The sequence below is a fragment of the Rhinopithecus roxellana genome, chromosome 5, assembly GCF_007565055.1.
Source record: "Rhinopithecus roxellana isolate Shanxi Qingling chromosome 5, ASM756505v1, whole genome shotgun sequence".
Lineage (NCBI taxonomy): Eukaryota > Metazoa > Chordata > Mammalia > Primates > Cercopithecidae > Rhinopithecus > Rhinopithecus roxellana.
This window is the reverse complement of record NC_044553.1, coordinates 55,862,616-55,934,704: the sequence shown is the minus strand read 5'-3', so window position 1 is coordinate 55,934,704 and position 72,089 is coordinate 55,862,616.

Genomic DNA, 72,089 nt, shown 5'->3' with positions numbered 1-72,089 from the left:
TGACGTACTGATGGGGATTTGGTATAGGTGTCCTTCCTGTTTGATAGTTTTCCTTCAGACAGTCAGGACCCTCAGCTATAGGTCTGTTGGAGATTGCTTGAGGTCCACTCCAGACCCTGTTTGCCTGGGTATCAGCAGCAGAGGTTGCAGAAGATAGAATATTGCTGAACAGCAAGTGTACCTGTCTGATTCTTCCTTTGGAAGCTTCCTCTCAGGGGTGTACTCCACCCTGTGAGGTGTGGGGTGTCAGACTGCCCCTAGTGGGGGATGTCTCCCAGTGAGGCTACTCAGTGGTCAGGGACCCACTTGAGCAGGCAGTCTGTCTGTTCTCAGATCTCAACCTCCGTGTTGGGAGATCCACTGCTCTCTTCAAAGCTGTCAGACAGAGTCGTTGGCGTCTGCTCAGACCTCTGCTGTTTCCCCTGTTGTTTTTTAGCTGAGCCCTGCCCCCAGAGGTGGAGTCTATAGAGACAGGCAGGTTTCCTTGAGCTGCTGTGAGCTCCACCCAGTTCGAGCTTCCCAGCAGCTTTGTTTACCTACTTAAGCCTCAGCAATGGCGGGCGCCCCCCCCCCAGCCTCGCTGCTGCCTTGAGGTTAGATCCCCGCAGACTGCTGTGTTAACAATGAGGGCGGCTCCGTGGGCGTGGACCCTCCCGGCCAGGTGAGGGGTATATTCTGGTGTGCCCGTTGCTTAAAGCGCGGTATTGGGGTGGGAGTTACCCGATTTTCCAGGTGTTGTGTGTCTCAGTTCCCCTGGCTAGGAAAAGGGATTCCCTTCCCCCTTGCACTTCCCAGGTGAGGCGATGCGTCGCCCTGCTTCAGCTCTCGCTGGTCAGACTGCAGCAGCTGACCAGCACCGATTGTCCGGCACTCCCTAGTAAGATGTCCCCAGTACCTCAGTTGAAAATGCAGAAATCACCGGTCTTCTGTGTCGCTCGCGCTGGGAGTTGGAGACTGGAGCTGTTCCTATTCGGCCATCTTGCTCCGCCCCCTGCCATGCAAATATTAATATCAGTATTTTATTGAAAATCCTTTATTGGCTTCCCATTTTGTACAATATAAGAAACAAAATTGTGATACGGCTTAAAAAGACCTGAACGGAAACTTTCAGTATTTTCTGCCTTATCTCATAAGACTACTCTTTTTTTTAAACATGTATTTTAAGTTCAGGGATACATGTGCAGGTTTGTTGTATAGGTAAGGTTGTGTCACGGGTGTTTGTTGTACAGATTATTTCATCACCCACATACAAAGTCTACTACCCATCAGTTAGTTTTTTCTGATCCTCTGCCTCATCCCATCCTCTGCCCTTTAGCAGGTCCCAGTGCCTATTGTTCCCCTCTTTGTGTCCATGTGTTCTCATCGTTTAGTTCCCATTTACAAATGAGAACGTGAGGTATTTGGTTTTCTGTCCCTGCATTAGTTTGCTAAGGATAGTGGCCTCCAGTTTCAATATATCCTGCAAAAGACATAATCACATTCTTTTCCATTCTATATATTTCAGGGTGTATTTCATGGCATATACATATCATATTTTCTTTATCTAGTCTATTGCTGATGGGCATTTAGGTTGATTCTATGTCTTTGCTATTGTGAATAGTGCTACAATGCACATACGTGTTCATATGCCTTTATGATAGAATGATTTATATTCTTTTGGATACATAGCAAGTAAAGAGATTATTGGATTGAATGCTTGTTCTGTTTTTAGATCTTTGAGAAGCTGTCACACTGTTTCCCACAATGATTGAACTACTTTTTTCTCCCAAAAACAGTGTATTAGTGTTCCTTTATCTCCGCAACCTTGTCAGCCTCTATTATTTTTTGACTTTTTCATGGTAGTCATTCTGACTGGTGTGAGATGGCATCTCATTTTGGTTTTGATTTGCATTTCTCTAATGATCAGTGATCTTGAGTTTTCTTCTTATGCTTCGTGGCTGCATGTATGTCTTTAGAAAAGTGCCCACTTTTTAATGATTTTTTTTTCTAGTAAATGTAAGCTCCTTATAGATGCTGAATGTTATACCTTCGTCAGATGTATAGTTTGCAAATGTTTCTTCTTATTTGGTAGGTGGTCTGTTTACTCTCTCGATAGTTTCTTTTGCTGTGCAGAAGCTCCTTAAATTAATTAGGTCCTATTTATCAATTTTTGTTTTTTTGCAATTGCTTTTGGCATCTTGTCATGATATCTTTGCCTTTTCCTATGTCCAGAATGGTATTGCCTAGGTTGTCTTTCAGGGTTTTTATAGTTTTGGGTTTTACCTTTAAATCTTTAATACATCTGGAGTTGATGTTGATATACAGTATAATGAAGGAGTCCGGTTTACCATTTATTACACAAGGAGTCCTTTTCCCACTGCTTGTTTTTCTCAGCTTTGTCAAAGATCAGATGGTTGTGATGTGCAACCTTATTTCTGGGATCTTTATTCTGTTCCATTAGTCTATGTGTCTGTTTTTGTATCAGTAATATGTTGTTTTTGTTACTGTATTCCTACAGTACAGTTTGAAGTCTGGTAGCATTATTCCTCCAGTTTTGTTCTTTGTGCTTAGAATTGCATTGGCTACTTGGGCTCTTTTTTGGTTCCTCATGAATTTTTTAAAAAAATTATCTAGTTGTGTAAAGAGTGTCATTGATACTTTGATAGGAATAGCATTGAGTCTATAAATTGCTTTGGGTCCTAAGGCCATTTTAATGATATTGATTCTTCCTATCAACAAGCATGGAATGTTTTTCCATTTGTTTGTTTCATCACTAATTTCTTCGAGAAGTGTTCTGTAGTTCCTATTGCAGAGTTTTTTCACCTCCCTTGTTAGCTGCATTCCTGGTATTTTATTAGTTTTGCAGCAATTGTTAATGGGATTGTGTTCCTGATTTGGCTCTTAGCTTGACTGTTGTTGGTGTATATAGATATGCTAGTACATTTTGTACATTGATTTTGTGTCCTGAGACTTCACTGAAGCCTTCTCTTGCCACTCCTATTCAACATAGTGTAGAAGTCCTGACCAGAGCAATCAGGCAAGAGAAATAAATAGAGGTCATCCAAATAGGAAGAGAAGAAGGCAAATTATCCCTGTTTACAGACAGCGTGATTCTATGTCTAGAAAATTCCTCGGAGACAGGGTCTCTCTCAGCTCCCAGGCTGGAGTACAGTGGCAGGATCATAGCTCACTGCAACCTCAAACTCCCAGACTCAAGGGTTGCTCCCACCTTTACCTCCAGAAGAGCTGGGACTACAGGCTCTACCCACCACACCCACATAATTTTCAAATTTTTTTAGTAATGTGATCTTGTTTTGATGCCCAGGCTTGTCGCTAACTCCTGGCCACAAGCCAGAATTTCACATCTATTTGTATGTCTCTTTAACTACATAGGCCTTATTTCATTTTTGGAATTACCTCATGATTCCTCCGTCATCAGGAATTTGTCCATGCTATTAAGTAATATGGGCATCTTAACAATATTAAGTATTTAAATCCATAAACATAAAATGTCTTCCCATTTATTTTCATTTTTAATTTCCTTCAGCAATGGTTCATAGTTTTCAGTGTACAAGTCATTTGTCTCCTTGGTTAGGTGTATTCCTAATATTTGGGGGTTTTCTTTGGCTATTTTAAATACAATAGTTTCTCAATTTTAAAAGTATTTTTATTGTTAGTGTCCAAAATCATAAGTGACTTTTGAATGTTAATTTTGTATCCGGAAACTTTGCTGGGTCTGCTTTAGTTATAACAGTTTTGGGGGAAGAAAATTTAGGGTATTCTACATATCAAACCATGTCATCTGGAAACAGAGCCAATTTTATTTCTTCCTTTTCTATTTTATTTCTATTTTCTATTTTCTGTTTTACAATAATTGTAAGTCTTAACCAACAACAAGAAAATACTTTGTTTAATGGGAGTGATGAGAGTGAACACTCTTACTTTGTTCTGATCTTATGAGAAAAGGTTTCAGTCTTTCACCATTGATTATATTGAGGTAGTATTTTCCATTCTTAGTTTGTTGAGTGTTTATATCGTGAATGAGTGTTAAATCTTGCCAAATGCTTTTTCTTCATCAACTAAGATAAACTTATACTTGTTTGGTATATTTATGTATTTCATTCTATTAATGTAGTGTATTACATTGATTGATTTTTACATGTTGAAGCATTCTTGCATTATAAGAGTAACTCTCACTTGTTTCAATATATATTACTTCAAATATGCTATTGAATTCAGTTTCTTCATATTTTATTGAGGATTTTTGCATCAATATCTATCAGAAATATTGACCTGCAGTTTTCTTGTAGTATCTTTATATGGCTTTGGTATCAAGATAATGCTGATTCCAATGTTTTGGTATCAGGATAATGAGCTTGGTAGTGTTCTCTGTAAATTCTGGCAAGAGTTTCAGTATCGTCAACTCTTCTTTAAATGGTTAGCAGGTATTCAGTGAAGCCATCTGGTCCTGGGCATTTTTTAATTGAAGATGATTTTGATTACTGAGTCAATCTCTTTACTCATTATTAGTCTATATTTTTCATTTGTTCACAATTCAGTCTTCGTAGGTTGTATGTTTCTAGAATTTTATTGATGTCTTGTAGGTTATCCAGTTTTTTGGTATATCAATAATACTACCTTCTAATCCTTTTTATTTCTGTGACATTGGTTGTAATGTTCTCTTTTCCATTTCTTATTTTAGTTACTTTTGTGTTGCCTGTTTTTTTCTTGATTATCCTTGCTAAAGGATTTTTAAAATGTTTTCCCAGCACCAACTTTTTGGTTTTGTTTTTCCCTATCATTTTTCTATTCTATGCTCCAATCTGTATTATTTCTTCTCCTGTCTGCTTTTTGTGTTTTTGTTTTATATTTTTATATAAAATATATATACATTTTTATATTTTAATGTGTTATTATTTTTATAATTCTTTTTGTTTAAGGCTAAGGTAACTTGAGATCTTATTTCTTTATTAATGTACCATTTACAGCTATAAACTTTTCTGTAAGCAGTATTTTTGTTGCATTCCATAAGTTTTGGTACATTGTGTTTTCACTCTAATTTTTCTCAAGGTATGTTCTAAAGTTTTATGTGATGTATTTTAGCCATTGGTCATTAATAGTCATTAATGTCATTTAATTTTCAAGCATTTATGAATTTCCAGTTTTCTTTGCACTGTTGATTTCTAGTTTTATTTTATTTTTGCTTAAAAAGATACTTTGTATGATTCCAATATTCCTGAATTTGTTAAAACTTGTTTTGTGGCCTACCATGCAAGCAATTCTGGAGAATATGTGTTCTCCGGAACATGTACTTTATGTACACTTAAGAAGAATATATATTTTGCTTTTGGGGTAGAGTGTTCTATGTATGCCTGTTAGACCCAATTAGTTTATAATGTTGTTCAAATCCACTACTTCCTTATTTATCTTCTGTCTGGTTGTTCTATACATTATTTATGGGATATTGAGGTTACCTATCATTATTGTGTTGTTATATTTCTCTCTTCAATCTTATCAAAGTTTATTTCATATATTTAGAAAGTTTGAGGTTTCATATGTAGTTATAATTGTTAACACTCATTTTTATAAAATGTCTTCATTTGTCTCTTGTAATAGTTTTGATTTTAAAGTCTATTTTGTCTGAGATTAGTATAGATACTATTGCTATCTTTTGGTTACCACTTGCATGGATCATCTTTTTTCATCCTTTTTGTTTCAGCCTATGTTTGCCCTTAGACCTAAAGTGAATCTCCTGCCCATAGTTGTACCCTCTGTTTTCATCCATTTAGTGAATTTTTTTTATAAAGGAGCTTAATTTAGATTTAAAGTAATTACTGATGGAAAAAACTTATTATTTGCAATTTGCTAATTGGTTTCTATGTATCTTGTGTCTTTTATTATCCCTCCTTCCTTCTCTCGCTTTCTTCTATTGAGTTTCATTGATTTATTTCTAATAATATGATTTGATTGCCTTATCATATCCTTCTGACTATATTCTATAACTATTTTATTGTGGTTATCATCACAGTTACATAAAATCTGTTAACAATATAACATTGTATTTGACACTGATAACCACTTAACTTCAATTCCATCCAAAAGCTGTACTCCCTTACATCTCCACCCTCATGTTATCTTATTAATGTAACAAATTATATCTGTATGTATTGCATACCCATTTACCTAGACTTAGACTTTATTTTTTATAATTTTTATTATTTCAATACTGTGTATCAAAATCACAAAAGTACAGTTCATTATATTTGTCCATGTATTTTCCTTTAGTGGAGAACCATTTTTTAATAATAGCTTCATGAAGTGGTCTCTTGTCCTTTCGCTTCAACTTGAAGAACTCCGTTTAGTGTTTATTTTAGAGCCAGTGTAATGGTCATGAACTCCCTCAATTTTGTTCATCTGGAAAAGTTTTAATTTCTACTTCATATTTGAAAGACAGTTTTGCCAGATATAATATTTCGTGTTTTTCATTTTTTTAAACCTTTGCAGGAACATAATAAGTGTATATATTTATCTGTATGTGTATATATATTTGCAGGAACATAATAGTTGTATATACTTCTGGGGTGCATGAGATGTTTTGATATAGGCATGCAGTGTGAAATAAGCAAAGCATGGAGAATTGGGTGTTCATCTCTTCAAGCATTTACCCTTTGAGTTACAATCCAATTACATTCTTTAAGTGATTTTTAAAATATACAATTAAGTTATTATTGACTATAGTCACTTTGTTGTGCTATTAAATATTAACTATTATTCATTCTTTCTATTTTATTTTTGAGCTATAACCCATCCTTACCTTCCCCACAACACCCCACCACCTTTGCCAGCCTCTGGTAACCATCCTTCTACTCTCTATGTCCATGAGTTCAATTGATTTGATTTTTAGATCACACACATAAGAGAACATGCAATGCTTTTCTGTGCCTGGGCTTATTCCACTTAACCTAATGATCTTCAGTGCCATCCATGTTGCTGCAAATGACAGGATCTCATTTTTTATGGTTGAATATTACTCCGTTGTGTATATGTACCACATTTTCTTTATCCATTCTTCTGTTGATGGACACTTAGGTTGCTTCCAAATCTTAGCTACTGTAAACAGTGCTGCAACAAATGTAGGAATGCAGATATCTCTTCAATGTACTGATTTCCTTTTCTTTGGGTATATACCCAGCAGTGAATCATATGGTCATATGAGTTTTCAAAAAACTCAAAGTTTGGTTTTTCAAGAAACTTGCAATCTGTTCTCCATTGTGGTTGTACTAACTGACATTACCAACAGTGTATGATTTTTTTCCTTTTCTTTGCATCTTCACCAGCATGTGTTATTGCTTGTCTTTTGGATATAAGCCATTTTAACTTGGGTGACATGATTTCTCATTGTAGTTTTTATTTGCATTTCTCTGACAATCAATGATGTTGAGCAGTTTTTCATAGGCCTGTGTGCCATTTGTATGTTTTCTTTTGAGAAGCATCCATTCAAATCTTTTGCTCATCTTTTAATCAAATTATTAGCTCTTTTCCTATAGAGTTGTTGGAGCACCTTATATATTCTGGTTATTAATGCCTTGACAGAGTGGTAGTTTGCAAATATTGCCTTTAATTTTGTGGGTTGCCTCTTCACTTTGTTGACTGTATCATTTGCTGTGCAGAAGTTTTTTTAACTTCATGTGATCCCATTTAACCATCTTTGATTTGGTTGCCTGTGCTTGTGGGGTATTACTCATGAAATCTTTGCCCAGACCAATGTCCTGAAGATTTCTGATAATGTTTTCTTATAGTAGTTTCATAGTTTGTGGTCTTAGATTTAAGTGTTTTATCCACTTTAATTTGATTTTATATATGGTAAGCGATAGGGGGTCTAGTTTCATTCTTTTGCATGTGGATATTCAGTTTTCCCAGCACCATTTTTTAACAAAACTGTCTTTTCTCCAGTGCATGTTCTTGGCACTTTTGTCAAAAATGAGTTCACTCTAAGTGTGTGGATTTGCCTCTGCATTCTCTATTCTGCTCCATCGGTTTATGTGTCTGTTTTTATGCCAGTACCATGCTGTCTTGGTTACTAAAGCTCTATTAATGTAATTTAAAGTCAGATAATGTGATTCTACCAGTTTCTCCAAATCTATGAACATACAATTTTTTTTTCATTTTTTATGTCTTCTTCAATTTTTTTCATCAGTTTCTTATATTTTTCGTTTTAGAAATATTTCACTTGTTGGTTAATTACCAGGTTTTAAACATTATGTCTGGCTATAATTAATAGAATTACTTTACTTATTTATTTTTTACATTGTTTACTGTTGGGATACAAAAATGCTACTAACTTTATTTTTGTTTTACTTTAAGTTCTGGGACATATGTGCAGAATGTGCAGGTTTGTTACATAGGTGTACATGTACCATTGTAGTTTGCTGCACCTATGAACCTGTCATCTAGGTTTTAAACTCTGCATGCATTAGGTATTCGTCCAAATGTTCTCCTTCCTCTTGCCCCCCACCCCCTGATAGGCCCAAGTGTGTGATGTTCCCCTTCCTGTGTCCACGTGTTCTCACTGTTCAGCTCCCACTTATGAGTGAGACCATGTGGTGTTTGGTTTTCTGTTCCTGTGTGTTTGCAGAGAATGATGGTTTCCAGCTTCATCCATGTCCTCAAAAGGACATGAACTCATTCATTTTTTATGGATGCATGGTATTCCATGGTATATATGTGCCAAATTTTCTTTATCCAGTCTATCATTGATGGGCATTTGGTTTGGTTCAACGTCTTTGCTATTGTAAATAGTGCTTCAATAAACATATGTGTGCACGTGTTTTTATAGTAGAATGATTTATAATCCTTTGGGTATATACAGAGTAATGGAATTGCTGAGTCAAATGGTATTTCTGGTTCTAGATCCTTGAGGAATCACCACACTGTCTTCCACAGTGGTTGAGCTACTGATTTTTTTATGTTCACTTTGAATCCCACAACTTTACTGACTTTATTTATCAGTTCTAATAGTTTTCCTGTGGAGTCGTCAGCTTTTACTAATATGATATTATATCATCAGCAAACAAGGATAATTTGATTTTTTCTTTTCTAATTAGGATGTCCTTTATATTTTTCTATTGTCTGATTGCTCTAGCTTGGACTTCCAGTACTACTTTGAATAACAGTGGTGAGAGTAGACATCCTTGCTGTGTTCCGGATTTTAGAGGAAAAGCTTTCTCCATTGAGTATGATACTAGCTGTGGATCTGTCATATATGGCTTTTTATATGTTGTGGTATATTCCTTCTATCACCATTTTTTTTTAGCATTTTTTATCATGAAACGATGTTCAATTTTATCAAATGCTTTTTCAGCATCATTTGAATGATACAATGATTTGTACCCTTCATTCTGTTGATATAATGTGTCATGTTGATTTGTGTAGGTTCAACCTATACTTGCGTCCCTGCAATAAATCCCACCTGGTCATTATGAATGCTCTTTCTAATGTATTGTTGCATTAGGTTTGCTAGTATTATGTTGATAATTATTGCATTAATATTCTTGAGAGACGTTGGCCTGTGGTTTTCTTCTTTTAATTTGTCTTTGTCTAGTTTTGGTATCAGGGTAATACTGGATTCACAGAATGTGCTTGGAAGTATGCTCTCCTTCTTTATTTTTTGGAATAGCTTGGAAAAGGATTGGTATCAGTTTTTCTTTAAATATTTGGTAGAATTCTGCAGTGAAGCTATTAGGTCCAGGTTTTTCTTTACAGAAATAATTTTTATTACAGCTTTGATCTTGTTACTTATTGGTTCAGGTTTTAGATTTCTTCCTGGTTCGATCTTGGAAGTTGTTTATGTACGGGAATTGGTCCATTTACTCTACATTTTCTAATTTATTGGCACACAGTTGCTCATAGTAGTCACTAATGATCCTTTGAATTTCTGAAGTATCAGATGTAACATTTCCTTTTTCATTTCTGATTTTATTTATTTGGATCTTCTCTTTCATTATTAGTCTGGCTGAAGGTTTGTCAAATTTTGTTTAACTTTTCAGATAATAACTTTTTGTTTCATTGATCTTTTGTATGTTTTACTCATTTCAATTTTATTTATTTATGCTCTGATCTTTATTATTTCTTTTCTTCTACTCATTTTGGATTTGGTTTGCTCTTGCTTCTCCAGGTCTTTAAGATGCATTCTTAGATTGTTTATTTGAATGCTTTCTTCTTTTTTTAATGTAGTCACTTATAACTGTAAACTTCACTCTTGGTACTGCTTTTTCTGATTCTATAGGTTTTGGTATGTTGTGTATTCATTATCACTTGTTTCAAGAAATTTATCAATTGTCTCCTCAATTTCCTCACTGACCCACTGGTCATTTAGCAGTATATCGTTTGATTTCCATGTATTTGTGTAGTTTTCAAAATTCCTCCTGCTATTAGTTTCTAGTTTTATTCCACTATGGTCAGAGAAGATGCATGGTATTATTTCAATTTTTCTGAGTGTTTTAAGACTTGTTTTGTGATCTAATATATGGTTTATCTTTGAAAATAATCGATTACCAAACAAAACAATGTGTATTTTGCAGCTCTTAGATGAAATGATCTGTAAATATCTATTAGGTGTATTTGGTCTACAATGCAGATTAAGTATGATATTCCTTTGTTGATTTTTGGTCTGGAATAGCTGTACAATGCTGAAAGTAGGGTGTTGATGTCTCCACTTATTATTGTATTGAGGCCTATCTCTCTCTATAGGCCTAATAATATTCCTTTATATATCTGAGTGCTCCAGTGTTGGGTGCATATATATCTAAAATTGTTATATCCTCTTACTGAATTGACTCCTTTATCATTAGATAGTGATTTCCTTGTCTCCTCTTATAGTTTTGTTCTTGAAATCCATTTTGTCTTATATTAGTGTAGTGACTAATGTTCCTTTGGAGTTTCCATTGGCATGGAATATCTTTTTTTTCCATTTTTTGTTTTTAGTCTATGTGTGTCTTTAAAGTTGAAATGAATTTCTTGTAGACAACAGATTAATGGGCACTGTTACTTCTTTTTTTAATCCAATCATCCTGTCTATGTCTTTTGATTGGAGAGTTTAGTTTATTTACAATTAATATTATTATTGATAAGTTATATATCTATTACTGCCATTTTGTTGTTTCCTGGTTATTTTGTGATCTTATTTTCCTTCTTTCTTTTATTCCTGTCTTTCTCTAGTGAAGATGATTTTCTCTAGTAGTATAATTTAGTTTCTGACTTTCTTATTTTTTGTGTATTCATGTATATTTTTTGGTTTGAGGTTACCATGAGGCTTGTTGATACTATTTTATAACCCATTACTTTAACCTAATAACAACGAAACCTTATTTGCATAAACAAACAAGCAAAAAGCAAACTAATAAACACTCACCTTGACCTTGCACTCCCAGTTTTTAACTTTTTGCTTCTTTTTATATCTTATTTCACTATGTCTTAAAAGGTTGTCATAGTTTTTTTTTTATTATTGTTGGTTCATTGTTTCCCCTTTCTACTTATGATAAGAGTAGTTTGCACACACAGTTACAGTGTTATAATATTCTGTGTATTTTTTGTTTACTTACTATTACCAGTAACTTTTTTACCTTCAGGTGATTATTTATTTCTCACTAATGTCCTTTTCTTTCTGATTGAAGTACTCCCTTTAGCATTTCTTATAGGAGAGGTCTGGTATTGATGAAATTCCTTAACTTTCATTTGTCTGTGAAAGTCTTTATTTCTCCTTTATGTTTGAAGAATATTTTCAATGGATATACTGTTATAGGGTAAAAGTTTTGTGTTTTTTTTTTTTTTTCCTTTAGCACTTTAAATATGTCATGTCACTCTCCCTGGCTTGTCAGGTTTCCACTGAAAAGTCTGCTGCCATACATATTAGAGCTCCACTGTATGTTATTTGCTTTTATTCTCTTGGTGTTTTTAGTATCCTGTCTTTATCCTTGATCCTTGGCAGTTTGATTATGAAATGCCTTGAGGTAGTCTTCTTTGGGTTAAATCTTCATTGTACTCTATAACCTTCTAGTGCTTGGATATTGTATTTATTCTAGGTGTGGGAAGTTCTCTCCTATTGTCCCTTTGAATAAACTTTCTATCCCTGTCTCTTTCTCTGCCTCATCTTATGGCCAATAACTCTTAGATTTGCCCTTTTGAATCTATTTTTTAGATCCTGTAGGAATCCTTCATTATTTTTTATTTTTTTTGTCTCTTCTGACTCTGTATTTTCAAATAGCCTGTCTTTAAACTCACTAATTCTTTCTTCTGTTTGATCCATTCTGCTATTAAAGGACTCATGCACTCTTTGATATGACAATTGCATTTTTCGCCTCCAGAATTTCTGCTTAATTCTCTTTAATTATTGCAATCTCTTTGTTAAATTCATCTGATAGAATTCTGAATTCCTTCTCTGTGTTATCTTTAATTTCTTTGAGTTTCCTCAGCACAACTATTTTGAATACTCTGTCTGAAAGGTCACATGTCTCTGTTTCTCCGGGACTTCCATTTGATATGGTCATGTTTTCCTGGATGTTGTTTATGCTCATAGATGTTTTTCCATGTCTGGGCATTGAAGAGTTGGGTATCTATGTTTATTGTAGCCATCCCTCTTGGGAAGGTTTTTCAGATATTTGAAAGGATTTGGGTGTTACGATCTAAGTTGTTTCTGTTTTAGAGGGCACTCCACATCCAGTAATACTGTGGTTCCTGCAGACTCATAGAAGTATTGCCTTGTTGGTCTTGGACAAGATCTGGAAGAATTCTCTAGATTACCAAGCAGTCTCTCTTCCCTTAATTTCCCCCAAACATACAGAGTCTCTCTCTCTCGCTCTCTTTCTCTCTGTTGAGCCACATAAAGCTGGGAGTGGAGAGACACAGCAACCCTGTAGCCCCTACCTCTATGACTGTGCTGGGTCAGACCTGAAGCCAGCACAGCACTGGATCTCACCCCAAACATACTACAACCACTCCCTGGCTACTGCCTATTTTTGCTCAAGGTATTGGTGCTCTACAATCATCAGGTGGCAAAGCTATCCAGACCTGAGTTCTTCTCTTTAGAGTGGCAAGGTCCCCAAGGTACCAGATGAGTCTGTAAGTGCTATCAAAGAGCTAGGGACCAGAGTCAAAAACCTGAGAAGTCTACCTGGTATTCTACTTGATTGCAGTTGACCTGGCACTCAGACCGCAAGATGCAGTCCTTCCTACTCTTCCCTCCCCTTCCAAAGGCAGAGGAGCCTCACTCCATAGCCACTGGTAATTTGGCCATGAGGAGTGCTGCCAGACTACCACAGATGTTACCTTATGGCTCAAGGTATCTTGAGTCAGTTTGTTGTGAGTGCCGCCTGCCTTAGGACTCACCCTTTAAGGCAGTGAGTTCCCCTCTGTCTTAGGGTAGGCCCAGAAATGCATCCAAAAGTAAAGTCCTGGAAACTGGGACTCCAAAAGCCTTCTTATTGCTCTACTCCACTGTGGTAGTGTTGGTACCTAAGGTTCAAGACAAAGTCCCCTTTAATTCTCTCCCTGCTTTTCTCAAGAAGGAAGAGTTTTGCCTCATAGCCCCCACCACTGGTAATGTGCTGAGTCTCGCCTGCAGCCGCCAAGTCTCAGTGACTCAACAAGGACTATGATGTAGTACTTGGGTGTCACTGGTAGTTATTCAGTGTCCAAGGGCAATGGAAGAGGTCTCTTTTGGAGCTGTGAGTGATCCAGCTTGGGGTTAGGGAAGGGGTGATGCCAATACCCTCTTGGCTGCCCCAGCTGATATCTCAGGTTAAATGTTCCCTCCGTGGGTGGGTGTCAGCTAAGTTGGGTCAGGTTTTTCTTTTTGCTCTAACAGAAGAACACTGAGTTAAATGCCTCACAACTGTTGTGTTCTCCCTCCTCCAGCATCCAGGGATGCTCTTTGAACCACATGGCTGCTTCCAGGGGTGGGTGAGGGGTTGCTTCCATTGATGACTCGGGACTTCCATCTCTTCAGTGCCTCTTTCAGCAATGTGAAGTTAAAACCAGGTACTACGGTTTTTTACCTGATTTTTGTTTCTTATAAAGGCGTTTTTTTCTGTGTTGATAGTTGCTAATTTGGTGTCCTTGTGGAGGGGGGACAATTGGTGGAGATTTCTATCCTGTCATCTTGCTCCACCTCCCTCCAGATACAATATTTTTGGTTGACAGGTTGTTTCTTTCAGCACTTATAATATATTATCCCACTTGCTTTGATTTGCAAAGTTTTGCTGATAAACCTGATAATCTTATAAGAACATTTTTGCATGCAAAAAATCACTTTTGCTGTTTTTAAGGTTATCATTTTGTCTTTAACTTTAGACAGTTTGATTACAATTTGTCTTATTTGTTTCTCTTTGAATTTATTCTACTTTGAGTATGTTGAGTTTCTTTAATCAATATGTTCTCTTTTTTTCCCCTCAGATATAGGAAGATTTTAACATATAGGAACTTTGTTCCTCTCTTTTCTTCTGAATTAATGTGTATGTTCATTAACTTGAGAGTATGCCACAAATTTCTTATGTTTCCTTTAATTTTCTTATTTTGTAGTTGCTCTTCTGACTCAAGGATTTCAAATAACCTATCTTCAAGTTCACGCATTCTTTCTTCTGCCTGATCAAATTATTTTTGAATGTCTCTAATGTGTTTTTCAGATTCAGCATTTTTGTTTGGTTCTTTATAGTTTTAATCTTTTGTTGATATTCTCATTTTACTCATGCATCATTTTGTGAATTTTGGAATTATCTGTGTTCTATTTTAGATAATTGGGCATATTTATATTATTGTACATATTTGTCAGACAGTTTCCAGATCTTCATTTCTTTAGGGTTAGTTTCTGAAGTTTTACTTTGTTTATTTGATGGGGCCATGTTTTCTTGGTTTTCTTTTGTTTTGTTTTTTGGTGTGACTTGTAATATTTTGCTGAGATATGGGAATTTAAGAAAACTACTACTTCTTCCAGTTCTTGTGTATGAGTTTGTGCAGGGAAAGACCTTCAACAACTAGTCCAACTGGAGATTTTAGGACCTTTTAAATCTTTTCCGATATTTTGCTCTCCATAGTGTATCCCTGGAGAATTTTAGTTCTAATATGCTACTTGCCTCTATTTTCAATAGCTTCCAGATTCTGGCACTTGTTCTGTCACTGTTTCCAGACAAATAAGAAAGAAATCAGTCCCCCTGGTAGCCCTAAGACAAGCCAGAGCATTGGATACATAGTGTACTCTTTTGTTTCCATGTAAATGTGGGAGCCCAAGTATGGAAGGTTTGTTTCTGATTGTTCTGCATTATACCATAAAGGGAAGGGGTTGGGGCACAAACGAATGTGACAATTATTTTACCCCTTTCTCTGGAAACCCCTTCTTGGTTTTACAGTGGCCTGGATGTTGTACCTTCTCACAAGGTGTCTAGAGTTCTCACAGAGGTATTCTGGTCCATATATTGTTGTTAACTTGCTGTCTCCGTAATTTCCTAATCTGCCATCATACCATCATATGAAAATCTATCCGAGGCACATTTTTTTTTATCTCCCTCTGGCAGAAGCTGAAAGGAGCAATTTCAATCACTTATGCATTTTGCAGACCTTTGGTCACATCTACCCTTGCACCATCCTGTTAGTCAAAGCAAGTCACTTTCCAAGTCAGGCAAGGACGTTTCAGTCAGGTAAGGAAATCGTTTCCATTAAATCGGTTGGGGATGGAAGACATTGGTTAAGGAAAGACATTTAATATTTCTGAGAAACAAGGTAAGTTTTCAGAGTCTTCCCTCTTGCTGATGAATATTATTTTCCTTCCAACAGCTAAAATATGCACAATTTCCTTTCTATCACAGCATTATGCTTAAAGTCCAGGATCTTGTAATGTATGCCTAGCCTACATAGGATTTTGATCTAGAAACTTATGAAATTAAAAACTATTAGTTATTTTCATATTTTTTCCCTCCCCCTTTAACGCACAACACACTAATGGTGCAATTAGGAAAAGATAACTCAATTTGGAAAAGGAATGACTGAGACTTGTTTGCAGCAGTTATGAAATACTGCCAGGTAAATGTCATTGTCAAGTATTGTTATCATACGTCCTGTGGATGGAGGATATTTTATAATTAGGATCTGATTCTGGTGGCTGGGAATGACACCTTGGTCTGCTATTTTTCTCCAGTTTTTGGCTTTATCTAATGGGGCAAACTTTTTTTTTTTTTTTGTCATCCTTTTTGGGCAACTTCTGTAGCAGACATTAGAAAATGTACTTTTTTTTTTTTTTTTTTTTTTTTTTTTTTAAATTACTGAGCAGCACTTTCCACCTGCTTCCTGTCTGTAAACTATGTAAGTGCAAGAATACATTTTACATTTGGAGCAATTTTAGTCACTTTGAATTCTGAATAATAAAGCACATAGACATAAAGCTCTATCAAAATCTTTGTGGGTTTTTATGTGAGTGATTCTAGTGTGCATGCACTGAGACAAAAGACATACCTGTAACAGCCCTCGTGATGTACACCTCTTACTGTATTTAATATATGATATTCTGAGATTCCTGAAAGACCTTTCTTCTACCTAAGAGGGACCTTAATTTTTTCAAAGTTCCTAATAAAATGTTTTAAAGCTAGGCCCCAATTTACTCTTTTCTCTGGGACCATGTTTTACCATAGATGCACTAACTTTTGAGTATACTCCTATACTGAATTTTAATTTGAGAGTGTGTTACTAACTGAAGAATTCAGGAACAAGATCCAATTTCATTTTAATTCTCTGTAAATTCTGCTTAAAAACTACCCTGGTTTGTTATTTATTTTATTTTATTTTATTTTCTGAGCTCACCTGCTATTTCCTGCCTTTACTTGCTTTCTAATTCCAAAGTCACTCTCACATATGTGAGGACTTTAACGTAATAACACTTCATTTATCTTTGCCAAATTTAGTAATGGTTGACTATTGATGCATAACAAAATACTCCTAGGTTCAGCTGGATGTTAGTTGATCTAAGATGGAATCAGCCAAAAGACATATGTTCTATGTTTCTCTTGTTTTTTTTTTTATACTAACAGCTAGACCCTGCATGTTTTTCTTAGGGTGGTGGCAGAGTTTCAAGAAAGCAACATCAATAGTGAAGGTGTTATAAAGTCTTTTGTCACTTCCTACCTAGTATATTCCACTGACAACAGTAAACCACATGACCAATCCCAAAGATCAAGGGTAGAGAAGTACTCTCTGTTCGCAGCTGTGGGGGCAAAGTCTAACTAAATATTTCTGAATAGTTATCTAATCAGAAACCAGTTAGTACTTTATTGGTACATATACTTTTTAATAAAAATTTTACTTTGTTCTGTGTCTTCAGTAAATACAAACACTTAAAGACACGCAAAGTTACAACTAGCTCATGTACAAATTTTAAAAAGTGTTTTTTCCTTGTTGGTGGCTATGGTGCATACTTTTCTAATGTGCAAGATTTGGCAAATAAAGTGAGTACAACATTTTAGGATCTTTTAAGTTCTTACTGCTAGATACTCATGGATTAAATACGTTGCACCACTCAGGGTAGTAGTCCCCCCTTACCTGGAGATTTGTCCCAAGATCCTAGTGGATACCTAAAACCATGGATAGTGCCATATCCTATGTGTAATATACTATGTTTTTTCCTATACATCTATACCTACATACCTATGATAAAATTTATAAATTAGACACAATAAGAGGTTAAAAACACTAAGTAATAATAAAGTAGAACAATTATAACAATATGCCAGCATCACTACTATTGTGTTTTGGGGTCATTACTAAGTAAAATAAGAGTTACTTAATCACAAGCATTGTGACATCAGTGCAGTCAATTTGATAACCAAAAGGATCACTGAATAACTAATGGGAAGGTAGTATAGACAGTGAAGATATCTTGGACAAAAAGCTAATCACACCCTGGTGGAACAGAGTGTGAGGTGAGATTTCATCACACTATCGAGAATGGCACACAATTTAAAACTCATGAATTGTTTATTTTTGGAAATTTCTATTTAATATTTTCGGACCGTGGTTGACAGGAATTAAAACTGTGAAAAATGAAACCATAGGTAAGGAAAACTACTGTGTAGGTACCTTTTTTATTTAAAAAGTTTATGTTATTCATTTTTAAATACACTTATTATAGATTTAAGGTATACAACATGATGTTATGGGAGACAGATGATAGATACATGATGATGGATACATAGACAGATAGATAGATAAATAGATAGATGATAGAATAGACAGATGATAGATAGTAAAAAGATTACTATAATGTAACAAATTAATATATTTATTACTTCAACCACCGTAGGAAATGAAAGCAAATACAGATATGTTATAGGCACACTATCTAACAACAGAATTAGAAGTGTATTCTTAATAGCTCATCACTTCCTCGAGTTAAGATGTGTGGTATGTAAATTCATGTGCCATCTTCCTTAAAGCACTTATTTTTGTGTGTGCCTGAATCACCAATAACACAGTTCAAAATAGGATCTTTTACATTGAAAGAACATTATGCTTCGTTACTATGGAAACTATCTGCTCTTCCTGAAAAGCTTTCATAGTCCCAGTTTCTCTTTTTCTCCCTGCATGTTTTACCCCTCAAGTTCCTTAGCTGCCACTTTGTGTCTGCCTTTGCTCTGACTTTGATTGAGTGCAGTTTTATGACCTTCATACTCCTAGTATAATCGTTTATTTGATCTAAAATTTTGATTTCTTATCCAAGAAAAGAAGTTTAAATAATCAGGTATCATTTCACTTCTATTATATCTTTAATTTTTAGATGGCAAGTTGTCATAATATAAACAAATCTTATAGATGAATAAATATTTAAGTAAATGGAATTATTTCTAGTCATTGTGCAGATTATATGATCACTTTTCATTTTAATTTAGAGCTATGAGGGAACGTTAATCAGAGCCCTAAGCTCAGTCAACAAGACTGCTGAAATCCATGATTTTTCCCTAAGGCTTCGGCAACTGATATAAATACTGCCATACGTTGTGCCAATGAAGCTCTTAAAGGATTTAAGGCACTCCAAGTATTAACACCTGAGAATGCTTCAGTTGAATGTTGCATCTGTAAAATCACAGCTAACTTGTGAGTAACATGACAGCTACGTGTCCATCAAGATTTTTAGAAAGATCATGAATCTGCTACCCTCATATCTTGTACAATATTACTAGTCTTTTTGAAATATGTGATTATATTTTGAATTTCAAGTTCCTTTTTAGTTAGAAATTAGTCAATGATACACAAATAGTGAAATATTAGCTAGGTGCGGTGGCTCAGGCCTGTAATCCCAGCGCTTTAGGAGGCCGAGGAGGGCGGATCACGAGGTCAGGAGATCGAGAACATCTTGGCTAACAAGGTGAAACCCTGTCTCTACTAAAAATGCAAAAAAAAAAAAAAAAAAAAAAAAAAATTAGCTGGGTGTGGTGGTGGGAGCCTGTAGTCCCGGCTACTCAGGAGGCTGAGGCAGGAGAAGGGCGTGAACCCGGGAGGCGGAGCTTGCAGTGAGCAGAGATCGTGCTACTGCACTCCAGCCTGGGTGACAGAGGGAGACACTGTCTCAAAACACACACACACACACACACACACACACGCAAATAGTGGAATGTTGATAAAGGTAAGGTAGGGAGTGCCAACAATCCGTATTTAAATAGAGTTGTGTTATGCCTTTTAATTATTTATACAAACACTTTTTTGTATGTTGAATCGTTTGGAACACTACAGACTCACTTTTGATACTTTTGATGATAATTTTATGTGCCAGTTTAGCTAGCCTATGGTGCTAAGTTGTTTGACCAAATACCAATCTAGATGTTTCTGTGAAGATATCTCGTAGAGTGATTAACATTTATAATTTCTGTACTTTAAGTAAAAGAGATTATTCTAAATAATGTGATCGAGCATTATCGAATCAAGACTCAAAAGCTAAACCTTAGGTTTCCAGTAGAGGAAATTCTATCTCAAAACTGTAACACAGCAATCCTACCTGACTTTCTAATTTGCTGGCCATGCATATAGATTTCAGACTTATCAGTCCTCACAATGTCATTTGCTAATCTCTTTCCGTATGTATTTTATCCCATTGTTTCAGTTTTTTGAGAAAACTGATAAAGGAAAATAATTCTGACACTTACTAAAATGATAATGAAGATTTTATTCAAGACTATTGCAATAGAGGTATTAAAACGTGGGAGAGAGATTGGGCTCACCTCTGAACACAACAAGCATAAGTGTAGATTTAAAGCCAAGGATCAGGGTGTGGGGTTGTGTGGGTTGAAATTACCAATAGAAGACATGAAAAGTAGGGGGATTCTTGCAAAGCCTACTTAACCGGATTCTTGCTGAATGCAATCTAGGGTGATCAGAAATCAAGGGTTGAGGATGAGGAATTTAATCGGGTATCAAGGGTGATCAGATATCAAGGGTGAGAAGATTCTCCAAACACTGACTTTAACAGGATTTTTGCTAAAATTCGACATGGCAAGGACAGACAGAGAAGGCCAAAGTCAAAGTCTAGTCCAAAAAAGAACTCACAGGAACCTAAATAAAGTTTGGTCAAGAGAGGGGTTTTGTCAGAACCGTGAATAATACAGCGTGTGCTCTTCCCAAAAGATATTTGCTGCTATGCATTTAAAAAACATTAACACACTTCAGCCACATTTTCTGGAAAAGCATGAAGCATGACATAAAATATAAATCTTAAATTTTTTTTTTTTTTTTTTAAGAGATGGGATATCGCTGTGTTGCCCAGGCTGGTCTCAAACTCCTGGACTCAAGCGATTCTTCTGCCTCAGCCTCCCACAGTGCTGGGATTAGAGGTGTGAGCCACTGTCCCCAGCAATATAAATATTATTTTAACAGTTTGTATGCATGCACTAAGGTTTGAGAAGCCCAAATTTTCTATAAATAATTGGCTAAACATAGAAACATGTTTGGATTCATGGAAATAAAGGCTTGCCTAAAACGAGCAGAAATTTAGTGTCTATAAGGGTAAATCTAAGATAATTGTATTCATTTTACAGCAGATTATATTTTAAATATATTGACTGAGTTGTAAACTTACTGTGTAGAATGGTAACCTGTGTTCTTATTATATTAAACAATAAAATTCTATATTATTAAATATTTCTTTAAGGGGCAGCAGCTGGCTTACTGCTACATAAAATGCAATTCCAGCTACACCCATTATTTTGAAATTCCCACAATTTGAACTGAAAATAAAAGCAGATACAACTTTATTAGCAAATACACAAAAATGTATTCACTTATAATTATGGCCACATAATTCTAACAAATGGTTTAATTTATATAAAGACCATGTCAGTAAAGGTTGCAGCTCTAAATACTCATTTTTGCACTACTATTTATAACAATGAACAATTTCTACTATCAAGATGAAGAGGTAATAATAGTCAAGGGATTCTATGTAAATGAATCTCATAGGCATTAAAAGCGCACATAATAGAAATGACTTTCTCACCTGGTAAATGACTTTCTAGAAGGCCAGTGGTGGCACGAAATTCAACTACTGCAAATCTGTGAGTTTCTTTTCTCTCTCCTAGTTAGTATGTTATTTTTGTTTCCTTGATAATGGAAATTATTTTTAAATTAGTAATAAAAAATAGCTGATACAAATGAAATAGAATATATCTTATTATATTGCAAATTTGTCGCTATCCTTTGAAGTGATAAAGGTTATTCCCAAGACAACAAATGACCAAAAAGCTTTATGTATGTTTATTATGTTATGTTTTAAAGCAGCAGATGAATAAATGCGTTTTCTGTTATTCTGATACATTTCTGTGTAGAATCCTAAAAATTTGCTAAAAAATAAGAAGTCTTTATAAGGAATATGCGATAAAGTCGCTGTCTGCAGAATTTAAGGTATAAAACAGACTACTGTGAAAACTCCATTTAAAAAAAAACCTAAAAATTCATTCATCTTTATACTACAAAAAAGTGAATGCATTTAATATGTTAAATGCATTTTACTGTGCTTTGTATTTTATCAGAAAACCCCAGATTGACTGCAAAATGTCTCGTCTGACCACAAATAGAAGTCATGAATAGTCGTTCAAAAGAAAATTTTTCATTAGATTTAGAAAAACAGTTCAAGACTACCGCTTAAAGTGTCTGGTCAAGAACTATAAGGTTTACCCTATGGATAATGAAAAACTGTTAATGGTATTTGAATTGGGTTGAGAATGGAGTCACTATCAGACCAATCATTTAGAGAATTAGAAATACTGTAAAACACTCCTTAGGCCTTTTTCTGAAATTGCCTATATGAGTTTCTTACTGTTACCATACCAATTACAAAAGCTCATTGACTTAAAATAGCATCCATTTATAACAGCACAGTTCCGTAACTCAGAAATCTGAAACAGATCTCACCAAAATCAAGATTATCACAGGGCTGAATCCTTACTGGAGGTTCTGAGAAAGAACAACTCTTTTAGGTTGTTAGTTAAATTCAGCCCTTTACATTTATAAGACTGTGGTCCCCGTTTCCTCACTTTCTGTCAATCAGAAACCGCATTCACAAGAAGCTTCTTTCAGGTCTTTGCACATGGGCTCTGCATTACAGAGGCATGTGAAATCCTTTTCATACATGGAATCTTCTTGACTTTTCGTTCTACAGCAAACACTTCCAAAGAAAGTCTAACTGACTTGAAGACCAAGGAAATTTTGTTCCATGAATTTAATATGATCTAACTGACTTGAAGACCAAGGAAATTTTGTTCCATGAATTTAATATGAAGAATAAAGAAAAATTCTAGTGTTCATGGTTATAAAACCACTCAACTGGGTAAGTTAAATATGTATGAAACACAAATACTGTTATAATAGGTATTTTAAAACATCTAGCCATATGCTGAACTTGGTCTCAATGTTATTTAGTAGAAAAAGGCAGAAGAGTTAATAAGTATGCATATAAACAGAATAAGCAAAAAGAACAAATCTGGAGGCATCACACTACCTGATTTCAAACTCTACTATAAAGCCATAGTCACTAATACAGCATTGTACTGGTATAAAAATAGGCACATAGACCAAAGGAACAGAATAGAAAACCCAAAAGTAAACCAAATACTTATAGTCAACTGATTTTCAACAAAGCAAACAGAACAGAAAATGGGGAAAATACACCCTTTTCAACAAATGGTTCTGGGATAATTGGTTAGCCACAAGTAGGAGAATGAAACTGGATCCTCATCTCTCACCTTATAAAAAATCAACTCAAGATGGATTAAGTACTTAAATCTAAGACCTGAAGCTATAAAAATTCTAGAAGACAAGATTGGAAAACCCGTTCTAGATATTGGCTTAAGCAAGGATTTCATGACCAAGAACCCAAAAGCAAATGCAATAAAAACAAACATAGTTGAGGCTTAAACTAAAAAGCCTTTGCATGGAAAAAGGAACAGTCAGAAGAGTAAAGAGATAACCCATAGAGTGAGAGAAAATCTCCACAATCTATACAGCTGGCAAAGGACTAATATCCAGAATCTACAAAAAACTCAAATCAGTAAGAAAAAACAATCCCATCAAAAAGTGGACTAAGGACATGAATAGATAATTCTCAAAAGAAGATTAACAAATGGCCAATAAATATATGAAAAAAATGCTCAGCATCACTAATGATCAGGGAAATGCAAATCAAAACCACAATGCGATACCACCTTACTTCTGCAAGAATGATCATGATCAAAATATCAAAAAACAGTAGATGCTGGCATGGATGTGGTGACCAGGAAATACTTCGACACTGCTGGTGGGAATGTAAACTAGTACAGCCACTATGGAAGGCAGTGTGGAGATTCCTTAAAGAACTGAAAGTAGAACTACCATTTGATCCAGCTATCCCACTACTGGATATCTACCTGGAGGAAAAGAAGTCATTATATGAAAAAGATACTTGCACATACATGTTTATAGCAGCACAATTCACAATTGCAAAATTGTAGAACCAACACAAATGCTCATCAACCAATGAGTAGATAAAGAAACTGTGGTGTATATATATATATATACAAACAAAAAAGACTGATACTTAAAAACTTAAATCTTAGAATTAGGTTGGCCCTTATTCATTTTATCTAACGTTCTATCGATGGAACAATTTTCTCTACAATGTCTTTGAAGCCTTTTTATTTCTTTATTTTCTCTCACTGATTTCAGTTCCTTAAAAGCAATGCTTAGAGAAAACCATTTCTGAATTATTTTGATAATGCTTCTCTGTCAATATGTCATTTAAAATAGTGCCCCAGGTATGGGGTGTGATATTGCAGACACTGCCTGAGGAGTACAGATTTCAGTTATTACTTCACATGACACACTGTATTGTTCCATTAATTTTAATAGAAAACATTATTTACAGTTACAACTACCTTTCAAGCTGAGTAGATCATGTTAAATAGGAGCCTTTTTCATTTTTCTGACTCCTTGAAGAGTGCAGGTGTTGTAGTTTAGAAAAGAGTTCTATGCTACAGAATTTCCAATTGTGAATAATAGTAGAAAAATAAATGACTCTCATGGCATTTGGGGAAAAAATTGGAACAAAAATGATTGGCAGTTAAATGCAATGTTGTGTGAAAGAAAAAAGAGTAATATTTCTATTAATACTAATTTTCTGTATTTCTATTAATGAAGACAAATATATTCACTTTTACATATTTATTTCTATCCAGCCAAGTGATCAAATGCCAAAGGTAATATTTATTTATTTATTTATTTATTTATTTATTTATTTATTATTTTTATTTTTATTTCCATAGGTTTTGGAGGAACAGGTGGTGTTCGGTTGCATGAATAAGTTCCTTAGTGGTGGTTTCTGAGATTTTGAAGCACCAATCACCTAAGCAATATACATGGCACCCAATTTGCAGTCTTTTATCCTTTACCCCCCGACACACATACTTTCCCCTGAGTCCCCAAAGTCCATTGTATCATTATTATGCCTCTGCATCCTCATAGCTTAGCTCCCATTTATTGGTGAGAACATACAATGTTTACTTTTCCATTCCTGAGTTACGTCAACTTAGAATAATGGCCTCCAATTCCATACAGGTCTCGTGAATGCCATTATTTTATTCCCTGTTATGGTAGAGTAGTATTTCATGGTGTATGTATACCACAATTTCTTTATCCACTCATTGATTGATGGGCATTTGGGCTGATTGCATATTTTTGCAATTGAGAATTGTGCTGCTATAAACATGCTTGTGCAAGTATCTTTTTTGTATTAATATAATGACTTCTTTTCTTCTGGGTAGATAGATACCCAGTAGTGGGATTGCTGGATCAAATGGTAGTTCTCCTTTTAGTTCTTTAAGGAATCTCCACACTGTTTTCTATAGTGGTTGTACTAGTTTACATTACCAGTAGCAGTGTAAAAGTGGTCTCTTTTCACCACATCCCCACCAACATCCATTATATTTTTTCATTTTTTGATGATAGTCATTCCAGTGGGAATAAGGTGGTATTCCATTGTGGTTTTGATTTGCAATTCCCTGATCACTAGTGATGCTGAGCATTTTTTTCCTATGCTTTTGGCTATTTGTAAATCTTCTTTTGAGAATTGTCTATTCATGTTCTTAGGCCATTTTTTGATGGGATTGTTTGTTTTTCCTGGATATTTGTCCTATGTTTGATGTATAGATTACAAAGATTTTTCTCCCACTTTGTAGATAATTTGTTTGCTGATTTTTTCTTTTGCTATTCAGAAGCTTTTTAGTTTAATTAATTCCAACTATTGATTTTGTCTTTGTTACATTTGCTTTTAGGTTGTTGGTCATGAAGTTTTTGCCTAAACCAATATCTAGAAGGGCTTTTCAAATGTTATCTTCTAGAATTTTTATGATTTCATGTCTTAGATTTACTTCCTTGATCCAGGTTGAGCTGATTTTTGTATAAGGGAGAGATGAAGATCCAATTTCCTTCTTCTACATGTGGTTTGTCACTTATCTCAGTAACATTTGTTGAATAGGGTGTTCTTCCCTTCTTTATGGTTTTGTTTGCTTTGTTGAAGATCAGTTGACTGTAAGTATTCAGGTTTATTTCTATGTTCTCTATTCTGTTCCATTGGTCCATGTGCCTATTTTTATACTAGTACCATGCTGTTTTGGTGACTGTGGCCTCATAGTATAATGTGAAGTCACGTAATGTGATGCCTCCAGACTTGTTCTTTTTGCTTCATCTTGCTTTGGCTATGTGGGCTCTTTTTTTTGGTTCTATATGAATTTTAGGATTGTTTTTTCCAGTTCTGTAAGGAATGATGGTGGTATTTTAATGGGAATTGTATTGAATTTGCAGATTGCTTTTGGCAGTATGGTCATTTTCACGATACTGATTCTACCCACCCATAAACATAAGATGTGTTTCCATTTGTTTATGTTGTCTATGGTTTCTTTCAGCACTGTTTTATAGTTTTTCTTGTAGAGGTATTTCACCTCCTTGCTTAGGTATATTCATAAGTGTCTTTCTCTCTCTCTTTCTTTCTTTCTTTCTTTCTTTCTTTCTTTCTTTCTTTCTTTCTATTTTTTTACAGCTATTGTAAAAGGGTCTGAGTTCTGGATTTGATTGTCCACTTGGCCACTGTTGGCATATAGCAGAGCTACTGATTTGTGTGCATTAATTTTGTATCCTGAAACATAGCTGAATTCATTTATCAGTTGTAGGAGCTTTTTGGATGAGTCTTTAGGGTTTTCTAATTATACTGTTATATTATCAGCATACAGTGACAGTTTAAATTCCTCTTTACCAATTGGATGCCCTTCATTTCTTTCTCTTGTGAAACTGGAGTAAACATTCATTTCAAATTGGAAATGGAAGTTACCCTTAAAAGAAGATATTGATTTAATTGGAATTTACTAAAACGTAGAAATTTGTTCAACAAGAAAATTTACTCATAAAATAAAAGGGCAAACAAACTACTAGGATAAAATATTTGTTACATATAAATCAGTTAGAAGATGTTGATGTACATAGGAAAATGAACTGCTTCAAATCAATGACAAAGACATAATTAAAATAGGGGGAAAATAGAGTTACGTTGAATGTAAGATATCCAAATGATCTAGAAAAAAAAATTTAAAGGTACTTAACATCACTAGCATAAAGAGAAATTCAAATTAAACCCCAAAGACATAATAGTTGATATAAAAAATAATGACAATAGTAATCGTTGGTAAGATCAGTATTAGAGCAATTAGAAATCTTATACATAATTGCTAGAAGTGCAATGCCTGCATTCACTTTGGAGAACAATTCAAAAATACCTGAAGCTAAATATATAGAAATTCCAGTTGTAGGTATATACCCAAGAGAAGGAAGTGCATATTACCCAAAAAGGATACATTAAACAGGTAATACCAGCTTTATTCAAAATAGATAACTAGAAACAACAGAAATGCTCATCTAGTAGAAAATCAATAAATGGTAGTATTTTCATGTAATGGGATACTATATAGTAACAAAAGATATACTAGTGATATAGGTGAGTATTTAAAAAATTATTTTGAGCAAAATAAACTAGACACTTTAGATTATATTTCCATTTATATGAAGTAACAGGAAACTAATCTGTAGTTTTAGAAGGGGTAATAATGGCTACTGAGAAGGGACATGAGAGAATATCTTGGGTGTGTTAGAAATGTTAAATGTATTAGTCTCTCTGGTAGTATTTAGGTACGTGTCTAAGTGAAACACGTGGCTATACGTAGATATGTGTGCTTATTATTTTATGTACATCTTATCTCATTTAAAAACAACTTAAAATACCCAGATTATGAATACTTTTATAAAAAAGGCAAATTCACAAATAACTTTGAATGGTCATCGTCTTAGAAAAATACAACACTTTGCAATAGAGGCTTATAAAAATATGAGATTAAATTAGTTCTGCAAGTATTTGGTAACTAGATTCTTAATTTTAAAATGTTCCCCAGTGAAATTTTGGGAACCACATGTTTTTCAACAGTGAATTCTCAACATAGTTTTTTAAAAAATAAACAGAAACAGAGAGAATCTTATCTAAAACTTTTTATGAGACCTACATTATCTTTATGTCAAAACCTGACAAAGATATCACAACATGGGACATTACTATACCATTCACACATTCTGAGTAGAGATCCCTTGAGATTATATACAAAAATGCAAAGCATGAGAGCAAACACATTTTAAAGATAGCATTTAATATGAAATATGAAGATTTAGAAAATTGTTATTCAAGTTCTTAGGTTAACGAATTAACCTAAAAAAGTGACTAGAAATTTGGATGTTGATTTATTAATTGCTGCAGATAAGAAGAAAGAGAGGGTGGGTGGAGAGAAGGAGACTTTGGATTTTGCCATTTTCCTGGATCAGTGGTTCAATCATAAAATTATTATCAAATTCACGTCCTTATATTTTAAATATACACACATTTATACACACCACACAAATATAATATTGTTTAGTGAGTGTTTTCAATTGCAGTAAATATCAAAAAATTGTGATATTTGCCCTCTTCACTCAGCATTACATTTCCTAGGTACAGGGATTCAAACAGATCTGGCTCATGGATTATAACTGCTTAATATAAATATACAAATAAACCAAGGTTTATTAACTATTCTATTAATTATGGGCATTTCACTTATATCTAACACCTTTGCCCATGGCTCCTTATATTTTTTTTCTAGGGCATACAATTATATAAAAAGTTTCTTAGTTATCATATATGTGTACAGGTATTATGGAGCTGATCTCCAAAAAGATTTTACCAATTGTCTTCATTACCAGCAGTAATTGAAAATTCCTATTTTCTTATAAGCAAACAAGTGACGTTTTAATGTATACATGAGGATTAATGCAGATAGGAGTTTAAAAAAGAGAAATTGAAAGATGAAAGACATTAATAATGAGCACAAAACTCTATTCTGTGATGGGTGCTATAAAGAGAGCAAACATTAAATATGTAATATTTATGACATAAATATTGGTGTCATTTATATTATCAATTATTTTCTAGGCCTGAGGTAACAGCATTTAATAGAATGCACATTTCTGCCTTTATTGAGTCAGGAAGATATACCATAATCAAATAAATAGACAGTATAATTCCATTAACATATGTTTTAAAGAGAAATGAAACCAGATTAAAAAAAAATAGAGATGGTTGAAGGAGATGGTAAAAGATGCAAGATGGTCATGTGGGATTGAGATATTTTACAAATAGGAAATAGAGATAAGTGATAGGCTTGTCCAGTAAGACATCTTTGAGGAGGAGATAACTTAATGTTGTGAGTGTGCAAGCCATGTGGCTCCATGGGAGATATTCTAAAGAGAAGTAACAAAGTCAGCAAAAGCTCTAAAACAAAAATGTGATTAATATGTTCAAGGTATGACAAAACGTCCAGCATGGCTGGATTGGAATAAGCAGGGTAGAGGGTCATAGAAAATTAAGTTAAAGACTTTGGCAGAGGTCTGATGTTATAGGACCCTTTGGAAATGTTACTGACTTCAAATTTTATTCCAAGTATGACCCAAAATCATTAGAGAGTTGAAGGCAACTCATAATATATTCTCTTTTAAAGTATCTCATCTCCTAGAAAGTGAAGAATAAACTGTAGGGACACAGAGACACCAAGAGTAGAATCAAAGAGGTAAGGTTAGATGTTATTGCTGTAGTCCAGGGGAAAAAATCATTTTGGCTTAGAAAAAATCTGAAATAGAAGATTTCTGATGGAATTAAAAAATATAGTTTGATCGTTAAAATATCTGATATTTGCTGAAAGATTACCTGAAAAGTAGACAAAGAGAAAAATACAGGATGGATACTAGATTCTTGGCCTGACCACCTGGGGTAAGGAAATGAAAATACCTCTTACTGAAAAGCCTAGGGCAGGATTTAAAGAGATTAAGAAGAAACTAAGAGTTCTGTTTTACATGATGAATGTAAGATGTTTATTAAATATCAGTTGGAATATGTCAAGTAGGCAATTGGATATGTTTGTCTGGAAATCACAGGGGAGGTCATGGCAGGAGATAATAATCTGAAGGCCATCAATTTATTTAAACTCATTGGACAGTATAAGGGCACCCAAGAGTGGATGTAGATAGAAATCAGAAAAAGCTCATAATGGAGCCCTGAACTCTCAAGATGTTAAAGTTTGTAAGATGAGATGCAACAGCACGGGCTCTGAGAAACTATTGCTATAGAAGTAGCAATAGAACCAAGAGAGTGTGGTACACAATGGGCTAAGTAAAAATAAAGTGATGATTAACAATAATAATAAAGAGTGATCAGTTGAACAGTTGCTACCAAGAGACTGAAAAAAGAAGAGAATGAGAACTAACTCAATAGTCAACAGCCAATGTCATCAAAGCATTCGCTACTTTTACAAGGGTGATGTTAGTGGATTATTGGGAATAACAAACCAATTGAAGTAGGAAAGCAGAAAGGGGCATATGAAGAAGGAGAAACAGTGAATAGATAAAACAATATTCTACCACCCTGATTTTGGTAATTGTGAATATATGACACAGTGTCCTTCTTAGGAAATATACGTAAAACCACTTGTGGGTACATGGCTATCATGTTTTCCACTTTTCTTTCAAATGCTTCAGAACAGCAATATTTTCTAGAACTTTTTATATTAGGTAAGTAGAAATGAGTGGTGCAAGGAGATCCATTACAAGTTAGTGGTGGATGCTGTGATATGCTGCCCACTGTAGTGAATTCTTATCATTTGATGTCTCTTCACCATCCATTTGAATATAGGAATAACTTTCTATACTAGAAGCATGGGCTTAGTCATCCCTGACACGATTTTCAGTTCTCCACTTCTTTCCATTTCTCAATGTGATTGATCAAGTATCTACCTCACACAACGACCTTCTGGTGACTACCTCCATATGGGATAACTAGATACAATGGACTGTCTTACCTCACTGACCCCAACACACTGCACAGACTGCACAGATACACCACAGCAACCAACTTTTGGTCACAGCACAATTCCGTGGAACTCACAACTGCTCTAAATCTGCCAGTTAGAACTCCTCTTGGGAAATCTACCTAGGTAACACAATGGACCCCAGTAAAGGCCTGTGCCTATAGGTCCCTTACTCTTTTTTTTGCTCTGTATCTTCTGGTTGGGCAAGCATGTCCTGGACACCTCCCTCACTTTCCTTTTGGCTCTTCAAGGTGTGCTGCCCTCTTCTCTCTGTTTTTGTAAATAATAAGCTATTTTTGTTATTTCATGTGTTTTGTTGGGTTGCATCCTCTGTGTCTCACCTGACTGACACACCCAAATCTAACTTCTTTCCCAGTTAGGGCTCTCCTAGGGAGTAGCTACGTTGGTACAAATAAACTGGACATAGGTGAGACAAGAGCCATTAGGTTGTCTGCCAGTGTGATTAACTTTTCTGTGAGAGGGACTCCTGGTCACACTTGGGCATTAGGCTGTCTGCCAAGATAAAAAGTATCCCATGAAAGACACTCTATAAATATGCAGAGTTCCTCCACAGGAACCCTATTACAGCATGTTTAGAGTTGATAGCCACTCTCCTGGGAGAGAGAACCCAAAACCAAAACACAGCACCCAAATCTCTTATACCACTTTTGGGAATGTGAATGAAAACTATTCTTAGCCAGAGTATTTTCTTTCTAAGGCCACATCCCCACCTTGGAGACAACTCACATTCAGTCACTGGTTGATCCTAGGATTAAAAGCCACAGCCTCATTTACTCAGATGGAACATCTCTAAGAATACTCTGGAATTGCCTGCATCATTTGTCCAATCTGTCTCCATTTCCTCCCTCTCATGTGTTTATCCTGAGTTCATTCCTCAATAAGCTTCCTGCACACAAGTCTCTAACTCAGAGTTTGCTTTCCAGAAAAACTGATTTTAGATAACTAAGGAAGTATTTTGATATATATTTATTTCATGTATATATTTTAGTAACTATTCAACTAGTATCCCTTATTCTTTTTATCTTTATTTTTGTTTTTGTTTTTAATTTTTATTTTGTCTGGATATCCTTGTTTGTCTGCTTTTTTCAAAGTAAATGTTAAAATCAACTGGTAAAAATTTTTAGTCTTATTCTTTCTAGAGTTTATCAAGTTACAAAGAATGGAGCTTTTAAAATTGACTTTTCCTATATGAAAGCATGATAATGATTTCCATTTATTCAAAATGTATTTAGTGCCTTCAGCAGTGTTTTAAAATTTGCTTTATATAGTTATTTCAAATTTCTTGTTAAGTTTATTCCTAGGAATTTTATCTTTCCTGTTACTTCTTTAAATTGTAACATTGCTTTCATTAAAATAGTTTCTAAATAGCTGTTTTGAAGCATACGTGGTGGTAATGTATGTTTATTAATTTTGTACTTCTGTAACTAACTGCATTTTATTATTGCTTAAGTCATTTTTAGTTTTTTTCCTTGAATTTTGTGGTTATGCCAGATACTTAATCATATCTATTGCAAATGGTAATAATTGTTACCTTCTTTTCCATTGTTATAATCCTAATATATTTCTCATCTGGAATACATGTTAACAGTGAAAATTTTCTTCCAATTCACGTATGCTTATGTTTCAGTACTTTAGGTGTCTTATAAAATATTACACACTCACACAAGTCTTCAAATATAGCAATAAAAGTAACTCCCATGAACTTACCAAATAACGAGAATTAGGTCATTATTATTGTATTAAATCTACTTGTTCAATTATTCCCTAAGAGACTCTATAGCCTTCCAACAAATTTGTGTTTATTCTGGATTTTGAATGTCTCATTATCATTTCTCTTTGTTTGTTTTGTCAAATGTACAAAATACGTGAGGAAATTTGTGAAGCCTTAGAAATAATACTGTTAAATTTTATATCTTTTTCTGCTGCTTGTTTTTATTCATGCAATGATATCTTCTAATATTTTCATTCATATTAGTAATCTATATAATGACATAAGTATAGCTTACGTATTTTCGCATCTTTAAAGTAATTCATTGTATGACATTTTATTTGTTGAATCTTACATCAAAGATTTAAGTTGTTCATAGTCACTAGCTTTTATAAACAATGCAGCTAAAGAGTTTGTACTTGTGCAAGTGCCCAAGAGTCTCTCAGTAGGCTAAGCCTTGAAATTGAACTGCTAAGCTGTAGAGTATGCTTATATTTAATTTTAGTGGATAACATCCCATAACTTTCTAAAAATTGTTGAACCAATTTGTGATCTCCCCAGAAATATATGTGTCCCTATAGCTATATATTCACCCAAAACTTAGTAATATGAAACTTGTCAACTTTCTGCCAGTATGATCCATGTAAAGTCATAATGCATTGTAGTCATTTTTGTATTTTAACAATTGCTAATGAATTTGAACATCTTTTCACATGGCTATTGATAATTGTCTTTTATGTGAAAATACTACATGATTTTTGTATACCTTTATATGGATTTCATGTTGATTTGTAAGACAACTTTAAACATTTTGGACATCTCTGTTATTATATTTTTTATTATGAATATTTCTTCTAGTGGTAGTCCACATGAATCTCAGGAACTCATACATTTACATTTTGGCTTTTTGCTGTTGTTCTCACTCTTTCTGGTTTAATCCATTTCATTTATTTTGCTTTAGGATATCCCTATTTCTTGTTTTTTCTTTGTTTCTATCTAGCCAACATGCTATGAGCTCTTTAGGGAGCTTTGCTTCCTAGAATTTGGCATTAGTAACTTACACAGAATATACTAAATTTATGTTAAAAAATGAAAAAGTAGATGTCAAATAATAAATAATTCTATAAGGAATAGCACAAATTGTGAATGAAAACCAAAAAATAGTTTGTAAAGGTGCTTAAGAGCTTAATTGACTAGGACATGTGATAGCAGAACAGAGATATTCTGCTCTGAGAGAAGACAAGAGAAGGAGGCTGGAAAGTGTAAAGGCAAATTTCAAACAACTCACAGCTTTGCCTTTGGCTAAACCTGGGGCTGAGACTGTTAAGTTTAGCAGAAAAGATAGCAAGTACTAAAATTTTGAAATATAACTTACTAAAAGCCCAGATTGTTGCAGATTATTGTGTTTTTTTTTTCTAAATACATAATATATTTTCCATGTTGATTACCTGCCAGTTTCTTAAAGTGATAATACAAGCCTTCATTGTTCACTTTGATGCTTTCAAAAGGTATCATAGACTCATGGTTAGTAGGTGATGCTTTCCAATGATATATGCATAGTAGATAGTCCGGGGCCTTAAAAGTAAGAATGTCCTAGGGGAAAAAAAAAAAAAATATGTGATTAAACTAGATTCAGCCTAAAGCAAAATTCCATTGTTAATGTATTGATATTTGTGGTTGGTTCAATCACTGTAAAGGAATCATGTTAAAAAAAGCAGTTTTTGTCATCTTAATGAAACTTAACTGTCACCCAATAAATGACAAGTAGTGCTAAGGTTTCACTTCTCTATATACCAAAAATCTAGGAAGCTGTGAACTGTTCTAAATATAAATGTTTCTTTTACTGTGGGACAATATTGAGGAACACCAAGTTTACAAAGTTCTAACTACAATAAAACATTAAGTTTCACTCTTAATTAGTGATCTAAATGTCAGTTTAAAATGTTTTCATTTCAAGGAATAAATGCATATTGTGAGATAGATGAACATTTTTCTTTTAAATATCTCTAGGAGGGTTAAAATAATAAACAAGTCAATTTCATTCTTCACTATTCTTTCCACTTAATAAAACTGAATAAACACTTAGTGAATTATAAAAAATCAATAGTTTTATTCTGCAATTAGAAATAATATCATTTTCAGTCTTACTACTCAGTTCATTTTAGTTTTAGATACTTAATATCTTAAGTACAGGTATGTGTGTATACAGTGAAGTAGATAGCTAATATTTATGAAATTTGGAAGTCATATACAAAATTTTAAACCATAAGAAGTATGTAAGAGAAGAATATAGAATTTAGTATAAGACAAATTAACTTTTTTTTATTATTATTATACTTTAAGTTCTAGGGTACATGTGCATAACGTGCAGGTTTGTTACATATGTATACTTGTGCCATGTTGGTGTGCTGCACCCATCAACTCGTCAGCACCCATCAATTCGTCATTTATATCAGGTATAACTCCTAATGCAATCCCTCCCCCCTCCCCCTCCCCATGATAGGCCCAGATGTGTCATGTTCCCCTTCCCGAGTCCAAGTGATCTCATTGTTCAGTTCCCACCTATGAGTGAGAACATGCGGTGTTTGGTTTTCTCTTCTTGTGGTAGTTTGCTAAGAATGATGGTTTCCAGCTGCATCCATGTCCCTACAAAGGACGCAAACTCATCCGTTTTTATGGCTGCATAATATTCCACGGTGTATATGTGCCACATTTTTTAAATCCAGTCTGTCACAGATGGACATTTGGGTTGATTCCAAGTCTTTGCTATTGTGAATAGTGCTGCAATAAACATACATGTGCATGTGTCTTTATAGCAGCATGATTTATAATCCTTTGGGTATATACCCAGTAGTGGGATGGCTGGGTCATATGGTACATCTAGTTCTAGATCCTTGAGGAATTGCCATACTGTTTTCCATAATGGTTGAACTAGTTTACAATCCCACCAACAGTGTAAAAGTGTTCCTATTTCTCCACATCCTCTCCAGCACCTGTTGTTGCCTGACTTTTTAATGATTGCCATTCTAACTGGTGTGAGATGGTGTCTCATTGTGGTTTTGATTTGCATTTCTCTGATGGCGAGTGATGATGAGCATTTTTTCATGTGTCTGTTGACTGTATGAATGTCTTCTTTTGAGAAATGTCTGTTCATATCCTTTGCCCACTTTTTGATGGGGTTGTTTGTTTTTTTCTTGTAGATTTGTTTGAGTTCTTTGTAGATTCTGGATATTAGCCCTTTGTCAGATGAGTAGATTGCAAAAATTTTCTCCCATTCTGTAGGTTGCCTGTTCACTCTGATGGTAGTTTCTTTTGCTGTGCAGAAGCTCTTTAGTTTAATTAGATCCCATTAAGACAAATTAACTTTTAACTGTATGTAGTACCTATAGCACTAACTGTGAGACACTGACCAGTTATTTTATCTAAACTTCAGTTTTCTCACCAGTATTCAGTGGAGAAAAATTATACTTCTTTCAGTTAGGTGAAGACAGTGAAATTGCAAATGTTAAATAAAATCAACTAAGAAATTACATCTCAAATTGTTTTCTGTAAAATGCAAGACTCCACGTGGTGTTATGGTGTTATATAAAGCATTAAAAATTATATTGAAAATCGTTTTATAGCTTTTCTTGCAGAACATTTTCCAAGAAAACTATGCAGTTAGGATCTTGGCTTACAGGAGTTTACAAACTCTTTTTATGTGACTTCAAATTAGTAAGTGGCATTTTGCTTATGCTATTAAAGAAATATTTTGAATTCAAATGCATTTTATTTTATCTGTTATATTGTTACTAATAAAGTCTATGTTAACCGACTATATATATATGGTTGAACAACCAATATATTTGAAATTCAGATATATAATAAATGGTTTGGTATAAGTATAACCCATAAAATATTTAGGACATACTTATATTAAAAATTATTCCTGGCTGGGCGCGGTGGCTCAAGCCTGTAATCCCTGCACTTTGGGAGGCCAAGACAGGCGGATCACGAGGTCAGGAAATAGAGACCATCCTGGCTAACACCGTGAAACCCCGCCTCTACTAAAAATACAAAAAACTAGCTGGGCGAGGTGGCGGGTGCCTATACTCCCAGCTACTCGGGAGACTGTAGCAGGAGAATGGTGTAAACCCGGAAGGCGGAGCTTGCAGTGAGCTGAGATCCAGCCAGTGCACTCCAGCCTGGGAGACAGAATGAGACTCCATCTCAGAAAAAAAAAAAAAAAATATTATTCCTTGTTTATTTGAAATTCTAATTATGTTAGATTTTATACATCTATATGTGCTAAATCTGGCAAACCTAACTATAAAAGTTTCAGATTTTAGAAACAGTGAATGCAAGATAGTATTGCAGAATAGCTATTATATTGTAGGTAGTAAAGTACTTGTATTGTCAATTTCTTTCTCCTCCCACTATTGAGAACTTTAAATTATCTAAGTTTTGTTTCCTTCTTTACTGAAATTAGTATGGCAATTCAAAAATTATCTCTAAATACACATTTCTAGGTTGAATTTGGAGATCAAACATCTTGTAAAATGTAAGTAAAATATTCATTTGAAATATCACATATGTGATTTACTGTTATATGATTCTCTTATTTTGAAAGCACCATGAAGTTAATCATAAATATTATGTCACAACAACTCTCCAATATTATGTTTGGGGGATCTTCAACCAAAGCTATTCATGTAACTATAAAAGATTTTGATTTTTTTTTTGCATTTGTGTATTGTTATTAAATACAAATATAATCATTTACCACCACGGCAAAGTGGTCTTCCAAATTAGATTTTTAAAAATGCCTATAAAATGCTGCAAAGGATAATATCCCACTTGAAATTTCAATAGGATGATTGTCAAAGCCCTTGAATATAATTTTACATTATCTAAATCAATACAGGAATAAGTACTTGCCTATGACGATTTTTACCAGTGTTAAAAAAAAAGTTTGAGAAGACTTAACAATGGAAATGTGATCACTTTTTCTCATAGACTTGAAGACTTAATATTATTAAGTTGGCAATAATCCCCACATTGATCTACAGAGTCAACACAAGCTCAATCAAAATCACAGCCACAACGTTAATTTTTTTTTGCAGAAATTTTCTACCTGATTCAAAAATTAATATGAAAATCCAAGCAACTAAAAATATCCAAAATGGTTTTGGAATACTAGAATAAAGTTGGAGGATTCACACTTTGTTATTTCAAACCTTACTGCAGAGCTACAGTAATCACGGCAGGGATATTCTGGCTTTAGGATAGGCATAGAGAGCAATGAAATTGAATGGAGAAGCTGAAGGGATCACACTCTCTGACTTCAAACCATACTACAAGGCTACAGTAACCAAAACGGCATGGTACTTGTACCAAAGCAGATATATAGACCAATGGAATGGAACAGAGGCCAAAACTGACAAAAGCAAGCAATAGGGAAAGATTTCCTATTTAATAAATGTTGCTGGGAAAACTGGCTAGTCATATGCAGAAAACAGAAACTGGACCCCTGCCTTACACATAAATTATACAAAATTTGACTCAAGATGGATTAAAGACTTAAATATGAAATCTAAAACTATAAAAACCCTAGAAAAACCTAGGCAATACCATTCAGGACATAGCCATGGGCAAACACTTCATGAATAAAACACCAAAAGCAATTGCAAAAAAAGCCAAAATTGACAAATGGGATCTAGTTAAATTAAAGATCTTCGCTTAGCGAAACAAAGTATCATCAGCGTGAATGGACAACCTACAGAATGGGAGAAAATTTTTGCAATTTATCCATCTGACAAAGGGCTAATATCTGTAATCTACAAGGAACATAAACAAATTTACAAGAAAAAAACAACCCTATCAAAAAGTGAGCAAAGGATATGAACCCACACTTTTCAAAGGAAGACATTTATGTGGCCAATATACACATGTAAAAAAGCTCATCATCACTGGTCGTTAGAGAAATGCAAATCAAAACCACAGTGAAATATCATCTCAAGCAAGTTAGAATGGCAATCATTAAACAGTCTGGAAACAATAGATGCTGGTGAGGATACAGAGAAATAGGAACACTTTTACACTGTTGTTAGGAGTGTAAATTAGTTCAACCATTGTGGAAAACAGTATGGCGATTCCTCAAGGATCTAGAACCAGAAATACATTTGATGCAGTAATCCCATTACTGGGTATATACCCAAAGGATTATAAATCATTCTACTATAAAGACATGTGCACACAATATGTTTATTGCAGCACTATTTGCAATATCAAAGACTCGGAACTAACATGAATGCCTATCAATGATAGACTTGATAAAGAAAATTTGGCACATATACACCATGGAATACTATGCAGTCATAAAAAAAGAATGAGTTCATGTCCTTTGCAGGAACCTGGATGAAGCTGGAAAACATCATTCTCAGCAAACTAACACAGGAACAGAAAACCAAACACTGCATGTTCTCACTCATAAGTGGGAGCTGAACAATAAGAATACATGGGCAGAAGGAGGGGAACATCACACACCGGGGCCTGTTGGTAGGTGGGGGAAAGGGGGAGGGAGAGTATTAGGAGAAATATCTAATGCATGTGGGGCTTAAAACTTAGATGATGGGTTGATAGGTGCAGCAAACCACCATGTCTCAAGTATACCTATGTAACAAAACTGCCCATTCTGCACATGTATCCCAGAACTTAAAACAAAAGAAAACACAACAGAGAAAATAAAAAAAGAAATTAAATGGGGATTCTATAAATAAACCCTTTATTTATGGCCAACTGATTTTATACAGGGAGTCAAGGTAATCGATAGGGTAAAGAAAAGCCTCTTCAACAACTGATTCTGAACATTCTGACAACTGAATATCTACATTTAAATAATGAAAGTATATGCTTACCTAGCATCTCACACAAAACACAACTTAAAATGGATGTTAGATTCAACATATATGATGTCTAAAACTATAAAACTCTGAGAAGAAAGCATAGAAGTAAACCTTCAAGACGATGCATTAGATGATGTTGTCTTAGATATGACACCAAAAGCAAAAGAAACAGAAGAAAAAAATAGACAAAGTGAACTTCATCACATTAAGAAACCTTTGTACATTAAAAGATGCCACCAAGAAAATGAAAAGACAACTCACAAAATGGAACGCAATGTTTACTAATTATATGTTTGATAAATGACTTGTATCCAGACTGTATATACTATTTTACAATTGAACTTTAAAAATTGGGGCAAAGTATTTGAATGGAAATTTCCTAAGAAAAATACACCAGTAAGCTCATAAAAGATGTTCAACATCATTAGTCATTATGGAAATATGAATTAAAGCCACAATGATACAAGATTCAAGTTCATTAGGATTGCTGCAATCAAAAAGTCAGGCAATAACATGTATTACCAAGAATAGGGACAAATTGTAACCCTTGCAAATAGTTGGTGGGAAAGTAAAATGTTGCAGCCACTTTGAAAAAGAGTATAACAGTTTTTCAAAGCATTATACATAGAATTAATATATAATGCAAAAGGGGTGCTCATACATATATGATCAAAAATCAAATGCCCATACAAGAACTTGTGCACAAATGTTCATAATAGTATTATTTATATCAAGGAAGTGTAAAAATCTCAAAATTTCATGGACTGAATAAACAAGCAAAACGTGGTTATCCAGATGATGAAATATTACTCAGTTAGAGAAGGGATGCAGTAATAGCACATGCTATGACATGAATTAACCTTGAAAACTTTTATGCTAAGTGAATAAAGCCAGACACAAAAAGTCATATCAAAATGATACATTGATATCAATCAAGAGTATGTAAATAAATAAAAACAATAATAGATTAAGGGGTTAGTGAAGTGGAGAAAGTAGAGTGACTGCTAATAAGTATGGGGTTTGATTTTGGGGTGATACATGGTCAACAATTAGAAACTGTTTATTGATACACATCTTTGTGAATATACTAAAAATCACTGCATTGTACGTTTTAAGGAGGTGTGTTTTATGAATGTGAATTTTATCTCAATTAAAATAATAGAAAAAAATGGCTTCAAAATGATAGTTGAGTTAGCTGACTGAATAATTTGAATTTTAAGAGATGCCGACTGCTATTATCTAAATGTTCATGTCCCTCCAAATTTCATATGTTAAAATCTTAACCCCCAAGATGATGATATCAGGAGGTGGGACATTTGGGAGGTGATTAGGTAATATTAGGTCATATGGGATCAGAACCCTTACAAAATACACCTGAGCTGATATAGTTTGGATATGTGTCCCTACCCAAATCTCATATTGAGATGTAATCCTCAAGGCCGGAGGTGGGTCATGGTGGGAGTTAATTGGATTGTGGGGCAGATTTCTAGTAAGTGGTTTAGCATCATCCTCCTTAATACTGTCCTCATGATAGTGAGTTAGTTCTTGTGAGATCTGGTCGTTTAAAAGTTTGCAGCACCTCCCCTTTTTCTCTCTTGCTCACACTTTTACCACGTGAGGTGCCTGCCTCTGCTTCGCTTTCCACCATGAGTAAAAGCTCGCTGAGGCCTCCTCAGAAGCAGATGCTACCATGCTTCCTGTACCACCTGCAGAACCATGAGTCAATTAAACCTCTTCTCTTTATAATTTACCCAGTTTCAGTGTTTCTTTTTTTTTTTTTAAGGCAATGCGAGAACAGCATAATACAGGAACTCATTGGCCCCTTCTACAATGTGAGGACAAAGACAGAAGACATTGTGAACTCGAGTATGCTCTCCCTGGCACCAAATCTACCAGTGCCTTAATCTTGGACTTCCCAGCTTCCAGAATTGTGAGAAATAAGTTTCTGTTGTTTATAAGCCACTCAAATTTTGGTATTTTGTTATAGCAGCCTGAAGAGACTATGACACTTACCTACCTTAGAGTTAACATAGGTATGAAGAAACCACCTGAGAATTTGAAAGTCAACACATTCACTAAATTCTTGTACAACCAGAGACTGGGCCAAACTAAACTATGCAGCATACCTAAGCTTATGCATGAAGCTGTCTCCAGGTCATCTTACCACGTTGACTGTTCTTGCTTTGTTTTGTTTCATTTTCACAGCATTTTGGATTTGTACTTTAACTATTTGTCTTCTACAAGGGGGGTTGCACCCTAGAGGAGCATAATATAATACAAAATAGAAAGATAAATTTAAAACATATCTTTATATGTGTTTAATTACAATTTAAAATTATGGTTTAATAATATTTAACATGTAGTTAGCAATAGCACCTTTCTTATGTCTATATCTGAGAAAACTTATGGGTACTGGGAGAGACTAGTGATATTTCTACAAAGATGAGAAAATTGCAGTTACACTCCCAGTTTTTATTTTGATCTCAGAGTTTTCTGACACGCTGTAATATGTATGTGGATGTTGAGTAGAGTCATGGGTTATATTACCTAGTTTTTAATTAAATATTTTTAAGTAGAAAATAGCATAGAAATAGCTAAACAAAAACACAGATGAAAAAATTATTATTAACAATGCAAGCAAAAGAAAACAACAAAAAAGGCAAAACAGAAAGAATTCTTGGTCAACCAAGATTAAAATTATAAATGATAATAACACAACATAACATTTTAAAAAAATTTAAAAACAACCTGCAACTGCTCTTCAACATAAATGTGGCATCTTAACAAGAGAGACTGGAAATCATTTTTCAAAAACAGCCCTCATATTTTGAATATAATATTGGAAATATTTTGGAAACTGTGATTATCATATGTTAGCATTGGCCAAGGAAATATAAAAAGGTCACCATTTCAGGAAATTTAAAATTAAAAATTTGAAAGATATTAAAAATATTTTCTAATCTTTAAAAAGTTTCAATTAAGTAGATTATTAGTTTCAAATTATTTTTTAATTCTAAAAAACAAAAATAAAAAAGTAGGACCTAATTAAACTTAACTAAAGAGCTTCAACACAGAAAAGAAACTATCAACAGAAAAAAGAGACAACCAAAGAATGAGAGAAGATATTTACAAACTATGCATCCAACAAAGCCATAATATCCAGAATGTATCAACAAGCAAAAAACAAAACCCTATTTTTTAAAAAATGGGTATTTTGCATGAATAAACACTTAAAAGAAGACATACAAGTGGCCAAGAAACATATGAAAAAATGCTCAGCATCATTAATCATCAGAGAAATGCAAGTCAAAACCATAATGAGATACCACCTCACATCAGTCAGAATGGTTATTATTAAATAGTCAAAAAATAACAGATGCTGGCAAGGCTGTGAAGAAAAGGAAATGCTTATACGCTCTTGGTGGGAATGTAAATTAGTCTAGATACTGTGGAAAGTGGTTGGGAGATGCCTTAAAGAACTTTAAATGGCATTACCATTTGATCCAGCAATCCAATAATTGGGTATATAGCTAAAGGAAAATAAACAAAAAGACACATGCACTTGTATGTTCAATGATGTGCTATTTACAACAGCAAAGACATGGAATCAACCCTGGTGAACATCAGTGGTAGACTGGATAAAGAAAATGCGGTGCATATACACCATAGAATACTACACAGCCATAAAAATAGTGAAACCATGACCTTTGCAGCAACATGGATGGAGCTGGAGGCCATTACCCTAAGCAAATTAATGCAGGAATAGAAATACTACTTATTCTCCCTTATAAGTGGGAGCTAAATATTGAACACATGTGGACACAAATATGGAAACAATAGACAGTGCAGGCTACTAGATGGTGAGGGGTGGGTTGAAAAACTACCTATTGGGTACTATGCTCACTATCTAAGTGACAGGATCTATATCCCAAACCTCATCATCAGGTAAAATTCCCAGGTAACAAGCTTGTACATGTACCTCCTGTATCCAAAATATAAGGTGAAATTTTAAAATAAATAAGTAAACAAGCAAAAGAAAATGCTAAAAAAAAAAACCCAACTCTTATTAATTAGTTTAAAAATATCACTGATTTATTCTGGAGAAGTAGATAATGATAGCTAAGTTTCAGTAACTACAAAAGTCAGTAATTGTTAGCACAAATTAAAAAGAAAAAAAAAAAAAGAGCATCATAAGTACTCAGGAGAATAATGTCCCTTAACAATTTGGCCCCCTCTGGAAAAATGTCATTTTCATTTACGACAAATTTAAGAATCAGGTGAATTTAGACTTAAACCTTCTAATTACTATTGAGTGAAGAGATAAGAAGGGAAACAAAGAAGGGAAATTTATAATTTGCTGTCATCATAACCATTCATAAGCATGGATATTATTCTTGTTTTTCAGGGGGGAATCTAAGCTTCAAGTATCTTGAATAACTTTCCCAAATTAAAACAGATTCATTGATTTAGGATTCAAATCCATTCTCCCTGACTCCTCAGTCAGCCTACTGTACTTCCCTTGGAAGTTATTGTTTCTTTTAGCAGAAAATATTTAATCTTATTATGTTAGATAGAATTATTTTTTCCCAACTTGTGGTTCATCCTGTAAGAGATGTGTGAATGTCTGTCTCATTTACTTTAGGCTTGGTTATGTGTCATGCTTTATCCAATGAGATGGGAGTACAATAACATGGCCCCATCATAGCAGAAGCTTTAAATAGGATGGTGTGATCCTCTCTGGCTCTCTTGTCCTTCTCCCCTCTACCTCCAGCATGGTACCCTGAACAAGTTGCTCTGGACCCAGCTGGAAAGTCATGGATTCCAGCTGAGTTCAGTGGAACTCCAGCCAACGAGCAGTTCTCATGTAATATGAGCACAAAATAAAAGTTATTTTGTAAAACAACTAGGTTATGTGGGTTATTTAAATTGTTAATATTACTGCAAAAAGTGAAAACACACATTCTATTCAACTTCAACCTTTATTGTGTCCTGCAACTATTTTATCAATATTTTTAAATAGTGCACATATAATGAGACCCACTTTCTTTTTTTTTTTTTAAATTTTTTTTTTTATTATACTTTAAGTTCTAGGGTACATGTGCATAACGTGCAGGTTTGTTACATATGTATACTTGTGCCATGTTGGTGTGCTGCACCCATCAACTCATCAGCACCCATCAATTCATCATTTATATCAGGTCTAACTCCCAATGCAATCCCTCCCCCCTTCCCTCTCCCCATGATAGGCCCCGATGTGTGATGTTCCCCTTCCTGAGTCCAAGTGATCTCATTGTTCAGTTCCCACCTATGAGTGAGAACATGCAGTGTTTGGTTTTCTCTTCTTGTGATAGTTTGCTAAGAATGATGGTTTCCAGCTGCATCCATGTCCCTACAAAGGACGCAAACTCATCCTTTTTTATGGCTGCATAGTATTCCATGGTGTATATGTGCCACATTTTCTTAATCCAGTCTGTCACAGATGGACATTTGGGTTGATTCCAAGTCTTTGCTATTGTGAATAGTGCCGCAATAAACATACGTGTGCCTGTGTCTTTATAGCAGCATGATTTATAATCCTTTGGGTATATACCCAGTAGTGGGATGGCTGGGTCATATGGTACATCTAGTTCTAGATCCTTGAGGAATTGCCATACTGTTTTCCATAATGGTTGAACTAGTTTACAATCCCACCAACAGTGTAAATGTGTTCCTATTTCTCCACATCCTCTCCAACAACTGTTGTTTCCTGACTTTTTAATGATTGCCATTCTAACTGGTGTGAGATGGTATCTCATTGTGGTTTTGATTTGCATTTCTCTGATGGCGAGTGATGATGAGCATTTTTTCATGTGTCTGTTGACTGTATGCATGTCTTCTTTTGAGAAATGTCTGTTCATATCCTTTGCCCACTTTTTGATGGGGTTGTTTGTTTTTTTCTTGTAAATTTGTGTGAATTCTTTGTAGATTCTGGATATTAGCCCTTTGTCGGATGAGTAGATTGCAAAAATTTTCTCCCATTCTGTAGGTGGCCTGTTCACTCTGATGGTAGTTTCTTTTGCTGTGCAGAAGCTCTTTAGTTTAATGAGATCCCATTTGTCAATTTTGGCTTTTGCTGCCGTTGCTTTTGGTGTTTTAGACATGAAGTCCTTGCCCATGCCTATGTCCTGAATGGTATTCCCCAGGTTTTCTTCTGGGGTTTTTATGGTATTAGGTCTAACATTTAAGAATGAGACCCACTTTCTATTATTCTCAGACAAGGCAGATTCTGTCTTTATAGACAAATAACATGATCTTGTAATTATGCAGTAGTAGGAATGAATTTAGAGTACTGCAGAGAGTAATTATCTTATGTTCCTGTTATCTCCTTTTGGTTGTGCAGCAAGATTTTTTCTAAGAAAAATCTCTCCTCTCCGGCAACCCTCAAGAATTGAGTGAGCATGTATACTAAGCAAACTTTTATATGCACCAGTTGTAATTGAGATGACAAAAAAGAGTAATATCAAAACAGTATTCAAAGAAATTGTTTTCCGTAAAATATTCTATAGCTGAAATTTACTTACTCATTGATTACAGTCAAAGTATGCAAAAGTTGGTTATTCAGATCTCACTGGCCCACTAACAGAACTGTTTACCTAAAATGTAATTCTACATGATATTGCCAATTGATATTAAGTGCCATTATAAAAAAATACAGTCTCGTGGTGCTCATTTCTGAGTCTCTTTTAAGAATAATTTGATAATATTGTTTATTACACAGCAGAGAAATTTCTGTCTGCAATTTGTACAAGAATAATGTATTTTTTATTAGCAAATGTTTGTTTTGATCTTATCTTTGCAGTAAATTTGTCTAAGTAACCAGGTTCCCTTTATTCTTTTCAATATTAAACAGATAAAGCTAAATTTGACATTTTTCTTACATGTATTTTCCTCTTATATGTATTATATTACCATCTTGGTTGTTATTTTATTTCAGTTTTTAACATTTCATATCCTATGTGCCATTGTAAATCCCCTAAAACTTGTAAATCCTGTAGAACAAATTGTGGCATCATTTTAGAAATACAAATGTTATACATGTTTTATATATATATATATATTTATATACAAATTATATATACAAATGTTATATATACAATTATATATACAAATGTTATAAATATTATATATATATATTTAATTATAATTCTTACATGAATCTATACACATCTTTAACTGCTTTCCCAAAATACCAATGTGATAAAACAATATATCTTTGGTTTCTTCATGTAAAAATTACTTTCTGTGTAATATCCAGGATCTGTTTAAGCTCAAATAATATAACTCTATAAACTCTTCCTCTTAAAACTAACACTTAGGCAGTCATTTTCTTTTGCACTGCCAGTAAGAGTAATATAGAAATAAACCTCCCCTTTACAATACCTACTTCTTTCACCTGACTCTTAATTAAAAGACCACGGTTCTCACACTTTCATGTGCATGTTAATCACCGTAGAATCTTGTTAAAATGCAGCTTCTGATTTAGTAATTACCGTGGGTCTGAAATTCCGCATTTCTTACAAGATGCTGCTGATGCTGCTTGTATTCAAATAACTAGTGAAAGGGATTAGACTCAGCTAAATGCTGTAGTAAATAATGTTAGCCACCTACACAGGAAAAATTTTAAGGTGATCCCAAAATTTTAAATTATAGCAGGAACCTGAAAGCACATTTGAGACCTGATATTCCAAAAACTAGTTAAAACACTATATTTAACCTACCATTGACCTAAAATTTCCCTACTTTCAATAATGTGGATATTTGCATAATGTAATCTATAAAACCAAAACAGTAAGCAGGAAAATGATTTAAAGAATAATAAATGAGTAAACATTCTTCACCTTCAGGAAAAAGCAATTCTGTAACACCAGAATTAAAATTTGAGTTACTGAATTTCAGCATATTACAAAAATAAATTCTGGAATGTAAGTTGTATAGTTAGCTTAGAGAAAATGTGATTGTTTATGCATTTTGTTTTGGTTTAAACAAATCTGTTGGCATTCTGCAAAGAGAAACAGAGACAAATGGTTTAAACAGACCTTCTTTCTGTGTTTCAGTACACTGCCATAAAACAAGCAAGATGGAAAATTTTTGCTGGCGTTATCACAAGTGCTTACCATAAATATATTATAGTACATGCAGAAAGACTGCAGGGAAACTAGTGCTATCAAACTGTGGATTGATTTCATTCCTACTTTTTATACTGATTACTTTTGTTTGTTTACTTTGGTTTGCTTTGTTTTGCGTGATTATCATACACAATGGAAAAATGCAGGAAAACACACCATTGAGTTTCTCCATTATTTGCAAAACATTAATGAGGAATTATGTAAACATTGATATTTTTAATGAAGACAGCTTTTGTTTTCATGAACTTATGGGTCTAGGAGGATATGAGTGTTTCATGTTATTAAAAACAAATCTGCTTTGACACTAGACTGTGATCTTCTTAGGGGATTTTCATTTATTCATCTTTGGACCCTCAGAACCTACCGTAACTGTTGGAAAATAATTATTTGCCAAAACATGACTTCCTCATGCTGTATCATAAGATAATAAGAAAAATCTTATTCACTAAAATTAATGCTATATTAAACTCAGTTTTCTGTTACGTAGAATAGCATTTAAGCCTAATTATAGAGGGATATAACAGTGATAAAGGAGGTTAGGAGAGACATGTCACCATATGATGTTATTTTATTACAGACAAAGGTAAATAAGGGAAGAATCGAGCTCTTTGTTTCTCTCTTTTTAATTTCATAAAATATATGGGACCACTTTTGGCTTATAAAAAATATTTTCTATCATCATTATGCTTGGGTTTTATATTTTGACCTTTTGTTTAATCAATGCAGAGCTTATAGGTATAGGAATTTGAGACTGTTCTAATAGTCATCCACTCAAAAATGTTGGCTCCTTCTCTTCAATTTGATCAATTAATTTTCCTTCTCTCTTAATGATTAGTGGTCAGATAGCCACAATATTTCCCGTATTGTACAACTGAATATTTTTTATATATTGAGTACCTATTTGTATCAATTTTTTTTTTTGAACCAAGGAATTCGGAATATTTTATTATCATTGTCTCATCCTTTCAGACAAACACGTCTTTTTAGGCTTTAAAAATTATTATTTGGGTTTTAGGCCCAAATTTATCTCAGAATTTTTTTTTATCAATGCATATATGCTGTTTGAATATATTTTACCTTTGCATACAGTTTTTTTTTTTTTGTCTGCCTTTTTTTCTTTTTTTTATTATACTTTTAAGTTCTAGGGTACATGTGCACAACGTGCAGGTTTGTTACATATGCATATTTGTGCCTTGTTGGTGTGCTGCACCCATCAACTCGTCTGCACCCATCAACTCGTCATTTACATCAGGTATAACCCACAATGCAATCCCTCCCTCCTCCCCTCGCCCCCCTCCCCATGATAGGCCCCGGTGTGTGATGTTACCTTCCCAAGTCCAAGTGATCTCATTGTTCAGTTCCCACCTATGAGTGAGAACATGTGGTGTTTGGTTTTCTGTTCTTGCGATAGTTTGCTGAGAATGATGGTTTTCAGCTGCATCCATGTCCCTACAAAGGAAGCAAACTCATCCTTTTTTATGGCTGCATAGTATTCCATGGTGTATATGTGCCACATTTTCTTAATCCCGTCTGTCACAGATGGACATTTGGGTTGATTCCAAGTCTTTGCTATTGTGAATAGTCCCGCAACAAACATACGTGCTCGTGTGTCTTTGTAGTAGAGTAATTTATAATCCTTTGGGTATATACCCAGTAGTGGGATGGCTGGGTCATATGGTACATCTAGTTCTAGATCCTTGAGGAATTGCCATACTGTTTTCCATAATGGTTGAACTAGTTTACAATCCCACCAACAGTGTAAAAGTGTTCCTATTTCTCCACATCCTCTCCAACACCTGTTGTTTCCTGATTTTTTAGTGATTGCCATTCTAACTGGTGTGAGATGGTATCCCATTGTGGTTTTGATTTGCATTTCTCTGATGGCGAGTGATGATGAGCATTTTTTCATGTGTCTGTTGGCTGTATGAATATCTTCTTTTGAGAAATGTCTGTTCATATCCTTTCCCCACTTTTTGATGGGGTTGTTTTTTTCTTGTATATTTGTTTGAGTTCTTTGTAGGTTCTGGATATTAGCCCTTTGTCAGATGAGTAGGTTGCAAAAATTTTCTCCCATTCTGTAGGTTGCCTGTTCACTCTGATGGTAGTTTCTTTTGCTGTGCACAAGCTCTTTAGTTTAATTAGATCCCATTTGTCAATTTTGGCTTTTGCTGCCGTTGCTTTTGGTGTTTTAGACATGAAGTCCTTGCCCATGCCTATGTCCTGAATGGTACTACCTAGATTTTCTTCTAGGGTTTTTATGGTATTAGGTCTAACATTTAAGTCTCTAATCCATCTTGAATTAATCTTCGTATAAGGAGTAAGGAAAGGATCCAGTTTCAGCTTTCTACTTATGGCTAGCCAATTTTCCCAGCACCATTTATTAAATAGGGAATCCTTTCCCATTTTCTTGTTTTTCTCAGGTTGATCAAAGATCAGATGGCTGTAGATGTGTGGTATTATTTCCGAGGACTCTGTTCTGTTCCATTGGTCGATATCTCTATTTTGGTACCAGTACCATGCTGTTTTGGTTACTGTAGCCTTGTAGTATAGTTTGAAGTCAGGTAGCGTGATGCCTCCAGCTTTGTCCTTTTGACTTAGGATTGTCTTGGCAATGCGGGCTCTTTTTTGGTTCCATATGAACTTTAAAGCAGTTTTTTCCAATTCTGTGAAGAAACTCATTGGTAGCTTGATGGGGATGCCATTGAATCTATAAATAACCTTGGGCAGTATGGCCATTTTCACGATATTGATTCTTCCTATCCATGAGCATGGTATGTTCTTCCATTTGTTTGTGTCCTCTTTGATTTCACTGAGCAGTGGTTTGTAGTTCTCCTTGAAGAGGTCCTTGACATCCCTTGTAAGTTGGATTCCTAGGTATTTTATTCTCTTTGAAGCAATTGTGAATGGAAGTTCATTCATGATTTGGCTCTCTGTTTGTCTGTTACTGGCGTATAAGAATGCTTGTGATTTTTGCACATTAATTTTGTATCCTGAGACTTTGCTGAAGTTGCTTATCAGCTTAAGGAGATTTTGGGCTGAGACGATGGGGTTTTCTAAATATACAATCATGTCATCTGCAAACAGGGACAATTTGACTTCTTCTTTTCCTAACTGGATACCCTTGATTTCTTTCTCTTGCCTGATTGCCCTAGCCAGAAATTCCAACACTATGTTGAATAGGAGTGGTGAGAGAGGGCATCCCTGTCTTGTGCCAGTTTTCAAAGGGAATTTTTCCAGTTTTTGCCCATTCAGTATGATATTAGCTGTGGGTTTGTCATAAATAGCTCTTATTGTTTTGAGGTACGTTCCATCAATACCGAATTTATTGAGCGTTTTTAGCATGAAGGGCTGTTGAATTTTGTCAAAAGCCTTTTCTGCATCTATTGAGATAATCATGTGGTTCTTGACTTTGGTTCTGTTTATATGCTGGATTACGTTTATTGATTTGCAAATGTTGAACCAGCCTTGCATCCCAGGGATGAAGCCCACTTGATCATGGTGGATAAGCTTTTTGATGTGCTGCTGAATCCGGTTTGCCTGTATTTTATTGAGAATTTTTGCATCGATGTTCATCAGGGATATTGGTCTAACATTCTCTTTTTTTGTTGTGTCTCTGCCCGGCTTTGGTATCAGGATGATGTTGGCCTCATAAAATGAGTTAGGGAGGATTCCCTGTTTTTCTATTGATTGGAATAGTTTCAGAAGGAATGGTACCAGCTCCTCCTTGTACCTCTGGTAGAATTCAGCTGTGAATCCATCTGGTCCTGGACTTTTTTTGGTGGGTAGGCTATTAATTGTTGCCTCAATTTCAGAGCCTACTATTGGTCTATTCAGGGATTCAACTTCTTCCTGGTTTAGTCTTGGAAGAGTGTAAGTGTCCAGGAAATTATCCATTTCTTCTAGATTTTCTAGTTGATTTGCGTAGAGGTGTTTATAGTATTCTCTGATGATAGTTTGTATTTCTGTGGGGTCGGTGGAGATATCCCCTTTATCATTTTTTATTGCGTCTATTTGATTCCTCTCTCTTTTCTTCTTTATTAGTCTTGCTAGCAGTCTGTCAATTTGGTGACCGTTTCAAAAAACGAACTCCTGGATTCATTGATTTTTTAGAGGGTTTTTTGTGTCTCTATCTCCTTCAGTTCTGCTCTGATCTTAATTATTTCTTGCCTTCTGCTAGCTTTTGAATGTGTTTGCTCTTGCCTCTCTAGTTCTTTTAATTGTGATGTTAGAGTGTCCATTTTAGATCTTTCCTGCTTTCTCTTATGGGCATTTAGTGCTATAAATTTCCCTCTACACACTGCTTTAAATGTGTGCCAGAGATTCTGGTATGTTGTATCTTTGTTCTCATTGGTTTCAAAGAACATCTTTATTTCTGCTTTCATTTTGTTATGTACCCAGCAGTCATTCAGGAGCAGGTTATTCAGTTTCCATGTAGTTGAGCGGTTTTGATTGAGTTTCTTAGTCCTGAGTTCTAGTTTGATTGCACTGTGGTCTGAGAGACAGTTTGTTATAATTTCTGTTCTTTTACATTTGCTGAGGAGTGCTTTACTTCCAATTATGTGGTCAATTTTGGAATAAGTGCGATGTGGTGCTGAGAAGAATGTATATTCTGTTGATTTGGGGTGGAGAGTTCTATAGATGTCTATTAGGTCCGCTTGGTGCAGAGATGAGTTCAATTCCTGGATATCCTTGTTAACTTTCTGTCCCGTTGATCTGTCTAATGTTGACAGTGGAGTGTTGAAGTCTCCAATTATTATTGTATGGGAGTCTAAGTCCCTTTGTAAGTCTCTAAGGACTTGCTTTATGAATCTGGGTGCTCCTGTATTGGGTGCATATATATTTAGGAGAGTTAGCTCTTCCTGTTGAATTGATCCCTTTACCATTATGTAATGGCCTTCTTTGTCTCTTTTGATCTTTGATGGTTTAAAATCTGTTTTATCAGAGACTAGGATTGCAACCCCTGCTTTTTTTTGTTCTCCATTTGCTTGGTAGATCTTCCTCCATCCCTTTATTTTGAGCCTATGTATGTCTCTGCATGTGAGATGGGTCTCCTGAATACAGCAGACTGATGGGTCTTGACTCTTGATCCAGTTTGCCAGTCTGTGTCTTTTAATTGGAGCATTTAGTCCATTTACATTTAAGGTTAATATTGTTATGTGTGAACTTGATCCTGTCATTATGATATTAACTGGTTATTTTGCTCGTTAGTTGATGTAGTTTCTTCCTAGCCTTGGTGGTCTTTACATTTTGGCATGTTTTTTTCAATGGCTGGTACCGGTTGTTCCTTTCCATGTTTAGGGCTTCCTTCAGGGTCTCTTGTAAGGCAGGCCTGGTGGTGACAAAATCTCTAAGCATTTGCTTATCTGTAAAGGATTTTATTTCTCCTTCACTTATGAAACTTAGTTTGGCTGGATATGAAATTCTGGGTTTAAAATTCTTTTCTTTAAGAACGTTGAATATTGGCCCCCACTCTCTTCTGGCTTGTAGAGTTTCTGCCGAGAGATCTGCTGTTAGTCTGATGGGCTTCCCTTTGTGGGTAACCCGACCTTTCTCTCTGGCTACCCTTAAGATTTTTTTCTTCATTTCAACTTTGGTGAATCTGGCAATTATGTGTCTTGGAGTTGCTCTTCTGGAGGAGTATCTTTGTGGCATTCTCTGTATTTCCTGAATTTGAATGTTGGCCTGCCCTACTAGGTTGGGGAAGTTCTCCTGGATGATATCCTGAAGAGTGTTTTCCAACTTGGTTCCATTTTCCCCCTCACTTTCAGGCACCCCAATCAGACGTAGATTTGGTCTTTTTACATAATCCCATACTTCTTGCAGGCTTTGTTCATTTCTTTTTCTTCTTTTTTCTTTTGGTTTCTCTTCTCGCTTCATTTCATTCATTTGATCCTCAATCGCTGATACTCTTTCTTCCAGTTGATTGAGTCGGTTACTGAAGCTTGTGCATTTGTCACGTATTTCTCGTGTCATTGTTTTCATCTCTGTCATTTCGTTTATGACCTTCTCTGCATTAATTAGTCTAGCTGTCAATTCTTCCACTCTTTTTTCAAGATTTTTAGTTTCTTTGCGCTGGGTACGTAACTCCTCCTTTAGTTCTGAGAAGTTTGTTGGACTGAAGACTTCTTCTCTCATCTCGTCAAAGTCATTCTCTGACCAGCTTCAATCCGTTGCTGGCGATGGGCTGCGCTCCTTTGCAGGGGGAGATGCGCTCTTATTTTTTGAATTTCCAGCTTTTCTGCCCTGCTTTTTCCCCATCTTTGTGGTTTTATCTGTCTCTGGTCTTTGATGATGGTGATGTACTGATGGGGTTTTGGTATAGGTGTCCTTCCTGTTTGATAGTTTTCCTTCTGACAGTCAGGACCCTCAGCTATAGGTCTGTTGGAGATTGCTTGAGGTTCACTCCAGACCTTATTTCCCTGGGTATCAGCAGCAGAGGTTGCAGAAGATAGAATATTGCTGAACAGCAAGAGTACCTGTCTGATTCTTACTTTGGAAGCTTCTTCTAAGGGGTGTACTCCACCCTGTGAGGTGTGGGGTGTCAGACTGCCCCTAGTGGGGGATGTCTCCCAGTTAGGCTACTCAGGGGTGAGGGACCCACTTGAGCAGGCAGTCTGTCCGTTCTTAGATCTCAACCTCCGTGTTGGGAGATCCACTGCTCTCTTCAAAGCTGTCAGACAGAGTCGTTCACATCTTCACAGGCCTCTGCTCCTTCCCCTGTTGTGCCCTGTCCCCAGAGGTGGAGTCTACAGAGACAGGCAGATTTCCTTTAGCTGCTGTGAGCTCCACCCAGTTCGAGTTTCCCAGCGGCTTTTTTTATCTACTTAAGCCTCAGCAATGGCAGGCGCCCCTCCCCCAGCCTCCCTGCTGCCTTGTGGATAGATCGCTGCAGACTGCTCTGTTAGCAATGAGGGAGGCTCCCTGGGCGTGGGACCCTCCTGGCCCGGTGTGGGATATTTTCTCCTGGTGTGCCAGTTGGCTTAAAGCGCAGTATTGGGGTGGGAGTTACCTGATTTTCCAGGTGTTGTGTGTCTCAGTTCCCCTGGCTAGGAAAAGGGATTCCCTTCCCCCTTGCACTTCTCAGGTAAGGCGATGCCTCGCCCTGCTTCAGCTCTCGCTGGTCAGGCTGCAGCAGCTCGCGCTGGGAGTTGGAGACTGGAGCTGTTCCTATTCGGCCATCTTGCTCCGCCCTGCCACATTTTCTTAATCCAGTCTGTCACTGATGGACATTTGGGTTGATTCCAAGTCTTTGCTATTGTGAATAGTGCTGCAATAAACATACATGTGCATGTGTCTTTATAGCAGCATGATTTATAATCCTTTGGGTATATACCCAGTAATGGGATGGCTGGCTCATATGGAACTTCTAGTACTAGATCCTTGAGGAATCGCCATACTGTTTTCCATAATGGTTGAACTAGTTTACAATCCCACCAACAGTGTAAAAGTGTCCCTATTTTTCCACATCCTCTCCAGCACTTGTTGTTTCCTGACTTTTTAATGATTGCCATTCTAACTGGTGTGAGATGGTATCTCATTGTGGTTTTGATTTGCATTTCTCTGATGGCCAGTGATGATGAGCATTTTTTCATGTGTTTGTTGACTGTATGAATGTCTTCTTTTGAGAAATGTCTGTTCATATCCTCTGCTCACTTTTTGATGGGGTTGTTTGTTTTTCTCTTGTAAATTTGTTTGAGTTCCTTGTAGGTTCTGGATATTAGCCCTTTGTCGGATGAGTAGATTGCAAAAATTTTCTCCCATTCTGTAGGTTGCCTCTTCACTCTGATGGTAGTTTCTTTTGCTGTGCAGAAGCTCTTTAGTTTAATTAGATCCCATTTGTCAATTTTGGCTTTTGTTGCCATTGCTTTTGGTGTTTTAGCCATGAAGTCCTTGCCCATGCCTATGTCTTGAATCGTATTACCTAGGTTTTCTTCTCGGGTTTGTATGGTATTAGGTCTAACATTTAAGTCTCTAATCCATCTTGAATTAATTTTCATATAAGGAGTAAGGAAAGGATCCAGTTTCAGCTTTCTACTTATGGCTAGCCAATTTTCCCAGCACCATTTATTAAATAGGGAATCCTTTCCCCATTTCTTGTTTTTCTCAGATTTGTCAAAGATCAGATGGCTATAGATGTGTGGTATTATTTCTGAGGACTCTGTTCTATTCCATTGGTCTATATCTCTGTTTTGGTACCAGTACCATGCTGTTTTGGTTACTGTAGCCTTGTAGTATAGTTTGAAGTCAAGTAGCGTGATGCCTCCATCTTTGTTCTTTTGACTTAGGATTGTCTTGGCATTGCGGGCTCTTTTTTGGTTCCATATGAACTTTAAAGCAGTTTTTTTCCAATTCTGTGAAGAAAGTCATTGGCAGCTTGATGGGGATGGCATTTTGTGCAGTATGGCCATTTTCACGATATTGATTCTTCCTATCCATGAGCATAGTAAGCTCTTCCCTTTGTTTGTGTCCTCTTTGATTTCACTGAGCAGTGGTTTGTAGTTCTCCTTGAAGAGGTCCTTGACATCCCTTGTAAGTTGGATTCCTAGGTATTTTATTCTCTTTGAAGCAATTGTGAATGGAAGTTCATTCATGATTTGGCTCTCTGTTTGTCTGTTACTGGCGTATAAGAATGCTTGTGATTTTTGCACATTAATTTTGTATCCTGAGACTTTGCTGAAGTTGCTTATCAGCCTAAGATTATTTTGGGCTGAGACAATGGGGTTTTCTAAATATACGATCATGTCATCTGCAAACAGGGACAATTTGACTTCTTCTTTTCCTAACTGGATACCCTTGATTTCTTTCTCTTGCCTGATTGCCCTAGCCAGAACTTCCAACACTATGTTGAATAGGAGTGGTGAGAGAGGGCATCCCTGTCTTGTGCCAGTTTTCAAAGGGAATTTTTCCAGTTTTTGCCCATTCAGTATGATATTGCCTGTGGGTTTGTCATCAATAGCTCTTATTATTTTGAGGTACATTCCATCAATGCCAAATTTATTGAGAGTTCTTAGCATGAAGGGCTGTTGAATTTTGTCAAAGGCTTTTTCTGCATCTATTGAAATAATCATGTGGTTTTTGTCTTTGGTTCTGTTTATATGCTGGATTACACTGATTGATTTGCGAATGTTGAACCAGCCTTGCATCCCAGGGATGAAGCCCACTTGATCATGGTGGATAAGCTTTTTGATGTGCTGCTGGATCTGGTTTGCCAGTATTTTATTGAGGATTTTTGCATCGATGTTCATCAGGGATATTGGTCTAAAATTCTCTTTTTCTGTTGTGTCTCTGCCCGGCTTTGGTATCAAGATGATGTTGGCCTCATAAAATGAGTTAGGGAGGATTCCCTCTTTTTCTATTGATTGGAATAGTTTCAGAAGGAATGGTACCAGCTCCTCCTTGTACCTCTGGTAGAATTCAGCTGTGAATCCATCTGGTCCTGGACTTTTTTTGGTTGGTAGGCTATTAATTATTGCCTCAATTTCAGAGCCTGCTCTTGGTCTATTCAGGGATTCAGCTTCTTCCTGGTTGAGTCTTGGGAGAGTGTAAGTGTCCAGGAAATTATCCATTTCTTCTAGATTTTCTAGTTGATATGAGTAGAGGTGTTTATAGTATTCTCTGATGATAGTTTGTATTTCTGTGGGGTCGGTGGAGATATCCCCTTTATCATTTTTTATTGCGTCTATTTGATTCTTCTCTGTTTTCTTCTTTATTAGTCTTGCTAGTGGTCTGTCAATTTTGTTGATCTTTTCAAAAAACCAACTCCTGGATTCATTGATTTTTTGGAGGGATTTTTGTGTCTCTATCTCCTTCAGTTCTGCTCTGATCTTAATTATTTCTTGCCTTCTGCTAGCTTTTGAATGTGTTTGCTCTTGCTTCTCTAGTTCTTTTAATTGTGATGTTAGAGTGTCCATTTTAGATCTTTCCTGCTTTCTCTTGTGGGCATTTAGTGCTATAAATTTCCCTCTACACACTGCTTTAAATGTGTCCCAGAGATTCTGGTATGTTGTATCTTTGTTCTCATTGGTTTCAAAGAACATCTTTATTTCTGCCTTCATTTTGTTATGTACCCAGCAGTCATTCAGGAGCAGGTTATTCAGTTTCCATGTAGTTGAGCGGTTTTGATTGAGTTTCTTAGTCCTGAGTTCTAGTTTGATTGCACTGTGGTCTGAGAGACAGTTTGTTATAATTTCTGTTTTTTACATTTGCTGAGGAGTGCTTTACTTCCAATTATGTGGTCAATTTTGGAATAAGTGTGATGTGGTGCTGAGAAGATTGTATATTCTGTTGATTTGGGGTGGAGAGTTCTGTAGATGTTTGTTAGATCTCCTTGCTGCAGAGATGAGTTCAATTCCTGGATATCCTTGTTAACTTTCTGTCTCACTGATCTGTCTAATGTTGACAGTGGGGTGTTGAAGTCTCCCATTATTATTGTATGGGAGTCTAAGTCTCTTTGTAAGTCTCTAAGGACTTGCTTTATGAATCTGGGTGCTCCTGTATTGGGTGCATATATATTTAGGATTGTTAGCTCTTCCTATTGAATTGATCCCTTTACCATTATGTAATGTTCTTCTTTGTCTGTTTTGATCTTTGATGGTTAAAAGTCTGTTTTATCAGAGACTAGGATTGCGACCCCTGCTTTTTTTTTGTTCTCCATTTGCTTGGTAGATCTTCCTCCATCCCTTTATTTTGAGCCTATGTATATCTCTGCATGTGAGATGTGTCTCCTGAATACAGCAAACTGATGGGTTCTGACTCTTTATCCAGTTTGCCAGTCTGTGTCTTTTAATTGGAGCATTTAGTCCACTTACATTTAAGATTAATATTGTTATGCGTGAATTTGATCCTGCCATTATGATATTAACTGGTTATTTTGCTCGTTAGTTGATGCAGTTTCTTCGTAGCCTCGTTGATCTTTACATTTTGGCATGTTTTTGCAATGGCTGGTACCGGTTGTTCCTTTCCATATTTAGTGCTTCCTTCAGGGTCTCTTGTAAGGCGGGCCTGGTGGTGACAAAATCTCTAAGCATTTGCTTATCTGTAAAGGATTTTATTTCTCTTTCACTTATGAACTTAGTTTGGCTGGATATGAAATTCTGGGTTTAAAATTCTTTTCTTTAAGAATTTTGAATATTGGCCTCACTCTCTTCTGGCTTGTAGAGTTTCGGCCAAGAGATCTGCTGTTAGTCTGATGGACTTCCCTTTGTGGGTAACCCAACCTTTCTGTCTGGCTGCCCTTAACATTTTTTCCTTCATTTCAACTTTGGTGAATCTGACAATTATGTATCTTGGAGTTGCTCTTCTCATGGAGTATCTTTGTGACGTTCTCTGTATTTCCTGAATTTGGATGTTGGCCTGTCCTACTAGGTTGGGGAAGTTCTCCTGGGTGATACCTTGAAGAGTGTATTCCAACTGGGTTCCATTTTCCCCCTCACTTTCAGGCACCCCAATCAGACGTTGATTTGGTCTTTTTACATAATCCCATACTTCTTGCAGACTTTATTCATTTCTTGTTCTTCTTTTTTCTTTAGATTTCTCTTCTCGCTTCGTTTCATACATTTGATCCTCAATCACTGATACTCTTTCTTCCAGTTGATCGAGTCAGTTACTGAAGCTTGTGCCTTTGTCACATATTTCTCGTGTCATGGTTTTCATCTCTGGTGGTTCGTTTATGGCCTTCTCTGCATTAATTATTCTAGTTATCAATTCTTCCTCTCTTTTTTCAAGATTTTTAGTTTCTTTGTGCTGGGTATGTAATTCCTCCTTTAGCTCTGAGAAGTTTGATGGACTGAAGCCTCCTTCTCTCATCTCGTCAAAGTCATTCTCTGTCCAGCTTTGATCCGTTGCTGGCAATGAGCTGCGTTCCTTTGGAGGGGGAGATGCGCTCTTATTTTTTGAATTTCCAGCTTTTCTGCCCTGCTTTTTCCCCATCTTTGTGGTTTTATCTGCCTCTGGTCTTTGATGATGGTGACATACTGATGGGGTTTTGGTGTTGGTGTCCTTCCTGTTTGTTAGTTTTCCTTCTCACAGTCAGGACCCTCAGCTGTAGGTCTGTTGGAGATTGCTTGAGGTCCACTCCAGACCCTGTTTGCCTGGGTATCAGCAGCAGAGACTGCCGAAGATAGAATATTGCTGAACAGCAAGTGTACCTGTCTGATTCTTGCTTTGGAAGCTTCCTCTCAGGGGTGTACTCCACCATGTGAGGTGTGGGGTGTCGGTCTGCCACTAGTGGGGGATGTCAGGCTACTCAGGGGTCAGGGACCCACTTGAGCAGGCAGTCTGTCCATTCTCAGATCTCAACCTCCATGTTGGGAGATCCACTGCTCTCTTCAAAGCTGTCAGACAGAGTCGTTTGCGTCTGCAGAGGTTTCTGCTTTGTTATTGTTGTGGTTGTTGTTGATTAGCTGTGCCCTGTCTCCAGAGGTGGAGTCTACAGAGACAGGCAGGGCTCCTTGAGCTGCTGTGAGCTCCACCCAGTTCGAGCTTCCCAGAGGCTTTGTTTACCTACTTAAGCCTCAGCAATGGTGGGTGCCCCTCCCCCAGCCTGGCTGCCGCCTTGCAGTTAGATCTCAGACTGCTGTGCTAGCAATGAGGGAGGCTCCATGGGTGGGCGTGGGGCCCTCCCGGCCAGGTGTGGGATATAATCTCCTGGTGTGCCCGTTTGCTAAGACCCTTGGTACAGTGCAGTATTGGGGTGGGAGTTACCCGATTTTCTAGGTGTTGTGTGTCTCAGTTCCCCTGGCTAGGAATAGGGATTCCCTTCCCTCTTGTGCTTCCCAGGTGAGGCAATGCCTCGCCCTGCTTCAGCTCTCACTGGTCCGGCTGCAACAGCTGACCAGCACCGATTGTCCGGCACTCCCTAGTGAGATGAACCCAGTATCTCAGTTGAAAATGCAGAAATCACCTGTCTTCTGTGTCACTTGCGCTGGGAGCTGGAGACTGGAGCTGTTCCTATTCGGCCATCTTGCTCCCTCCCTGTATCTATTATTTACCAGTGAATAACCTGATTGATGCAGACAGGCATGATATCAATATAGAATCATATGAGTGACATATGTTTTAACTCTTTTAAAATAAGAAAAACATCATACATATAAAAATGCTCTAATTAAATTAATAATGATAAAATGATACTCATCAAATGATCATCAAAAAATAAAACATTATCAATACTTATACCACTTATGTTCTACTCTTTTTTTTCTTTCTAAGTCCCTATTCCAGATTGAAATGCTAGCCGAGATGTATCATTTGATTTTAAAAATATAGTTTATTAGCTAACGTGTGTGTTATAGGAGTTATTAAGAAATTATTGTAGGCAGGAAGAGAGGAAAAGGGGTCTTGGGAAGGTTTTGTCTCTTTAAAGCAGCTCCAGAAATGTTTCCTCTCTAGCAGGAAAACCTCTGCTCTTCGAGCCAGGCCAGCAACCTTTGATATGCAAATACTGGCCATTAGAAACTGGGTCCACCCAAACATGGCGATTCCAGACCTATTCTTCCTTCCCCTCACAGGTACGTGGCAACATGGCCACCCCGTGGCAACATGGCCACCCCCATATATCCCCAACTGTGTAGAAGATCATGGCACCCTGCATTTGTCTATTTAAAAGCTAGAGTGGGAGGGCCAGTATTTTCACAAGCCAAGTGATTGACATGCCTGGTCAAACCAATCCCCTGAGCCCTATGCAAATCAGACACCACCTCCTTCAACCTCCTCATATAAGCAGCCACCTTTCCGCTGCACAAAGGGCTTCATCTCTCAGCTTTGGAGCCCCCAACCCATTCTGTCTCAGTACAGGGGAGCTGTTTTCTTCTTCTGTCCTTCTTTCTTGCCTAATAACTTTTCACTCCTTAAAACCACTCCACGAGTGTCCATGTCATTTTATCCAAACTGGCACAAGGACAAAGAACGCTGGTGTTCTTCCACTTATCCTAGCCATGTCATATCATATGTATGCCTAAACTAATGTTGTTTAATTTTACATTTTTCAAACTTAAAATTTAATTAAAAAAATAAACGTTTGTGTTTTCTGATTTGCTTCTTTGGTTCAAAATTATTATTTGAGATTTATCCTTGGGAATGCATACATAGTAGTTTATTCATTGCCACTGCTGCATAAAATTACATGTTATAATTATGCCCTGATATATAGATTTATTATATTAGTTTTGGACATACAGCCTGATTTGAGTATATTTGTGTTAAGGCAAATTTGCTATGGAAGTTATTACACTTGGGCTCCAAAGCACATGCACATCAAGTTTTTTAAGGAATATGTCCTGTAGTTGAAATGCTGAGCTGTAGAGCAAGAGAACATACAAATTACTGGAAAATGACAAACTGTCTTCTAAACTGTTATGTTAATTGAACTTCCACCAGCAAACTATAAGAATGATTTTTACTTCATAACTGTGCTGTTAAATATGTTGGTCTCTAGTTACATATTGTTATAAAGTTAATCTTTATAATGGTATAACATTAAAACCTCATTTTCTAAGTCTTATTAGTCACGTTGCAAGAATTCAATAAACACACATAGAATTGGGGAACTGAACTGGTGTTGCACAACATAAGATAGAACATTTGTATCATTGTAGAAAGTTTCTGTTATGTGAGCATCTAATTGTAGAGACTACCCAAACAGGCTAAGTGTGAGCAACAAGGCTGTTTATTCACTTGGGTGCCAGCGGGATGAGCAAGAAAATTTTGTCAGCAGAGGGCGGTGGGACTGCAGTTAGTTTTATAAGCAAGGGGTAAGCAGCGGAAAGTTACAGTTAGGGGCCACTTATTGCAGGCAGGGGAAGAATGTCACAAGGTACAGTGTCACAAGGTGGGGTAGGTCACAGGGCACAATGTCACAAGGTTGACTGATCAGTTAGAGTAAGGCAGGAACATGTCACAGTGGTGGAATGTTGCAAGGTCGGTTAATCAGTTGAAGCAGAAACAATGTCTTTCTTCTTTTGTGGCTTTCCTGTCCTACCAGACTTTCTGGCTCCAGGAGGCCTTCTGGTCATGTAGGTGTGGGTCACAGGGGTCACAATGACTTGACCGTGATGCAGCCTGGTCAGAAGACCTTACAGTTTCATCACACAGCTCTGCTCTATGGCCTTGACTAAAGTAGGTATGGATCAAAGTTTGAATTTTGTTTGTGAATTGTTACATAATTAAGATATTAATTTGTATTTCTGTAGTATTAATAAACATTTTCTCATGTCAAATATCTATATGTTCATAATTTTTGCCTTTTCTTAGTGAGTGGTCTTTATTCCTTATAACACATAGACATGTTTACATATAATTAGGCTAATAATTATTTGTCAGTCATATGCACAGCAAACATTTGTCACTGTGGCTTCTCTTTTTATTCTCTTTGTGGTATTTTCTGATATGGGATCTTAATTTGAATGTAATGTATAAACATTTCCTTTATGACTAACATGTTTTATGGCTCAAGAAATTATTTCATACATCAAATTATAGCAATATTTTGCTTATATTTTATTCTTAATTAAAATTTTTATGGAATTAATATTTACATTTAACCTCATAATTACCATTTTTTTAAAAATCAAATTTCTTCCTTCTGGTATATATTGTATCTTCTTCAGATATTACTTTAGAGAAGAATTATACATAAAAAACTTTCTACTTTTTTGTTTTATAAAAATCTCATTTCCTTCTCATCTAGAAAAAAAATTGAATTGACAGTGTTTTGGTTACCCTCTTCAGGATTTTTTGAAAAGCAGAGCATGTTGGCTTACACCCATATTCTTAGCACTTTGGGAGGCTGAGGTGAGAGGATCATGTAAGGCCAGGAATTTGAGGCTGCAATTAGCTATAATTGTGCCACTGCAGTTTAGTATGGGCAACAGAGGGACTTTTTTTATATCTAAAAAACAAATAAACCAACAAACAAATAAATAAATAAGGCATTCCACTGTCTTCTGACTTCCATTGTTAACGTTGAGTAGTCTCCTGTAATTTCTAACTAATCTTTCTTTTCACATGTTTTAAATATTTTCAGTCTTCTCCTTTAATTATGTAACCATATTAAAGAAACTTGTGCTGTGTCCTGCACTTGTAATTTTAGTGTCTTCCTTTTTTGAACATTTCATTGCTGCAGTTTTTTCTGTTTTGACATAAGAAAGAGGGAGAAAGAGAGAGAGAGAGAGATAACTTTTGTTTTTAGAACATTATCTTGGAGAATATATTGAAATTTTCATATGAAGTAAATCTATCCAGAGGGAGTTTCTTTTGACTCTGTCTACTGTCTAAGGATATATACCAACACTTCAAATCATATTATTTTTCCTTAAAGCTAGAAAGCTGTATGAACTCATATCATAGCTAAAACAAGGAAATGTCAATGCTGATGAGGGGTTAAAAATTTCCAGGAGAAACATTCTCTATAGCTGTCATCAAGTTCAAGATAAGTTTATATACCCAGTGTCTACCCCAATGGAATATGTTTTATTTTCCCCAGCTGAGAATTTTGCCATTTAGGCATTCCAGTTTCTAGATTTTTGTTCTCCATAGTATATGTATTTCACATTTCTATCAATGAATTATACACACACACACACACACACACACACACGGTCTTTAACAATTTCATGGTAAATGCATATTATAAAAAAAGAATGAATTTTGAAATATTTTTTGCACCAAAAATAAACTGGTGCTAACTTGTTATAACATTCTAATTTGAGGTGCTAAGAAGGACAAGACATCAGTTTGAAAAAAAATTCCTATCATAGCAGCATGAATTCTTCTAAAAGTGAGTCAAGAACAAACATCAAATTTATGGTGAAACTTGCATGGGAGAATGGTGAAATCATTGATACTTTATAAAAAGTTAATGGAGACAATCCCCCCCACAAAAAATTAGCAAGTAGTTACAAATGGTTAACTCATTTTAAGAAGACAGGAGACTATGTTGACGATGAAGTCTGCAGTGGCAGACTATCCAGATCAATTTGCAAGGAAAAAGTTAGTCTTGTTCATATCCTAATTAAAAAGAACCAATGATTGACAGCACAAGCAATAGGCAACACTATAAACATCACAATTGGTTCAGTTTGCACAATTCTGACTGAACAAAGTTGAGCAGACTTGTAACTCAGATGTCAAAACCTTTGCTCCCAAATCATCTGCAGGCAAGAACAGAGCTTTCAATGAAAATTTTAAACAAGTGCAATCAAGATCCTAATGCATTTTTTCAAAGAATTATGACAGAAGATGAAATTGGCTCTACCAGTATGATCCTGAAGATAAAGCAAAATCAAAACAATGGCTACCAAGAAATGAAAGTGATCCAGTCAAAGGAGTGTACTGGTCAACAGCAAAGGTCATGGCAACAGTTTTTTTTGTTGTTGTTGTTTTGTTTTGTTTTTTTTTGGTGGGGCGTTGTTCAGGGCATTTTGCTTGTTGACTTTCTGGAGGACCAAATAAAGATAACATCTGCTTATTATAGGCAGAAAAACACTCAGAAAATCTTCACCAGAGAGTCCTTCTCCACTACAGCAATACCCCTATTCATTCCTTTCATCCAACAAAGGCAATTTTGCAAGAGTTTTGATGAGAAACTATTAGACATCCACATTAACAGCTTGATTTGGGTCTGTCTGATTATGTTTTTCAATTAAATAAAATCTGTAAAGGGTATACATTTTTCTTCAGGAAATAGTGTAAAAAAGACTACATTGACATGACTAAATTCCCAGGATGCTCAGTTCCTGAATAAAGTTAGTGACTGATATCATCATTTACAGGAAAATGTTGAACTTTATGTATATAGCTTATGTTGAAAAATAAAGTTTATATTTTTTATTTTTATATTTTAATTCCATTTTTTCCAGAAACTTTTTGATGTCCTCTCATGTGTGTATATATATCTGTGTGAATATATGTTTCTGTATAAATATACATTAAATATATTCAACTTTTTGAGCCAAAATTTTTTGCCAAAGTCATATGCATATGAATATATTAAATATATTAATTGTTTTTCTGAGACTATAGTTTACCATATTGTCAAAGTAAATTTCTCATTTCACAATTTACTAAACTTTTTAATTTTATTAAAATGCCATAGGTCTGTATTAGCACTTTTAACAATCTAATTTAACAAATTTGCACTTTAAAGTGTAACTATTTTTACACTTCTAATTTATACTGGGCTTCAATAGTTATTAGACATTTTGATATTAAGCACAAAATTTGATACAATACAAAAATATGATAAACTGGTGTTTGAGTGTGTCTCATTATAAGCTATAACCAGACTCACTCAGAGAGGATTTAAAATTATGTACATATAACAAACTTAATAAATATCCAAAGTTTATATTAAAATTATAAAACACTTCTGAAAAATAAAAAAGTAGACAGGAAAAATAAAAAATCTCACTCTCTTCTTGAATAATGATAAATATAAAAGATATTAAAATATTTTATAGTCTTTTTCATCACCTTTTTATGCATTTATTCATAAACAGAGCCATTTAATACAAATACAATACAAAAATATATTCAAGTATATTTAAACATTTTATGTATGACAAGGTACCAAATAAATCAATGGGAAGTGATAAATGATTTGAGAAGAGGTACTGAGATAACTGGATAATGAAAAGAAAAAATTAAAATTTGATCAGGTTCTGATGCCATACATAAGAAAATAGGATATTCGTAAGTGAATTAGAGATTTACAGACAAAAGTAAAAATTTTATTATGGATAGAAAAATTTGAGCAATTTCATTTATAAAGACTAAAGGGAAATGTTCTCAGATAAGGCTCAAATACAGTAGTATTAATACAAATGATTAAAAAACATGACTACATAGAAACAAAAAAAATCACATGTAGAAATATACCATGATAAAAGTACAAAATGAATGGAATATCAAGGTAAATTTGATACCACAAAAAGAATTAATACACTGAAGATATTAAACATTTCTAACATGATTTGAAAAAAATTACTTATAATAAATGGATAAGATAAAAACAATTTACAGAAATTATCATTTATAATTAGGAAAAATACACATTAATATTACATAAAATGCTACATCTCACCATTGAGACATTTGACATTTAATAACAAACTCTCTTGAAGAATGAATAGAAAACAAGTATGCTTCTACTTTAATGATAACACAAAATGTTATACCTCTGGAGGTTAATTCGGCTACATCTAACAAAATTGCACCTCTGTTCACCTTTTAACCCTGTAAACTTACCTCTAGGAATTAATTCCCAAAACATTCAAAATGCTTTATGCCCATTGCACTGCTATTTAAAATAGCAAGAGACTGGAAGTAATACAAATATTCATCAATAGCAGAATTTATAAGAAAGTACTGTACATGCACACCATGGTGACAGTTTTCAAAAACACAATTAATATGCTACGGTGGGTTGATATCTATAAAAATGCAAATAATATCATATATTTTAATCTAAGAAATTGACAGAATGCAAATATATCCAAGTATGTGTATACGAGTTCAAATAATTAAATTGATAAATAAATTCAATATTAATAAATATTAATTGAGGAGGTGGTGAGAACAGTTTGGGTGAGATAGATTGGAAGCTAGACTTCCTGAATATGTCTGATATAATATTGATCTTGGGATCACACAGATATTGTCAATATTAAAATATATTAAGGCAAAATGCAAACAAGAAAAAGAAAACCCACAATAAAATATCATTGGGATTCTGTGCATTCGATTGATGATTTAACCACAGAGAGAATTACTTTCTGTATCTTTAAAGTACTTCTGTATCTTTAAAGTGCTTGAACATCTCTGGTGAGATATATCCTAAGGAAAATTAATAACTGCAAATAATCATAGCCTGTATACAAATTTATATTTAATAATAATATTACAATTTTGTGTTTATTAATGTATACATATTTGTGCATAATATGTAGTAGACATATTCATATATATATACATTGCATATCAAGTATATAAGTAATTATGCTAACTTTTTGTAGAACAAAGATTTTAAACATAAAAATTTAAATTTGAATTAAAATAAGCACAAACTAGGATTATAAATCATGCTGCTATAAAGAACACATGCCCACGTATGTTTGTTGTGGCACTATTCACAATAGCAAAGACTTGGAATCAACCCAAATGTCCATCAGTGGCAGACTGGATAAGAAAATGTGGCACATATACACCATGGAATACTATGCAGCCATAAAAAAGGATGAGTTCATGTCCTTCGTAGGGACATGGATGCAGCTGGAAACCATCATTCTCAGCAAACTGTCACAAGAACAGAAAACCAAATACCGCATGTTCTCACTCATAGGTGGGAATTGAAAAATGAGATCACTTGGACACAGGAAGGGCAACATTACACACCAGGGCCTGTTGTGGGGTGGTGGGAGAGGGGAAGGATAGCATTAGGAGATACACCTAATGTAAATGACAAGTTAATGGGTGCAGCACATCAACATGGCACATGTATACATATGTAACAAACCTGCACCTTGTGCACATGTACCCTAGAACATAAAGTATAATTAAAAAAAATAAAAAATAAAAAATAAAATAAAATAAGCACAACTGTAATCCTAAATTAGATTTTGACATATTAATATGTATTCATGTAATATTGTTCTCTTTCAATTTTTTTAAATTTTTGTTTCCTGTAAGGGCTCAGATGCAGTGACTAACCTTTTAGCAATGAACCCCCTTAGTGTTCAGATTACAATCTCTATTTACAATTTATTTATCCAACAAACAAGGTTCTATAGAGAAATGGTAGGATATGTACAACACGAAATTGGAAATTTGTATTAAACTAGAAACCAAGAAACTGCTAATCACTATTGGTTTTGTGCCATCAGGAGACAGATACCAATGTGAACTGGCTTCCATTAGCCATATGGATGTCACGAAATCATCTATGGAATATTGTTAACAGAAAATAGAATCTAATCTGGTTTCTAGATAATTCACTGTAGAGATATCAGTTGGAAAAATCTTAAATGACACAACATGGATAAGATCAGCAAAATTAGAACGTGAGAAATGTTCTCTGAGGTGAATAAATGAGAAGAAAAAACAAAGAAAGGGGTCTCTCATAAAGTAAAAGAAAAAATGCATGCAATATATGAAACACATTTGACTTCCGATTTGAACAAATATACTTTAAAATGTATATCTAAAAAATTCAAGGATAAGTGACATTGATAGAATATTTGAATATTTTAAAAAGTTGTTAAAAGTTTAGGTGCTATGCTATTATGGTAGCTTTAAAATATATTTCAATATATCAATATGTACTAAATCATTTATGGATGAAATGACATCGTTTCTAAGGTTTGTTTTAACTCTTATTTGTGGGAGGGTGATGGGTGGAGAAAGAAGGAGATAAAGATAAAATAATACGATGACGTATTAATGGCTGTTAGAGAGTAGTCCTTGGTGTTATTATACTATTCTTTCTACTCATGTGTGCATGTTTCCACAAGGACAAGTTAAAAATAAATAAGCAAACTTCCTATTGAACACTATAAACCAAACACACAAACAAAACAACACAACAACCAATTGAATAAGAATCCTTACAAGTTGAGTCTAAGTGTTTCAGGAGTTCCTCAAGTAATTTAAGTTTTCAGGCAAAGGTAAGGACCACTGCTAAGGAACTACAAGGTGGGCAAAGTTAACTCTAAAATATCTGTTGATGGAAGCAGTTTTGACACACTTTAGCTTTTTTGTGATTATGGAGAGTAAATGAGATTTTTCCTGTTGTGTGAGTTTTAGGCACTCAAAGCTGTTAATAAAGTAATATCTTCTAAAGAAAGTTTTTTTTTTTTTTTTTTTTTTTTTTTGCATCAATGAAGTAACTTAGCCAAAATCAATTTTGTGACACTTAACTCATCATTTTTAGGACTTTTTGAAAGAATTGAAAATTCCATGTAGTAAGGAAAAATTAGAGTAAGAGCCCTAGAAAGAGTTAATGGAGTATGTGGTGTTTTTCCTTAAAAGTAGGTAGGAAAGAGGTGTGCTTCTTTTCAAAACAACTAAAGGAATCTTTATGGAAAATTAGGAGATACTGGATGATGTTACTTGAAGTTTATGGGACATACGGATTGATTTTCAGATTATGCATGGACAAGTGTAAATACAAATGACTATGGCTATAATGGCTTGAGGTGGCCAAAATTTAAAGAAAAAAAAAAAAAGGAAAAGAAAGTCACTACTACTAGGAGCTGGTACTGTCCAAGTGGACCAAAGACATTGCTGTTTACCAGGAACCAGATGTGAACTTGCTGGGAGATATTAAGAGGAATTCTATTTAGAAGTCTCACTTAGAAGGCGAGGAGATCTCAGTGAAATGGTAAACTGCTGAATTTCCAGGACTAAGGAAGTATTAAAGAGCAATTGGCTAAAGAAAGTATGAAAGCCATATAATTGCAGGTCTCAGGAGCTTTGTCAAGAGCTGTAACAACTAGAAAAAAAAAAAAAAAAAAAAAAAAAAAAAAATCCCACAGACGAAAACTCAGCAACTGAACATCTACCCAGAGACACCAACACCCAGAGTTGGAGACTTCTGCTTCTTTCCTAATTCATCCAAGAGAGACTAAGATCTATGGCTGCCACAGTGTTTTGGAGTGAAGACATAGCAACCAGTTTATAAAGTCCCCCATCCAGCTTCGGCCTTCAAGCTTAGGTTAGGTTTGAGCTGCAGAAGTGTCTGAGGCGTCCGATATGAGCGCAACTCCATCTTGAGCGAGGGCTAGGAAAATGAGACCGAGACTTACTGGGCTGCATACCCAGAAAGTCAGGCATGCCTAGCTTCTAAATGTTTAAGGTTAAGGCAACAAATTAATAATGTTTACTAAACAGACCCAGAGTTTGCAGTGTCCTAATATCCCAATATCTTAAGAACAAAGGAATTCTTAATTTTGGTTTAAAAATAATATTGAATCTTGCAAAATATAGTAATTAAGAACATTAATCATTTATCACAAACCCTTGTAGCAGAGCACATCTGTCCACGATCTTTTTTTATTCTATATATACATGCATTATACCTAGGGAGGATGTTCCTCCTCTTACTTTTGGGAAAGCCCCACTCTGTCTGTGGAGTAGCTGTACTTTCACCACTTTACTTTCTTAATAACCTTGCTTTTACTTTGCATTGTGGACTAGCCCTGAATTATTTCTTGCATGAGATCCAAGAACCCTCTCTTGGAGTCTGAATTGGGACCCCTTTCCTATAACAGAAGGAGATAAACTTTAAGATTTTTAAGTGTTTGGAGCATTGAACAATGGACCTAAACAAGATAATAAGTCTTTTTGCTTATTAACCTGACACTATTTGTGACTCAATAATACCTGAAGAGCAATTGGTCCTGTACAAGATTTCATTCAAGTTTGGAGAATATGAAGACAGGAAAGAAAATATGTGAAAGGAAAGGAAAATATAAATTATGTTGTGTTTGCTATCTATTTAGAACAGCTCATTTAAAATTTTTTTTAGGAAGCTACAAATATGTAAGAGAAAAAGATACCACATTTATCTAAGATCTATTTATGTAATGTATAAAAGAACCAAAACAATTAGAAAATAGTTTTAATATTATCTTCATTTGCCAAAATATAAAATTGTATATCCACTAAAATGTCTAAAAATTTTCATTATGAAAACATTATATCCACTTCTATGAGGCTCTCTGTGTGCATATGAGTGAGAGAGAAACAGACTGCATGAGGCTGCATGATTCATTGAAGAAGAGAAAAATGTGGAAGAATATAAAGCACACCTGGACCTGAATCTCATGGAGTTACATAGAATGAGTTTTCGGCCTCTCATCATGAAAATTCACAAAGGGGATGGTGGGTCCGATCTCATATATATGAATCTCTAAACGACTGTTTCACAAAGACACAGCAAAGGATCAACCAAAGAACAGCAGAGGAGCCATGCTGGCATTCAATGAATGCACTAACTGCTTTTTTACAGTGTTCTTCAATGTGTTACTTCTGTCATGCTGAGACCTGCATAAAAATGAAATGTCATACTTCACTACCCTTCCAGCCAGTGGTACAGTTTATTTTCTTGTCTTCTGATAGAGTTCACAAATTTAATAACTGCCTTTTATCCTGGTCTCTATATTCCCTTTCAGCTTCCTATTCAGTCTTCTCTCTCTCTGCAGGCTTGCAGGAAATGCCTCATTTTAGGTTTTCTGTAAAGGACATAATAGACAAGAGAAGCAAAAGCGAAGAGGTTATTATCTATCATTTAGAAATGGACAAGGGGCAATCAGACCATTTTAATGGAGGCAGAGTGAAAAAAAAAAAAGAAAAAAAA